Source organism: Nipponia nippon, unplaced genomic scaffold (assembly GCF_047370975.1).
Source record: "Nipponia nippon isolate SJK-2023a ecotype South Korea unplaced genomic scaffold, ASM4737097v1 scaffold_5, whole genome shotgun sequence".
NCBI lineage: Eukaryota > Metazoa > Chordata > Aves > Pelecaniformes > Threskiornithidae > Nipponia > Nipponia nippon.
This window is the reverse complement of record NW_028262369.1, coordinates 47,652-116,686: the sequence shown is the minus strand read 5'-3', so window position 1 is coordinate 116,686 and position 69,035 is coordinate 47,652. Positions and strand designations below refer to the sequence as shown.

The 69,035-nt window shown below is 52.0% G+C and overlaps 1 protein-coding gene, 1 long non-coding RNA gene and 1 pseudogene across 2 annotated transcripts; 2 read left to right on the top strand and 1 right to left on the bottom strand.

Annotated features, from left to right (window-relative positions):
- Positions 1 to 22,914: 22,914 nt before the first annotated feature.
- Positions 22,915 to 31,285, bottom strand: LOC104010976 (galanin receptor 2b). Its single transcript, XM_087732754.1, has 3 exons — positions 31,156 to 31,285; positions 26,559 to 26,958; positions 22,915 to 24,263 (listed from the first exon to the last, which is right to left on the bottom strand). The coding sequence occupies exons 2-3, from the start codon at positions 26,930 to 26,932 to the stop codon at positions 23,525 to 23,527; spliced, it is 1,113 nt and encodes a 370-aa protein (XP_087588880.1). The 5' UTR covers positions 26,933 to 26,958; positions 31,156 to 31,285; the 3' UTR covers positions 22,915 to 23,524.
- Positions 31,286 to 34,110: 2,825 nt separating this feature from the next.
- Positions 34,111 to 41,742, top strand: LOC148051966 (uncharacterized). Its single transcript, XR_015699100.1, has 3 exons — positions 34,111 to 34,195; positions 36,147 to 36,349; positions 40,456 to 41,742. It is a non-coding gene; the product is annotated as an uncharacterized LOC148051966 (long non-coding RNA).
- LOC148051967 (uncharacterized) lies at positions 36,908 to 37,882 on the top strand (annotated as a pseudogene).
- Positions 41,743 to 69,035: the final 27,293 nt, after the last annotated feature.

The window sequence follows — 69,035 nt, the reverse complement described above, 5'->3', positions numbered from 1 at the left end:
TGGTGTTGCTGCCCTTGCCTGCTGAATGTAAATGGAGTGGCAGCACTCTGGCATTCTTCCTCCAGGGCTGTGCTGCTGGGGGGCTGCATGAGTTTCTGGGATTAGGACAGCTGCCTGTCGAGCCCAGCACTGAGAGAAGCTGTCTGGCACATGCCTCGTGCTGAGCTATGCACTCACCCACAAAGATGAAGATGGTGGTAAAGGCAGCAATGTTCCACTCCGTCTCAACCTTTTTCTTGCCACCCGGCTCAGGAAGTCGTGGATCTCATTTTCCAGGTCTGGGCTTTGGCTCGTCATCTCAATTTCTGCTCAGAGCTTATCCAGGTGGCTGACTTATGGACCTGCTGGGCAGCAAGACAGCCCCTGCTAGGAGGGGGGGACTGGAAAAGAAATGCAGCCACGCACTGCTGGTCGCGCAGCAGAGGACGCGGGCCATCGCCTGGGAACAGGGTGATCCTTCTGACCCTGATGGCAAGCCTTGACTTAGGGCTGGCCTTGCAGGGTGGGGAACACTGTGCTAAGGCTAGAGCAGGAGCTTCGCAAGACAACTGTCAGGAAAAAGCTGCCCTCCTTTCATGCAACTGCTATAGATGGAGGCTGTCGAGTCAGCATGGCACCCTGCTCTCCTCCACAGGCCTGGTCGGCAGGAGGGAGAAGTGGGACCCAGCCTGCAGAGCTGGGCGGGAGCATGGCAACAGGAAGGGCTTCCAGCTTTCTGGAAGCCTGGGCTGCCAGCTTTCTGGAAGCCTGGGCTGCCTCTGCTGCAGGAGGAATGGGCGGAGAAGGCAGCAAGGAGGTACCGACCCTTGCCGCTGTGGCCGCCAGGGCAGTGGGGCCCTGCCAGCAGGGAAGAGAGGGCAGGAGAGCGGGGCCCTGGCTCGGGGTTCCCTGGCCCGATGCCTCAGAGCGAGGGGTGGGCCATGCCTGGGGCACCCCCGAGGAGAAGGGAATGGCCCAAGGTGGCGGCCAGGCCCTGCCCTCGCTCCATTCTTCCCAGTCACGTTTCCCTGTTAGCCAGGTCTGGCCTTACCCTGCTGCCTGTGCACTAGCTCTGCCCCACGTCCCCTTCCTGGGCGCCCAGGGCAGAGCTGGCTGCCACGGCCTGGCCCCCACCTCGCCCCAGACAGCACCTGCCGCCGGGCAGGGAAGCGCAGGGGCCGGCAGGGGAGCAGCAGGAGAAAACCTCCGGCAGCCGTGTGGTGCTCAGGACAAGGGCGGCTCCAGGGCCCAGCTTCCCGGCTGTGCGGATGTGGGTGCCAGCCCCGTGGGAAGGTGGATCCCCAGCCCTCCCGCAGGGGGTCAAAGTCTGCAGGGCCTGGCGGCCCGGCTCAGCTTGCCTTAGGGCTCAGCCAGAGGAGAGGGGAGCCTGATGCCAGGCCTGTCTTGGCCCCACGGCGGTACCCTGGAAGTCAAGGTGTCCGTGCCCAGCCTCTCAGCCACAGGCATGGTCAGGAGTGACAGGGTGAGCTGGGGGCCCGGGAGAGGATGATGGGGATGCCCAGCTCTGCTGCACCGTGGCTGTGCTCTCCTGCGGTGCATCCCAGCGTGGTGCAGCGCAGGGGGGAACGGGAAGGCTTGCAGCCATGCTGGGGGGTTGTGGCCTTGGAGAGCCGGTCACAGGCAGCATGTGGGGTTCCCCATTGCTGACCATTGTGCTGCCCATCCCTGAGCACACAGGGGCAGTCCCCGTGGGTTCCGGAGGAGCTGCTCCGGAGGGAAACCTCTCCAGCCCAGTGCTCGGCTTCCTCCCCTGGCGGTGCCTGGGCTCCCTGTTCACGTGGCTCCAGGCCCCTCTGCTCCACCTGGCCTCCACACGCTCCTGCCTTGCTTTCCTCTGCCCAGACCGTGGGACTGGAAGGGCGGAGACGTGACAGATCCACAACATCCATGCAGAGAAGCAAAAGGTATCATGTTAGTGAAAGGGAATCAGAAAGTGGAAAGTGACTGAACCATAAGGTGCGCTACTTCCATTGTCTCATCTGAGCGAAACGAAAGAGCAACATGACTGAAAGAAATGGAATACTGAGAACTTATTTTCCATGAATTGTTAATAACAACAGTTAAAAATGAACAGTAATATCAGCTTGAGGCAAATCATTTAACTACCATATTGTAGAATGAGCCTATTTTTTCTGAATTATGATCATTTTTTAAACTGGTAGTCCTGCGAGGAGCAGGGAGTTAGACCTGATGATCCTTATTGGGTCCCTTCCAGCTTTTGAGATATTCTATAATTCTTTGTAGTTCAGGGGTGCATGGTGTGATCATGCCTACTCTTTGTCTTGCAGGCTGCGAAACAGCCTAGCCCTCCTGTGTAGGTCCTGTGAGGATGTTTCACCACTAACTTGACTCAGTTTCCCTTTCTGCGGTTGCATCCTATTTGCTTTCCCTTTTTCTTGCTGAATTCAATTCTGCATAAAGGGATTGTAGCTGCACTCACACTCCCTATGTAAGGATGTCTGTGCGTATACGCCAAAGGGCAGCAAATCCCTGATGACCTAAAAATGATCTTTCAGGTCCTTGTGATTATTGACCAGGTACATGGTCTTAAAGAAGAGTCTTTCAGAGGATGCTGCAGTGGTGGATAACCCCTCTACCTGGGTCGGTGGGTGCGTGTCTGCCAGGGTGGGTCCCTGGGACCCAGCTGAGGAAGGGGGCACCAACTACAGAGGTCCTCTTAACCCTGGCCCATCAGCAAACCAGCCTCTCCAGCTGTCCTCTGCCAGCACTGGCAAAAATTTCATGGGGTGGGTCAGGGCGAGAGGGACAGGGCCTCTAGGACCCGCCTGTTGTGGAGTGGAAGTCCTGTCCCCACTCCTGGCCTGGCTGTGTGTAGCCCTTTCTAGGCATCTGGGCAACAGCTGCCTGCTGGTCCCAGGGCACAGGGAGCTCTGAGCCAGGCAGGGCTCATGTCTCCTGAATTAGCGTGGGCAACAAGGAGGATGAGGAGCCGGGAGGTGACATCCTGCAAGGGATTAGCCCAGTGTGGAGGCTCAGGAGCCCTTGCAGACGCTGTTCCTTCTGCTGTTGCCCATCTGTGGCACCAGCAGTGACCCGCAGCCCTCACTGGGAGCTGCTTGCACCTGCCTGGCTCAAAACATTGGCCCCACCCTGCTCTGTGGGTGCAGAAATGCCCTTCCAGAGTCTAAGTGTCTTTATTAGAGCAGTTGCTGGGAGAACTGCACAGGGGGAGTTGGGCACAGGCCAAAACCAGCCAGTGGGACAGGACCTGCTTTTGGCAGCCTGTGGCCCTAGAGTGAGTGGCTGACGCCATGCTTCACCAGTGTAGCCCTCCAGCCTGAGGCACCAGGGACCAGGCTGATGTGTCCAGCAACGTGAGGATGGATTGCAATTAGCAGTGTCCCAAGAGGAAATAAAGGAGCCTGGGTGCATGGTGGGGGGAGAGCTCTGCGTAGACTGTGCCACCTTTTCTTTGTACCTCTGGAAGAAAGCAAATCAAGCCCCAGCAAACTCTGCTGTTGGCTCTTTTCTGCCACAGCCCTGCACTGCTGGAGCAGGGGCTGCAGACCCTGGTTTCAGAGATAAGCCCAGTGTGGGGGGTCCTTGCCCTTCATCAGCAGCTCTGGGCCCCGTGATCCCACCACGCTTGCTGGGATGGGCCTGGCCTGGGGACCAGCCAGGGCTAGCAGGCTGGGGGAGGCTGGCGAGGACCATCCAGGCCGTGGCAACTGGTTAAAAAATTGGCCCTTTTCCCCCTGGGTTGGTGTTATCATGGGCCTGGCTGGAGGTACCGCTATCAGTGGGAGCAGCCCAGCCACCCCAAAGGCTTGTGGAGGCCAGGGGCACCTCTCTACAGCGTTCCCCATCTGCCTCCACCAAACACAGTCACCTTTGCTTCCCACTGTGCTGCTGACATGATTTCCATTTATGTGGTCCCCGCTGTACTGGGGGTGAGTTACCTGGGCAGAGATCTTCTCCAGGCCCTGGCTCTCTGCTTTTGAAGCTGTCCTAAAGCAGCTCCCAAGGAGGGGCTTTTTCTAGTGCAGGTTGGGATTAGCAGCAGCATAACGCCACTGGCCAGGCTGGAGGGACCAGGCTGGAGGCACTGCTCTGGCTGGTTGGCCCCTGTACCCCCATGTCCCATCTCTTGCAGGGTCAGAGAGCAGTACCCACAGGACCTGTTGCAATTTATTTTCCCCTTTCTTGACAATGTTTTCTGCCTTTACTGCTGTTCCATGTTGTTTCTCATTAAAAGGTGCAAAACTAATTTGGAAATTCAGACCACAGGGCTCTTCACTGAGACTATAAAAATCTGTTCCTTATAAGAACCTTGTGCATATTACTGAGCAGTACAGTAGTCCTGAGGGAATGCTGCTCACAGACAGGAATGTCTAATACCGAGAGCTGCTTTTCATTTTTACACAACACCACCACCAAAAAAAATCAGATAGCAAAAGTAGTTTGCTAGAATGAGCCATCCTGGCAGAGCAAGGATAGGGCAGGACGAGCTGTGTGAAGCGAAGATGTGGGTTTAGAGCCAAGTTGAGCAGTCCTGAGATCTTGCGAGTTTAGCTGAAGCTTTGATTCCAGTTTACGAGGGCTAAGTGTTTAGCTGGCGGTAACTGTCATAGCCTTAGTTAATGGTGTTGAAAATGTTTTTGGCGTGATTTTTCTGAATGTGCGTCTCAGGCAGCTGGAAACGGATGGCACACTCCTCAGGAAGGCAGCGTGGGGTCAGAAGAGCTGTGGTGCCGTGGAAGTGCAAGCGGGATGGTACCTGCCCGCAGTGTGTGCTGGTCCGGTGCCGATGAGGAGAGGCACCCAGGGGCTCTGCCTGCCTGCCACAGAGCCAAGCGCTGGCAGCCGTGCTGCCTGGGCACAGTGACCCATGACGCCTGGGATGGGGTCTGTGCCTCCTCATAGAAAGCCTGGGGGCTGAGACAAGGATTTTGCTCGCACACACGCCAGGCTTGACAGTGCTTGTGTTACCTGAAATGGCAGCAGACAAGCTGATTTGACAGTCGTGGTTTTGCTCCATAGAGTCACAGTGAAGCGTAGTTTCATGCCTGTCTGGTCCCATCTCCCTGATCCTCAGCAGGAGGGAGGAGGTGGTGCAGGGGTTGATGCATGGCCTCCTGCTTCTGAAGGTGACTCGCTTGGCAGAGCCGATGCCCAGGTCTCAAGGTGTTTGCTCTAGCAGAGCTACTATTCCTGCTAGTGTCCCCCATTTTCAGGACCTGACTCTCATTCCTGGGGTGGGGCACTGGGGAGGGAAACCTTGATTTGTTGCTCATTTCCAGGAGACCATCCCTGCTTGCTTCTTGTCGAGCAGTCCAGTGGATGGAGGCATCATGGCAGGGCTGTGTAATCAGCTTCGGGATAGAGGGGAGGATGCCTGTGGGCCCCTGGGAACTGAAGCTAGGAAGAGTGCAGTATACCCTGCTCCCGGGGAGCATCAATCAGCAACAGGCCTGTGCACGAGGCACCCTGCTGGCATCAGGAGAGAGGTGCGGGGCTGAGATGTGTGTTGGCTTTGTTCCTCTAAACATTCAATCCTGGCAGGATACATGAATCCACAAGTGCTCAGCCTGAATATGGCAGTGCTGGGCCGCATCCTCAATCTATGGCTTAGACAGGAGGCAGCTACTGGCCTTTCAGCAAGCCAGGAAGGCGGTGTTAGAAGAGCTGGGTCGAGAGGGAAGGCCCACTGCAAAGCCTGCCAAGAGTGCTTGGGTGTCTGGAGGTTTTTGGGGTGGCTGGTGAGAGGCAGTGTCTGTTTGGGTGGGGGATGCTCTGACAGAGCATGTACTAGGTAAAGTATTAGGCATTGATTTCTTGCTTCTATGTTTTGAAAATCCCCAGGTGCCTTCTATTTTCAATAAAGCACACCTGTTTCCAGACTGAGCTCTGACTCAAAAAAAAAAAGTGGTTAGTGTTGAAAAGGACTAAGGAATGTTAACAAGACCTTACAAGCCCCCATGTGAAGTGGGTAGGGGACTGTTATGGGTGCTATTTTTGTGATATTATTACTGCTATTTTTTTCATTAATAGAGAAGCTGAGGAACAATGAAGATACTTGGTGCATGCTTGTAGTGGGAGAGGGTCTATTGGAGAGACTCGGGCTTCAGCGTGGTAAGATTTCTCTGCTGTCTAGTGATCTGGAGGGATTGCTGGCTGGTCCTGCTGCTGTCCTCACGGTAATAGGCAGAGGAGCCATATGCAGTGGGTGAGGCTGTGTATAGATGTGGTCCTGAGTCCTTGAAAGCCCGGGCAGTCTTCTAGGTCCTACCCGTGTCTGAGGAGGTCTGAAAAAAGAGATAAATGCACCATTCCACAAGGACCCACAGACTAATATTCCTTTCCATCAGCCAGGGGCTGTGGTGAAGCCACAGGGGATAGGAATGCTTCAAAACCAGGTACCTTGCACTTTTCATTCAGACTCACTGAACATGCCTCATTTGTTGGTCCTTGCAATTTATACCCAGATGGCTGCTTGTTGTGGCAGCCACAGTCTCCTAACCACCTGCTCTCTACTGCAGGTCCCTCAATTACACCATTCCCAAAACGTGGTGGGCTGTAGTCCCCTGGAGACATTCACTTCCTCCCCAGATTTGGGCAATGGGAGGGAAAGCCCCATTGGTTGGTCTCAGCTGCACAGTGAGAATTGAATTTGCCCTTCCTCCACCTCCTCCTGTCTGTTCTGGTGGCATCTCTCCCCGTGGGGAAATCATTGGCAGAAGCAAGAGCACAGTTTTGCCTGTGCTACACTTCCTGCAGGGAACTTTGCTGTGTGTCCCACAGGGCGCTATCACCCTGGTCCCTGCTGCAGGCTGGCACCAGCCTGCCAAGGACACCATCACCCTGAAGGAGGGAGCGTGGGGGCTGCAGCTGAAATCTGGTGCTTCACAGGGTAAGATCTGGGGGAAAATTTTGTCCCACCTGGGATGAGGAGAGCTTCCACAGTATTGATATAACTCTTGCTGCACAGAGCAGAAGTTCTATGTAGAACTCACGGTCTGTCATGGATAAGGATGTATTGCGCAGATGTAAAAGCTTGCCTTCTCTGCCCAGGATGTGTACGGGTGCACATGGAGCCTGTCCCTTGGCTCTCCTCTCAGCAGTTCATTGCATACATGCAACACCCTAGGAGCAGGGAGCACCTAGGTGCGCAGAAGAACACAGGCACCCATGTGGCCTGTTTGAGGTGGGAGACAGAACTGGTTCTGTTTGTTGGTAATCTGCAGAAGGTGGAATTGCTTGTCCTGATTGTTGTGAACAGCGGGACATACAACATGTCCCTGCTTCTCTCTCCTACAATCTAATTAGAGCCAAATTCCACTACCACTCAAATTGTGGTGTCAGAATAGAAGCATTTTCAGTCGATTCAGGCAAATCAATGTTTTACCTCTTGGCTTCTTATCAGCAGGGTCCATAATTCACCTGAAAGATATTCGTGTGTGCTGATTCATTGCCCAGAGACAGGAATGACGTTTATGTCTTGTTGTTGGGCTGCTGTTTGTGAGAGCTGGGATGGCAGCAGCGACACCAGAGGAGATAGTGGCTGGATAAATTTGCTCGCATGGCCAGCCAGATGACTGAGTGGGTTTACAGGCAGATGGAAAGTTAACTGGGGAGGTTAAGAGCTTGAATGGGCGAGAGGGAAAATGCTGCCTTTGTTTGAACCAGTGTGGGAGATGGTCCTTGGCTCCCAAGCAGCAAAATTACTCAGCATCTTGCTGCATCTCCCCATTATGCTCATTCTGCTCCCCCTTTGCTGCATTCCCACTGCTGGTCCGGCTGCTCTCACTGTCCCTGAGCTGCCCTCTTCCCCTCTAAACTTTGGGACTGGGGCTCCCTCTTGCTGAGCACCCCCAGGAGAGGACGGTGTGCTTTCAGCAGCTAGGACTGCTGGGTGTTTGGAAGTGCAAGATGGATATGAGAGCAATTTCTCCTTCTTTAAGTAGATCTCCAGAGGCAGAGGTAGAGGTGTGGGCAATGCTGCTCAGGTTATCGGCATGATCAGCCCACAGTAGCGACACAGATTTGGGGGTCAAATCCCATGTAGGGAGTCAGATCATGAGTGAAGGAGACAGGTAGGGAATACAAACGCTCATACCAATGCATGAGAGGGGATAAGGGAGCCACTCAGTAGTGACTTTCTGCTCAGGTGAGCTGCCCATCAGAGGGTATTTCTAGCCCTAAGCTCACCCCAGAGAGCCTGGGTGGTCAGACAGTGTGTCCTGCTCCTCTGCAAACACAGAATTACACAAGCTCCTGCAAGCCCCATCACTGGGGCTGACCTTTAGCTTTTCTTTGAGAAAGCCTTTGACGTGAGCTCGAACATTTCCACCGTTGGGGTGGAGGATTTGCTACCAATTCTGACAACTGTCATCTTGCCTGGTAAAAGAACTGCATGCTTTGGTTCCAGCCTGAGTGTGTGCAGCTTCCATTTCCAGCTAGGTCTGAGATCCCAGTCTGCAAATGGGGCTTCTCTTTTTTTCTGAGCACAACAAGGCAATATTCAGCAAGATTGAAATGCCAGATGCTTGCCGTCTCCCAGCCTGCCAAACAAGATGGGTGATGAAGGATCCCACATCACTAGTGGTACTCACTCAGCAATGATTCTCCCTTTCTAGCTGTGGTTTGTGGCACAGACATTTTAACGGGGTTTTAACCCACTTAGTGTGCATTATTCTGATTTTGTATTGTTCTGGTGTGTTAATCAAGCATTCAGGGATGGTCTGGTAGACAGTGCCAATCAAAGTGGGGTTATAGAAAATAGCTCTCATCGAAGTCACTTGATATTTTATATAAGACGACATCTGTAAAAGCTCTGTCCTGCCATCATGTGACATATAATTAATGAATCCCATTTCAGCTTTTCCATTATTTTCCCGAGTTGGCATCAGGCTGATGGCTCTATAGTTACCTGCGTCCTCCTGGTTCCTTTTGCAAATCTCTCTTCCAGCCCTGAGACCTTCCAAAGAGTCTGAAGATTTACTGAAAGCCAGTGTTGGCTGGCCTTGAGAGTTCCTAGAAAATTAGGTGCAAGTTTTCTGGTTCTGCTGATTAAAGCCTGTTTCTGGGGCTTCTGTTAATTGCCAGGTTTCATTACTGCTGGGGAGTATTTCAGCGTCCCCTGATAGGAACACAGTATGCCCACTTGCCAAGAGGGAACAGAAATATTCATTAACTCTCCTGCCCTGTCTGTGGTAGTATTGCAGCTCCTCAAGGTAATTCCATTGGTTATAGCAATCTCCTTCCTTCCCTTATCAGTTTTCTAGCTTTGGTTATTTATTATACATTGGCTGGGCCGCAGTTCATTCTTAACTGCTTTCATTTTCTCTCCTAACCCATCTGTTTTGTAGAGTGTTTTCTTTCCCCTTGGTTTTTCATGTTTCCTCAGGTAGGCTCCTTTCCTGACTGTGGAACTGTGTATTTTTTAGCCAACAGTAAAACATCCTGAAAAAAAATCCTATTATTATGTTTTTCTGTTTTGGTTCTTTCCCTCTGTTGATCTGGTGCCTGTAAGGACTCTCTATGCAGAGGAAATGAGTGATGTCTTCTGGTTAGACATCTAACTACATTTAACTTTTTCTGCTGCACTGTAATAAATGTACTCACCTCACAGTTCTGCTCATGCAGTGCTTTAATTTAGGAAACTATCTTGTTCTTAGAAAGTCCAGGGATATTTGTCTTCTGGCAGGCAGAGCATTGCCACTCACAGCAGAAATTTCCTGTGATGCAGTGGCTGTTTCAGGTGTTAGCAAGACAGGGGGATTCACAGCTGCATGTGTTAAATACTACTCAAGAATCTCCTGTTCACTCTGCTTTAAATTAATCAGAGGAAAAGATATCTTGGAAAATCCAGTTCTCCCAGCAAAGTCCCTCCCAAGCCAGCTGGGATGAGATGCTGGAGAGCTGCAATCCCGTGCTGGTCCTTGCCCAGGATAAGCAATTACCCCAAGGCCAGGACACTGCTGCTCCTGAGTGGTTTTAGGGTTTGTGTCACTGGGACTGGGGGATGACCAGTTGCTGAGCAGTCTTACTTCACTTTTGCTCACAGGAGCCTGGTGTGTTGGTTCGCTTGCTCTCTGCCATTAGCTGGTGCTGCAGTTAATTCACAAACCCATTCCCTTTGGGGCTGGACCTGGGTGCGCTCTGCACCTGCCTGATGCTCTCTCTTTGGGCAAACGTGCTGACTTTTGCTGGAGCAGAGCCCAGCAGCAAGGGCTGCTCCCCACTTGCTCCAGAGCCAGCCAGGGATGAGAGTGTGCTCAGCTCTCTCTGTTGGTGCCTGCTCAGGAGGCTGCTGTGCTCAGGATCTCCTCCACCAGCAGAGCTGGATCCTCTTGCTTCCCTCAGCTCCATGCCCATCCCCTTGCTCCAGATATATATATATATAGGGAAAGCCTAGTGGTGGAAGAACCAGGAAAGGCAGCTGCAAACTCTGTAATGACCTGAGTGGTGCTGAGGTAGTGCTGCCATGGGGCACTGCTGGCAGAATCTTGGCATGTGCTGGCAGAGGGTCTCAAAGGACATGCCTGTCCATTTTGGTCCCAGAAGAGGACACTCAGGAAGCATGTGTTTCTGTTCTGCAGCATAGCCAGTAAAATACAAGGTAAAGCTGGGCAGTCTTGAACCAAACCCCTGGTTTCCATTTCCTTCCTTGCTGGGGAGCTCTGCCTGCGCTCTGCTGCACTGCTGAGGGGTCTCCTGGGGAGAGGGGGGAGGATGCACAGCCCTTGTTGGGAGGCTCCCAGTGCTGAGTGGTGTAGCGTGGGAGGAGGTAATGGACCCATGATGCTGCCTGTCCCTGTCTGGGGTTAGAGCCCCAGGGTGGGGCTGGTCAAGGAGAGCTCTGTATTGCTACAGGTAAGCCTAAGCCTTTTGAGTGATGACTGTAGATATTGTGCCCCCCTTCTTGGGAAAAGTGATGTGTTGATGTAACCTCTGAATGCAGAGCAGCCCTCTGGCAAGCTTTTACAAGCTCATCTGTGAGCAGTAGAGCTCAAGAGCTTGCAGAAGAAGTGTGGAGGTAGATTTGGCCTGTAACTTTGTCTTAGCTGTCCTAGGGCTGCATTGGTTTAGGTCTTGTTTTGTTTTTCCCCCTCTCCAAAAGAGTCCAAAGTGTAGTTTGCTATTGCCTGGGAGACTTCTGCAGTCGTTGGGTAGGGGGAACCTGGAAGGACTTGTCCTGTGAGTACCTGCAGTCCTGAAAATCCTGTACCCTTCTTGGAGTAAGCCTTTCTGCCTTAACTCTGCTTTGCTTGGGGAGATGTTTGCGAAGCCCTGTGGGGCTGAGTGACAGATGCTGCCTTCTGGAGGAAGGTACCTGTGATCCCAAAGGAGCCCTGGGGCAGCAGAGCATCCTGAGATAATGGGAATGCTCTCTCTCAGAGGACTTGGCTAGTAACAGGCTCTGTGGAGCAAGTGGGGTGAGCTGCGTCAGAGTGGCTTATGGGCAAGCTGGTGCTTGTTGGCATTGATGCATGGTGAAGGCAGAGGTTCCCATCCCAAGGAGTATTTGTGCCACTGGAAGGGAACAGCTCTGTCCTGTGCCACTAAGGGGGTGCTGCTGCTTAAGCCTGATCCAGCGGCTGGTCCACTGGGTCTGTCTGCCTGAAGACAACAAACAGGCCTGATCCAGCACTTACAGGAGCTAAGGGGACTCTTCCTATCATGGGGGAAGATGTAAAAAAGTATTTAACCCTGTGGTCAATGCAGCTGAGCTCTTCTGAGGAGAGTCTCAAGTCCCTGAGCGCCCGTGGTTCTGTGGGGCTGGGGGTTGCACAGGGGTAGGTGCTGCTTTCAGCTCATAGCTCTTCCCTGGGCAGAAAGGAAGAGCTTTCTCTCCTTGGCTTCTCTAAGGAGTCTCACCTAAGGAGACCTAAGGTGGTCTGACTTGCATATGCATGTATCTGTCAGCATCAGCCCTCAAATCAGGCTCTGAAGTTGTCAGTGACCAAGGGCCTTTGGGGCAATACAAGTCGTATGTCAGGGAGCAGGGCAGCACTTCTAAACAGCAAAAATAGGGGTTTGAGCATGTGGTCTTAAGTCCCAGCTCTTCCATGGCACTCTCTTTTGCATCTCTGGGCCTTCTCCCCACCTCAAAGGCATAGCTTGTCCTGGGACCTGGTTTTGATGGTGCAGTTCTTCACTCTATGGCAGACGGGTGAAGGAAACTGTTGAAGTGTAGTTTTCCCTGGTGAGAGCAAACCTGTGCTCCTGACTGGATCCCCTGCTCTGCAGATATGTTTGCTGCTCCTTGGGTTTGAGGGCCAAGGAGAGCCTTCAGGAGCATGCTGCCAGCTGTCAGGGAGTCTGAGCATTGCCAAGCCGTGGTGTTCAACCGGGATCGCTCCTTCTCCGCACCAGGTCCTGTGCACAACGGCAGCAACTTGTGGTGGAGTCAAGGCTCAGGGGAGAAACTCGTGTTGTTTAACTGTGTGCATTTAGCTCTTCCCCTGCTTTAAAATCATCTCTCTCCAGGAAAGCTTTTTCATTAAAATCGTCAAGGAAAAAACACAAGTGGCTTCATTTAAAACAGCACCAAACATTTGGGAAAAATTTAAGCTAAGATCGACTTATTCTAGATTTAGCTATTGGCTGGGGCAACAGCCAGCTGGGAGTCATTAGCACAAGCAGGAAGAACATGGCTAGGTCTTGTGGGCAGGAAGCCGTAAGGGGCACAGTACCAGGGTTTTGCTGTCTCGCGCAAAGTCAGGATGAACACTTCATTAGAAGCAAGCTGTGTAATGTTCTAATATTAGCAAATCTGCAAACAGCTTGCTCTGTCTGCAGCCTTTGTGCAGGCTGTGCTCCAGCACAGAATCCGCGTGTCTGACTGTGCTGGGGGCAGGCTGCGTGCCAGGCTGGGAGTGCAGGGGTCTGGGCTGCTGCTATCGGAGCTCCCTGCAGTGTGCGGCTGTGCTCAGGGGTGCAGTGCCTTTGCTCAGACATCCAGCGGGCGGTTCTCAGAGGCAGGGGCACTGCCAGGTGCTGGGGAGATGCGACCTGGGAGAGCTTTCAGCCTGCTCGACATGGGCCTTGCGCAGGGGTTTGTGCTCGCGCATTCCTGCGTTGTGTATTCCCCCCAGGTTCTGCTGCTCTGATTTGTGAGGTCTCTCTGTTGTTGTCAAGTATTTTCCCTTTCTGGTTTTTGGGCAAGAGCAGTTGATGAGATGGCCTGAGATGAAGTAATTCCGTTAATGGAGAATACTTCCCAACGGAAAATATTTCTCACGTGTCAAAGCTGTTGGCATGAATCGATTACAATGCATCAGTCTATTAGATGGCACTAAACAATTTGTGTTTAAATATCCCTTGAAATACGTGCCTTTCCCTGTGAGGGCCTGATCCAGAATCCAGTCCAGCAAATTGGAACCTATCCAGTGGACTCCATTTGGATCCTTTTATTGATGCAGTAGTGCAAGTTGGTGTGAACTTTCAGGCGGTTGCAGTCACAGAACAAATGGATGCCAGGCCTGCAGGGCTGAGAAGATTGTTTTAGCTCGGTCTTGCAGGGAGCGTTGTGTCTGGAGGCCCCAGCATGAGGGGCTTACCCACCCCGTGCCCAAAGTGAGCAGCCCGCAGGCACGGAATATGGCAGATCTCCCTCTCCAGACCCATCTCAGAAGGGCCAGCCCTTGGCAAGTGAAGTCATCCCCCTTTTTTTTTTTTTTTTTTTTTCTTTGAGGACTGGTTGAGGATGGTGTGTGGATGATGGCACTGGGGAGGGGACAAACTGTCCCCAGAATAGGCTGGGTGATGGGAATCTGCATGCAAGTACCGTAAAACAATGCTCTGGCCGAGCTGATTTCCTGCAAAACCCAGGTAGCTCCTGGGTGTGCTTGGCTACACAGTTGTTACAGACAGACCTAATGAATCCTGGCTCTTGCTAAAGCCTTGCACTTTGTTTGTGACTTGAAGAATTATCTTCTCTACCAAGAGGAGAAAATTAGCACTTCTCTTCCTTCCTGTGCTGGTTTTGGCTGGGATAGAGTTAATTTTCTTCATAGTAGCTAGTATGGGGCTATGTTTTGGATTTGTGCTGAAAACAGTGTTGATAACACTGTTTTAGTTACTGCTGAGCAGTGCTTACACAGAGTCAAGGCCTTTTCTGCCTCTCACACCACCCCACCTTGCATGCCAAAAAGGACTGTCATGGTTCCACCCCAGCCGGCAGCTCAGCCCCACCCAGCCGCTCGCTCCCCCCCGGTGGGATGGGGGAGAGAATCAGAAGAGTAAAAGTGAGAAAACTCGTGGGTTGAGATAAAGACAGTTTAATAAGTGAAGCAAAAGCCGCACATGCAAGCAAAGCAAAACAAGAAATTAATTCACTACTTCCCATCGGCAGGCAGGTGTTCAGCCATCCCCAGGAAAGCAGGGCTCTCTTGCTATACAGTAATTCCACCTTTATACTCACTGCATCCCCTCCATCTACCCATCCCAGAGGAAAGCTGGTAGCATACTATCTCTGGTGTGGATTATGTCTGCTCACAGGTCCCCTCCAAGCCTGATGTTATATTCCCCGGCCTCGGGTCACAACTTGGCAATCTGGGAACGGTTTGACTGTTCCCACTGATGCTTTCTGGCTACATCTGAAAAAAAAAAAAATGTGACTAACACAGGATTGTGTATATGGCAGTCATGTGGGCCTTGAAGCTAAACCCAACTCATACACTGGGTGCAGTTTTGTAAAGAAATTATGTGTCCACCCAGAAACATCAAGCAGAATAACAACCCTGGTATCCCCAGCACAGCTTCTTTTTCCATTGACTGGAGCATTATTCATCCAAACGAAATTATTGCTCTCTGAAAGTTGAATGCTTTTGGTCAGCAGGGAAGGATGGACTTGCTGTAAGAGCAGATGGAGCCATTTATTTCTGCCTGGGTTGATGCTCATTGCTCTGAAGGCATCTGGAAGTGTTGTGACTCCTGTCCTGAAGCACAGACTGTATTATTTTAATGCCAGGTCGTGCTACAGGCTCCCTAATCACAGCATGTACATAAGTGATATATTGGGAGGATGGAGAAACAGGCATGGGAGAATGCAGCCCGGCCCATGTGGAAGACGGGTTCATGCTCAAGGGAGATGTCTGCCTGCTCATGTCTTTACTGGCCCCAGCTGAAATCGCATCTCCTCCTTGACTGTGTTACCATTGCACTTATTAAGGTGCTGCCAGGTCCCTGCACGAGCCACCCAGTTAAATGATGGTGCGTGTCTATGCTGATATACTTGAATTAGTGCTGGCCTCTGTCTGACATTAGGAGAGAGAGGTATAATTAAGGTAATTACAAGCCATTCAGTATCAGTCAGGAAGAGCAAACTGTCTTTCACATGAGAAAAAAACATTATGTTAGTCTGCCCAAACCATCACAACACGGAGCAAAACCACAGATCTCCAGTCAGCCCAAGGAGAAACTCCTGGCGACAGTGCTGTGTGGGCTCTGTCCCCAGGACAACGAAAACTCGACCCCCAGGATCAGATGAGCTCCCAGTGCTCCTCTCAGAGTGGGGTGACTCCTGGCTCTGCCATGGCTCGTTGCTGGGGCTGGGGTTGAAATGGGTGCTGTGGTCACCTGCCTGAGTGCCTGGGCAAATCTTGAGGCATTACTGTTAACGTTGGATGATGATGAATTCATCCTGTCCAGCAAAATAGGTCCAGATGACAGAGAAGCTTGAGAAAATTGCTTGCTCCCCTGCACCTCAGGAAGAAATGAGATCTGTCAAGTTATTTACAGCTGTAAGACATCTGTAAATAACTTGACAAATGCAATCTCCTTCCCAACACTCCTGGGTGCCACAGCTGCCTTCCAGAAAGCTGCATACTGCAGAGCCTGTTGGGAGCCCAGGGTGCAGTCTGCGATGGGGGGTGTCACAGTCTGTTCGTATTGCTCAGATTTACAGGACAACGTACTCTGTGATTTAAACTTTATTTCATGAGCTCATTAAGAAATACGGCAAACACAACAAACAGGGGCTCAGTCCCCTTTTGCCCAGACTAGTCTATCACGTGAATTCACTCATTCACCATTCAAGTCATAAGGTTTCATAACTTGTAACCTGCAACTCTTAATATCATGCATCTATGAGCAAAACAAAAAGAATTATTTCCCTAGCCTATGGTGAGAGTGCTCATCCTTCCTCCTCCATCACAATGCGAGCGTCCCTTGTATCACACCGGGAAGCTTGAAAGCCTCAGCAGTCTGGCTGCTGTCTGATCTGCTTCAAAATCTTTTTGGGTAAGCTGATGTTCTATACCCTCCAGCTTGGATGTTTGGTCTATACCATTTCCATAAGTTAATGGATTCTGAGGAAGCTGCCAGACAAAAGATAATGGGTGCAGGAGACAGCCACCTGCAGGTGATAAGGGCTGCATAATGGCCCTTTAGCTCTTTCTGGCCACCTGTCCTGCCTACGTGGTACTCTTGCTTTGACCTTATGGTGCTGCTGGCAGCATACATCAAGCCTTAGCGTGAGCTGGGTTAGCCAAAATCTGAGCAAGAGTTGAGTCAACAGTCAGAGGGGGGTGACTGCCAGGCACAGCCAGCGACTGCCTCTGCCACAGAGGACACCTACCTAGCGGTTGGGGCTTACCTGATGCGCTGCTGAGATGGACGGCTGTGGGATGATGCCTGGGGCCAGGCATTCATCTCCCTCTGCTTCTGCCGTGTCTCAGATAGCAGGGCTCCCAGTGGCTCCTGCAGATGACACTTGTCCTGAGCCCCTAGGTGGGTGCTGACCCTCACTGCAGCGTAGAGAAGTAGCTGGGAATCAGGGCTGTTGTGCTTGATGCTGGATGACACTGGCATGCCTTGCAGTGAAGGGCTCATGGCTCTCTGGGCAGGACACATAGATGCCTCCAGATCCACTCCCAGCTCTTTCCCCTGCTATTAGCTTCCTCAGAGCAATCTGTACCATCCTCCTTGGCTGGAGAAAAAGCCTCATCTTCCTTGGAGAGCTGTAAAACTCCCTGTGGGGGACAGGAATCTCTCAGAAATTAATGATGTGCTAAACAGTGCCAGATTCTCTCTTTTGTGGGCTCCCTGCCTGTTCCTGTTACTAGCACACCTTGCCTAAGTCCTGAGTGCTCCTGTGGCCTTCCCTTCTAGCTCAGGAAAGAAGAACCACTATCTGCTTCTTAAATTGCTCCTACGTCTCCATGTCAAGCCAACATACTGTGGGACTGAAAGGGGATTTCACTTGACCACTCTTTTGCTACTGCAGCTGTGCTGGAGGGACCTTTGCTGATGCTGCCTCATGTCACGTGCAGGTACCTCTGGTGCTTGGAGTAGTTGCTCTGTTTTGGGGAGCCCCACTGTTAGTTGCAGTTTGCCTTGCTGGAATAGTGATTCAGGCACATTGAGTCACGCACAACTGTATTCTCTGTATCCTTGTTGCCTGAACTGAAAGCATGCACGTGGATCCTCACCGCCAGGGCCCTTCCCCAATGCACTGCTGTGTGGAGGGATTTGTCTTAGTCATCTGCTGCCATGGGATCGAATGGTTGTGGCTGAGATTTGTCTGTTGAACCCTAACGTGTCACCTGAAGGTTTCTTTTGGCAATATTGTGCTGTTTGTGAGGTTATTTTCTTTACTTTTCATTGAATGTGTCTGGCTAAAATGCAGTTGCTTTTTCCCACAATTGCATTTATTTCCTTTCAGTCTCTCTCTCTGTGCCCCTCCGCCCGCCCCTTCCCTCCTCACCTTAGAAGACCTTGCCAAACTCCAACTCGTGGCTCTTTCCAGTGAACAGAAAGACATCTGCCATGGAGGGGGAGAGTGAGTTGTGTTCTCCCCAGCACAGAGCAGGAGGAACCCCTGTGTCTCAAAGGTCACTGGTGGAAGCTGCTTTGTGCCTGGTTTGTTGTGCCCAGGTGGAAGTGGGTGGTGTACTTGGACACGTAGATTTGAGACATGACCCTTTGCATCAGATGTAGAAAATTATGTTGACTGACCTCATGAGCCAAGGACAGCACCCATATGTGAACAGGCAGATGCTGTGGCATTGCAAGAAAAATGTGTGAGATGCCTGTTTGATGGGTATCATTAAAACCTCATGTCAGGGTGAAGAGAGGTAGAACAAGCAAAAGCCTAAAAAAAGATCTGATATGTAAGGGAAGATTGATTGAACCGGGGTTCTTCTGCTTCTGTCCTCCTTATTCTCTTGAGGCTGAAGTCTTCATATATGGCAGTCATTGCTGCAGTGCCGAGGAGATGTGATAGATGCATCCCAGTTTGATAAGTTCTTGTCTGGTGACTCCTGCACAGAATTTTTTTTTTCCCCAGGAGAAGAGTTCTGGTGAGAAAGCTCTAGTAGTAACTAGAGCTTTGCTAAAAGCCATGGCTATCAATCTGATCCAAACAGAGAAAAATTAAACCTGGTTCCTGAATGATGAAGGTGAGGCAGAGAAGGTATTTCCTGGTGGGACGGAGCAGCTGGAGGCTGTGTGGTTAGCTGCAGAACTTCACTAACATTAATGAAGGATGGGGTGCGGAGGGACTGCACTGGAGTTGTCTCCTGGAAAACTCATACATGTTCATGACCTCAGGGTCTGAACTAGAAACAGCAATCCTTGGTGATCAGCCAAAGGAGAGGTTACCTGCTGTGTGTGAGGTACACTGGTCTCAAAGCAGGCACCATTGAGGTGATACCACATAAAATGCCTATCAGGAGCCCCAAAGAGCCCCCATCTCCTGCCAATGCCCTTTACAGTTGATCAGACTGGAAGGAGGCAGCTGCTCAAAATGGAATGGGAAGATCCTGTTTTGTTCGCAAGGGCTCAGTGGGACTAAAGAACCAGCATCATGCAGCATCTTTCTCCTTCTTCTGAACCCAAGGTTTCCTCTGCCTAGTTTGCTCCTGAGCTGAGTCTGGTACATGAAAAATAAGGAGGTGATTGGTGACAGCCAGCATGGCTTCACTAAAGGCAAATCATGCCTGACAAATTTGGGGGCCTTCTACGACAGGGTTACAGCGTTGGTGGATAAGGGAAGAGCAACAGATGTCATCTACCTGGACTTGTGCAAAGAACTTGACACTGTCCCACACATCTTTTAGAGACATCTTTGTCTCTAAATTGGAGAGACATGGATTCAACAGATGGACCTCTCAGTGGATAAGGAATTGGCTGGATGGTTGCACTCGAAGAGTTGCAGTTAACGGCTCGATGTCCAAGTGGAGATCAGTGACAAGTGGCGTTCCTCAGGCATCGGTATTGGAACCAGCACTGTTTAACATCTTTGTTGGTGACATGGACAGTGGGATTGAGTGCACCCTCAGCAAGTTTGCTGATGACACCAAGCTGTGTGGTGCGGTTGACACACTGGAAGGTAGGGATGCCATCCAGAGGGACCTTGACAGGCTGGAGAGGTGAGCCCGTGCAAACCTCACGAAGTTCAACAAGGCCAAGTGCAAGATCCTGCACATGGGTTGGGGCAATCCCAAGCACAAATACAGGCTGGGGGGAGAATGGATTGAGAACAGCCCTGAGGAGAAGGACTTGGGGGTGTTGGTTGATAAGAAACTCAACATGACCTGTCAATGTGTGCTTGCAGCCCAGAAAGCCAACTGTATCCTGGGCTGCATAACAAGAAGCGTGACCAGCAGGTCAAGGGAGGTGATTCTCCCCCTCTACTCTGCTCTCGTGAGGCCCCACCTGGAGTACTGCTTTCAGCTCTGGGGCCCCCAATATAAGAAGGACATGGACCTGTTGGAGCGAGTCCAGAGGAGGGCCAAGAAGATCATCAGAGGTCTGGAGCACCTCTCCTGTGAGGACAGGCTGAGAGAGTTGGGGTTGTTCAGCCTGGAGAAGAGAAGGCTCCAGGGAGACCTTATAGCAGCCTTCCAGTACCTGAAGGGGGCCTACCAGAAAGCTGGAGATGGACTTTTTACAAGGGAGTATAGTGATAGGACAAGGGGTTATCTCATTAAGGGATATCTCTAGATCAACTGCCTTTGTACTTCTGGGTGATTTTAACTTCCCAGACATCAACTGGGAATATCATACAGCAGACACAAACAGGTCCAGGAAATTTCTGAAGCCCATTGAAGATAACTTCTTGGTGCAGATACTGAGGGAAATGACTAGCAAAGGTGCCCTCCTAGATTTGTAGTTTTTGGGCGAAGTGGTGATTGGTGGCTGGCTTGGTCACAGTGACCACCAAGTAGGTGAGTTTCAAATTGGTGGTGCTAGGAGAAAAACTGCCAGCAAAACTTTGACCCTGGATTTGGGGAGAGCAGACTTTGGGCTGCTGAAGGAGCTAGTTGGCAAGGTCCCCTGGGAGTCTGCTCTTGAAGGTATTGGGGTCCATGAATGCTGGTCACTTTTTAAGAGCCATCTCTTAAGAGTGCAGGAGCAGGCAATTCCAAAGTGCGGGAAGTCAAGCAAGCGGGGCAGAAGGATGGCTTGGCTGAGCAGGGATCTTCTTCTAGAACTTAGGCGGAATAGGAAAGTGTATGGACACTGGAAGCAAGGACAGGCAGGGATGCTGTTTGGCACTGTAGGGAGAAAATTCGTGTGGCCAAAGCTCAATTAGAGTTCAAGCCAGCCAGCGCTGTGAAGGACAGTAAAAGGGTTTTTAAATATGTTAACAGCAAAAGGAGAATCAGAGATAACATTAGTCCGTTATTTGATGAGGTCGGTCACCTCACAAATAGGGACATAGACAAAGCAGAGACGTTTAATGCCTTCTTTGCCTGTCTTTAACACCGATGATGGGCCCTGGGACCCCCGGAGCCCTGTGCTGGAAGACCGTGACTGGGGGGATGATAAACTCCCAGATGACCCTGAACTTGTTCGAGACTTGCTGCTCCAGCTGGATGTGCATAAATCTATGGGGCTCGATGGGGTTCATCCCAGGGTACTGAAAGAGCTGGCCGATGTCATCGCGGGACCTCTCTCCATTATTTTTCAGTGGTCTTGGGAGTCTGGAGAGGTCCCAGTCGACTAGAAGCTGGCAAATGTTGTCCCAGTTTTCAAGAAGGGTAAGAAGGAAGACCCTGGTAATTACAGGCATGTCGGTCTCGCGTCAGTGCCCGGTAAAATTATGGAGAAGGTTATTCTGGGAGTTACTGAAAAGCACTTGAGAGACAATGCAGGCATTGGCCATAGCCAGCATGGGTTCACGAGGGGAAAGTCCTCCTTAACCAACTTAATTGTCATTTGTGACAGGCTCAGCCATCTGGTTGACCAAGGGAAGCCGGTAGATGTGGTGGTTTTGATACTGTCTCTCCCAGTATCCTTCTGGATAAACTGCCCAGCACACAGCTAGACAGGTCCTTAATACATTGGGTGAGCAATTGGCTGATGGGTCCAGCTCAAAGAGTTACAGTAAGTGGGGTTACATCAGGCTGGCGGCCAGTCACCAGTGGGGTTCCCCAGGGCTCAATTTTAGGGCCAATGCTCTTTAATGTTTTTATAAATGATCTGGACACAGGAATCGAATGTACATTAAGTTTGCTGACAATAGTAAACTAGGAGGAGCTGTGGACTCCCTTGAGGGTAGAGAGGCCTTACAGAGAGATCTGGATAGGCTAGAGAGCTGGCAGTCACCAGGCATGTGAACTTTAACAAGGGCAAGTGCCAGACCCTCCACCTGGGACAGGGTAATCCTGGTTATACGTACACACTGGGGGACGAGAGGCTGGAGAGCAGCCCCATGGAAAGAGAGCTGTGAGTCTGGTTGATGGCAAGTTGAATAGGAGTCAACAGTGTGCCCTGGCACCCAAAGGGCCAACCGTGTCCTGGGGTGCATCAAGGATGGCATCGCTAGCCAGTCGAGGGAGGCGACTGTCCCGCTCTGCGCTGCACTGGGGCAGCCCCACCTCGAGCGCCGTGTGCAGTTTTGGGCGCCTCGGTGCAAGAAGGACATCAAGCTATGAGAGTGTGTCCAGAGGAGGGCGACCAAGACGGTTTCACCTCAGGGGCAGCTGAGGTCACTCGGCTTGTTCAGCTTGGAGAAGAGAGGGCTGAGGGGTGACCTCATCGCTGAGGGGTGACCTCATCGCAGTCTACAGCTTCCTCAAGGGGGGCAGTGGAGGGCGAGGTGCTGATCTCTCTGGTGACCAGCGATAGGACGTGAGGAAATGGAGTGAAGCTGCATCGGGGGAAGTTCAGGTTGGACATTAGGAAAAGGTTCTTCAGTGAGAGGGTGATTGGTCACTGGAACAGGTTCCCCAGGGAAGTGGTCACGGCACCAAGCCTGTCAGAGTTCAAGGAGCGTCTGGACGACGCTTTTAGTCATATGGTTTAGTGTTAGGTAGTCCTATGAGGAGCAGGGAGTTGGCTTGATGATCCTTATGGCTCCCTTCCAACTTGAGATATTCTATGATTCTATGATCTCCAGTGATTTAGCAATGGCAGGAAGGCACCCACTTGACTCTAGTCAGCCCTGGTAAGGGAGATGACAGTTTTCATTCCTGAAGCTCCAGGGAGTCAAGTGCATGCTTAGATCCTGAGATGAGATTCAGCATGCCCTGAAGAGCATCTGCTCCACTATGGAGAGCGAGCTACCTTGATCCCCTGCACAAAGACTGTGCCATGCAGGCAGGAGGAACCATAACTGAACTAACCATTTAACCCTTGCCTGCCCATGGGACCTCTGAAGCGTGGTGGCCAGGTAAAGCTTTTACGCACTGACAGTAGACTCCTAACTGTGGAGGGTGGAGGTCATTTATCTTAGGAGAAAATATCAGCTGTGCACTGACCTTCACAGGGACCTGGTGACTGTGTCAGTAAACACAGCTGTGAAGAAAGGAGTGGAGATACCAGGCAGAGTTTGGCTCTGCAGACTTTGCTCAGTGCTCGTTTTCATGATGCACTGTGATTTACACCAGTTAGCAAAAAGGCCCCATTGAGGTATGGCATAGTCCATCCCCACCCCAGATGACCACCGCAGGCTCCACTATTGCCTGGATGAGGGAAGTGCATTTATTTGCTCTGGGTTAGAAAGACATTTCTCTAGTATGTACAGCAGCAACATCCCACACATGCAGAGAGCAAACAGCCTGTCCCACACCCTAGGGGAGGACCCAGTCACTGGGAGAGCAGCGCAGCCACCATCAAAGCCATCAATGAAACCATCCACAGACTGTGCCAGCTGCGTTCCACACCACCTTTGCTTGCCTGGCCCTGCCTGCACCGCCCGTCTCCCTTGCCGTTCCTGCTGTGGGAGCCAGTCTGGCCAGACGGGGCATTGGGAGGCAGAAGAGATTCTTTCACAACTAACCAATGTGTCCAGAGCAGTGCAGCCACAGAGCAGAGGAGTTGGAAGGATGAGAGCCAACAGAGGAGCTGGAGCTTTCTTGGGGTCCAGGTGGTCTGAGGATCAGGAGCAAGTCTGGGTCCATTCCTTCCCTTGCATGCAGCACGTTGTGGGGAGATGGCTCAGGAGAACAACTGGTGCATGGAATGTGAAGGAACGACAAGACCAGAAGCAGTGTACAGCAGTTTCTGGCTTGCCTTTCCAGCATGCTCTCTCACCCAGTGGAAAGGGTGGCCTGAAGGGTGGCTGTGGTGACACAGCCCAGCTGGCAGACGGTGTGGAGCTTGGCCACTAAGAAATATGAAGGGGCTTGGAGGAACTGGAGGCGACTGACATGGAGGCTGGGTTCAGCTCGCATCTTTTATTCTCCTCATGCATCTGGGACACTTCAGTGGAGCCTGCCTCAAATCCAGGCACGATATGGGCAGCGTGCACCACATGCACCTTGTTGCGGTGCTTTTTCCTCAAGAGACAGCTGAAAACTTTTTTGAAGCCCTTGCGGAAGTGCTTGGAGACCAGGGCATAGACAATGGGGTTGAGGCAGGAGTTGGCATAGGCCATGCAGTGGGAAAGCAGACGGAAGGCGTAGGTGGCCTGGTTGAAGGGAAAGTCTCCGTAAAGGTATCGGAGGATGACTACATGGTAGGGCAGCCAGCAGAGGCAGAAAAGGATGGTTACAATGATGATCATCTTGGTTACCTTCCGCTTGGCCTTCTTGGACTCTGATATGTCTTCCAAGGGGTCCACTGCTGTCCACAGGTACTTGATGGTCCTGGTGTAGGAGAGGCTGATGACCAGCACTGGGATGACATAGCTGAAGGCAAATGTGCTGGTGTCCATGACCTTGCGTCGCCACTCCTCCCAGCCAGGCATGCAGATGTAGCTGGACTCCCACTCAATCAGGTCATAGTAGCTTAGGTAGGGCCCAGCAAAGACCACAGAAAGGCCCCAGATCACAGCCATGGCAGCCACTGCATTGTGGGGGGTCCGCAGCTCCCGGGAGCGCAGCGGATAGCGGATGGCCAGGTACCTGGAGCGGAGAGCAAAGCAACCAGCACTGAGATTTCAGCCAAGCTCTGCCTGGCCACATAAATTCCAGGGACAAGAAAGTTTCCTTCATTCTCTTGAAGGTCCCTGAGCAGTGGCCCTACTTGTTATCTCACACCCTCTTTGAGATACAGTCCTGGGTACAACAGCTTTTCTCTTTCTAGCAAGGATGCTTCCCACAGGCTTAGGCTGGCTTACCCCTCCGTCCATGGTGGGGTGGGTTATGTCCCTGAGCTAGGGCCAGAGAGATGGTGCTGTGGAGACCATGCCGCTATCCACTTCTTGGCAGAATTTATCCAGGAGAAAGAGGGCTGAACTGAAGATTCAAGACCTGGGGAAGCTTCACTGGGTGATGGGCACCGTGCAGGCTCCTGCCTACGGAGGGCATATTTCCAGCCTTCTCTAGCTTTCAGATCAGCCTGGCAGGGGGGAGATTTGCTCACTGGAGCTGTGGCTGCCTCCATCTTGGTACCAAAGGGACCAGGTGGGCCCTTGCCTTTTGGTACTGTCTGCTTTCTCAGGCCAGCCCAAAGCAGGCAGTGGTGGTCTGTCTGCTTCCTCCAGCAACAGTGGCCAGACACGGTGTGATGACCAGCTCCGCTCCCCCACCTCCAGGCAACACCATAGGGCAAAGATGCAGATGTCAGCAAGGAGAGAAGGTGGCTTGGTGCTTGTGAGTAGGGGATAGAGAGGAGCTGTGAGCACAGACAGGAGTGCAACTGCTGCGGCCTCAGCCTGCCAACATCCACAGAAGGATGCTCATTTGATGCACTGTGAGGCCAGCAGAGCAGGTAGGTAAGACATGCAGTTAGTGCGAAGGCTCACATGGGTGACAAAACCCTTGTTGCTTGCCAGTCCTGTTATCCTGAAGGCTGCCAGCAGCTCTGCGAGAATCACTTCATGTCACACTGAAATGCAGCCACCTCTTGGGTGGAGCACTGCACTACAGCACACAAGTGCCACCAGATAAGGAGAGAACACAGGCACCAGCACCTTGCCAAAATGTCCTTTTTTTTGAGATACTGTCCCCAGTTCTGAGCTGGCTGGAGAGGCAGACTGCACTCACATGATGTAGGTGCAGGGAAGCAAGAGGCTTGGACCATGAGAAATCTCGGGTCTCCCTCGTGACAATAGCCAAACTGCGTAACCACTGGAATCCCAGAGGATTGGGATATTTTTGTTGGGGATTCCATTCGACCCCCTTGCCCCAACCAGGGGATACTGGCATCTCAGGGGGGGTGGATTGCTGAAGTGTCAGACCACTGTTTGAGTCCAGGTGCCCATTTCTGCAGGTGGCACCTGGGAGCAGGACGAAGTGGAAGGGGGCTGGAAGAGTAGCCCAACCACACTTTTTGCTGGGATTTAACGCATCCCAGATATTCCCTGGTACTGAAGTTTCCTTCTGCCTGCAGTGCTGTGAACCTCCTCATTGCAGAGGGCTGTTTGGCCCTATCTTGTCTTGGTACCTTGGAAGCAAACACAAGGAGCAAGACGGGCCAGGACATATTCCCTATCAAGGATGGAGCTTACCCCAGTGGGGACCTCTTCCCCATCTTGGACTGTAAGTGTGGGCTCAGTCAGAAGTGGGGCAGCTGACACAGTTGCCTTACAGAGCCCTTGAAAACGATGTAGGTGGCACCAATTGGGGCCAGAGTGTCCTGGGTGACCTCCCAAGAAGGGACTCCGCTCACGGTGTGGGTGCCTCTCTGCACAGGGTGCAGGAGGGCTGGGGGGCGTGGGGGAACAGGACTGATGACAGGTTTTGTGCTGGGCTGGCAGCCCCTGGGGAATGAGAGATGTGTTTGCTGCAGGACTGGGATCTCTCTGGGGTATTTATGTGGCTTCTCTTATGGTGCCCTCTGTTTACCTTGCTGCCTGCACATAATACTTTTCTGAAATGGTGGCTTAGGGATAGCTATTACCCTCTGAGTGCCATCTCTAATGCAGAGCTAGGTGACTCTCAGTGGGAGTCTGTGGCACAGCGGGGAGCTGAGCTTGGGTCTCAAGTGCTCTAACCACAAGGCAGGTCTTTCCTGCAGAAAGCACAGACAGGAGCAGCACCAGCTTTGCATTTGAGAGATCTGGAAGTGCTACTTGGGGGCTGTTAGAGCAAGGGAGACACAACTGGTCCCCAAACTGCCTTTGGTATGGATCGAAACCACTGGAGTTTGAACCATACGCCTAATGGTGGTGGGCCACGATCTTCCCATGCCCTCACTCAGCCAAGCTTCTCAGACTGCCCTCCTTCCCCAGCCCAAGGGTGTCTTTAGACTGTTACCTGTCCACAGAGACGGCAGCCAGAGTAAAGCTGCTAGCATACATGGTGAGGTAGATGAAGAAGTGGACAGCCTTGCAGATGAAGGAGCCGAAGACCCAGCCCTCGAGGGAATAGATGGTGGCCTGGAAAGGCACGCAGAAGACAATGAAGAAGAAGTCAGCCAGGCTGAGGTTGAGGATGAAGAGATTGGTAGTGTTGTGGCCCATTTGCCCGTTGCGCAGCAGCACTGCTAGCACCAGGCTATTGCCCACTGTGCCCAGGAGGAAGATGAGGGAGAAAACCACAGGGACAATGACACTGGCAGGGCTGAACTGGTAACTGTCGGAGGAGTTCCAGTACCCAGCCAAGCTCGCGAAGTCCTCATGCTCCGTCATTCTGTGTCGTGGTGAGACGTTGGAGCCTAGGGCAACACAGGGAAAGATGTGAGAGACTGGAGAAACACTGCTTAGCCTGTTAGCTTGGTTGATGGGCCTGTTGGCTCAGTGGAGACACAGAGCCCCGTTTTCAGCTCCGTGACCCACATGCTTTTCAGGAGGTTCCTCGGGCCACTGCTGGCCTGGAGGACAGGTAGGGTTGGGTTGGGGGTAAGGGGTGCCCTGCTCCCCCGTTCTGGCCCTGGAATGAATCCACAGCCCACGTTCAGATGCTGCCTTGGACCGATGATGCTGGTTTGGGGGAAAGGATGGCATCTGTCCCTACCTTCCTCCTCTGTCGGAGAATGGAGCCAGGATCTCTGCCTCCCAGCTGGTCCAGCTGATAGCAGGAGGGGTGTAATGTTCATTCCCAGCAGTGGGGCTCCAGCCCCAAACCAACCAGCTGGACAAGCCAAGATGTTTGCTCCCCCGATACTAACATGCAGAGTTTTATCCCTCCCCTGCTCCCAGCTCTTTTGGTACCTGCTCCTAGAATAAACCTCGCACACTTGGCACAGGGCTGGAAATGCTTTTGGTAGTGACAGCTACTACACAGCTCCATGTTGTGCCCAGGTGGGGACTTTCTGAGGAGGACAGCTCTGATGGGACCACTCCTGCTTTGGTTTCTGTGACCCAAATACATATTCCCTTTCTATGTCTCACAGGGCAGCTCTCCCCAGGACTTGAACTTTTTGTGTCCTTCCTTTGCCCTCCAAAATACACATTTGGACTGAAAGCAGAAGGTGAGGTTGTGAGTGGAAACACTAGTTTTTCTGTCACAGGCATAGAAATCTGTCTGCATGTTTTTGAGTTCTGGAGCTGGGGAATATCACATACAGATACAGGCACAGCTTCCCTTGAATAAACACGTGGTTTGGGTTCTTCGCCCCTCTGCAGTGTTTGTAGGGATGTGCTGTGGTTACCAGAGTGTGTGGCCCAAGGCCAGCTCACCATGAGTATGGAGATTGCAGAGTCTGTGCAAGAAACCAGCCTCTAGTTTGTGCATTCTCCTTCAGGCTGGGGAATTAGCAAGTGCTCCCTGGGGAGCACTAGCAGTGCAAGTGCCTGAAGCAGAAGCACTCCAAGGGGCATGTGAGCATGGGTCCCTGGCTGCAAGTGTTCCTGGTATCAATGCAGATTTGGGGATGCCAGCGAGCTGCCTGGAATCACACCGAACCCTGTTCAACACTACCACAGCTGTAACAAGACCATTCCTGTACAGTTGCAAGTGCCAAAGGCTCATAAAGTCTAGGAAGCAGGATACGGTCTTTTGGTTGGCCTGTTGTGCACTGCCCAACAGTTGGTACAAGTCAAATACCCCACTTGGCATGGCAGCCTCTCCTCTTTCTGGGCAGCAGGAAGCTCATGCTGCTACCTGGGAGCTGGACTCTGCTCTCTGGGACCCAAAAGGTCACTGCACCTCATTCGTGAATATGTGGATTGCTCCCATAGCACCTACCCATCCTGAAGCAGAGGGGATTTCACAGGGACGGGTTCAGTTGCTTTGAATGTGCATTTGCCTTGTGGCAAGCACAGGCAGGCACAGCACAGAAATTTTATGTCTGGCTTAAACTCTTCTGTTTTATAGTAACCTTGAGCTCCACAAATGCTGCTTGTGTGGCAGAGGGATGAGCTTTCCTCTGGAAAGCTGGAATGGCCAGTACTGAAGCGCATGCTACTTATTTTTGCTAGCTCTGCCTCAATGTCCTAACAAAGCCAGTTCAAATGGCAGTGTCAGCTCTCAGTACAGGCAAAAGGCCCCCCGCAGCCACCTGGAGAAGAGAGTACCCCATGCAGTATGGATGTGTGGGAAGCAGGGGAGCTTACACAGGCCCTGGCAGGAGTGGGAGAGATAAATGGATGGGAGTCTGCCAGAGGGTCTGGTGCCAGAGTCTGAGGACCTTGGTCTCTTCTCATGCTGCCTAACTCCCCTGAGACCAGAGAGCTTCCTTGTATGCAAGGGAGAGCAACTCAGGCTGACACCAGTGTTTTATTTTTACCTCTAGTTGATTGCACTGGCTTAGGCCGTGCTCGGGATTATACCCCATGCAACGCTGTGGCACTACGCTCCTTCTTCCATGGGGCTGAGACAGGTATTAGCAAAGCTGGAGAAGAGCTAACAGCTCAGCCAGAAACCAACTTCATCTTATCATGCACCCAGGCAGTGCCTGTGTTGCCTGGTAGAGTCTCTGGCTGCTTCACCCTGCATCTCCTCCCCATCCTTCTCATTGACAAGTGTCCTTTCTTTGCTCTCTCTTGCAAGGCAGATGAGCTGCTAGTCAGCCCTCCGCAAAGGCTAAAGAGAACAGAAAGACAGGGAATACCTGCATGCCCTCCCCGCCCCCCCCCCTGCAAATCAAGGAAGGCAACCCTGCAACATCCCCCTCACCGGTGCTTTGGAGTACTGGCACATCACAGAGCCTAGCTGCAGTCCAAATTTGACATCCCTTACGTGCACATGAGCAGCTTATGCTTTACTTGGAAAAACTGTTCCTGGCTGTCAGGGAGCCACTGCTGTTGTCATTTTCCGCCTCAGCTCCAAGCTTAGTTCTTGAGCCTGTAGGAATGGGAGTTCGGGGAGCTTGGTGAGTTCTTTTCAGGGAGAGCCAGTGGCCAGGAGCAGAGTGCCAGGAAGGATGTGGTGGCAGGTTGGTAATTGTACCCTTGCCACAGCTTTGAGGTTCTCACTGATCACCCATGGCTCATGACCCATCTACATGAAGTCAAAGTAGTGCTTCAGTCGTCTACAGATGGGAGTTGACACACAGCAAGCATGAAGAGGTGGCTTTGTAACTGGTTGGATCAGGGAACTCACTGATACAGCAGAGAAGGAAATCTTTATCTCTGCTGGGTTAGCTCTGATCCACCCCTCCGCGCACAGTCCTGCCTGCAGACAGGACAGCAATACAACAGGCACGGAGTGAAAGCAAGGTCTCTTAAGTGACATATATGAACTGTGACACTGATGCTGAGCCACTAAGATGCTAAGAGACTCTCACAGAGTCATTCAGAGCATCTCTGGCAGAGTGGGATGTCTCCCAATCCCTATTTAGCATCTTCTCAGGAAGCTGCCACTCACCCTCATGGCTCTGTTGTCCCTTGGAAGCATTTTGAAACCATTTCACACCCTACCATTTTGTGAACGGGTTTGTGACAATGCTCCTGAGTTTCGCTTGGTTCTGAATAGCCTTGACTAGCTGTGAGAGGGACAGCTGCTCTGAGCAGAGGGCCCATGGAGAGTATGGGCAACAGGGTTCCTATCCCACATCTGCTGCTCAGGGTTAGCAGGGGCAAAGGCGATGCGACAGAGGAAGTAACATTCCCAGGGATGAGAACTCAGTCATTGGCAAAGTTGGGACTAAAGAGACCTGATATTTCTAACGAGGGTTTGGTAAAGAATTGGCAGGGAGAATGGTTCCCAGTACCCATCTGGTGGGGTAACAAAAGGACCAACACAGAGCCCTGGTGGGGGCAGGCAGCAGGTCATGCCGGGGATGCCTGTGAGCCAGCATAGCCAGCTCCTGTGTCAAGGGGCCAAGAAGGGCAGGAGGAGGCAGGGTAAGGGGACTGACACAGCAGGGCCGGGGAGATAACACAGACCCTGCTGGTCTGGCCAGACAGGAGCAGGGAGAGGAGAGCGGCGACAGGGAGCAGGCAGTTTGAACTCCCTGGTTCAGCGGGCTTGGGAGCCGGCTCCCCCGGGCTCCTGCTGCTGCTGCCATCGCTGTAGAGTGCCTCCGCTTCCCCGTTTGCGCAGCAAAGCTGCAGCCAGGCGCCTCGCTCGCTCTGCGGTGGGACAAGGCAGAGCCCCCCCTTGCTTGGCCAGCTCGGGGGCTCAGCCTGGGAGCCGCCGCTGCCCTCCAGCCCCCTGCCGGGCGTCCCCCCCCGCCCGTGCCCAGCCTGGCCGCAGCCCCCTCCCTGGCACCGGGCAGCGTCGGGCAGCCCCGGCGCTGCCCCGTCCGGCAGCAGGCACGGCTGCCGGCGCCCCGTCGGGGCTGCCCGTCCCCCGCCGCCGGTCCCCTCGCCCTGCCCTGCCCTGCCCTGCCCTGCCCTGCCCTGCCCTGCCCTGCCCGCGGGAGGCAGCGGCTCAGCCCGGCGCAGGGTCCCCGGCCGCCGCCCCGCAGGTCCCCCGCGCCCCGCTCCGCTCCCCGCCATCGGGCACCGGCCGCACCCAGCGGACCTACCTGGCCCCGGCCGCGCCGCCGCTCGCCCAGCTGAGGGCAGCTGCCCGCTGCCGGGGCTGCTGCCGCCGGTGCCGCTTCTGCTCCCGCTGCCGGGGCCGCTGCCCGGGGCCGCTCCGGCTGCCTGTGCCGGTCGCGCAGAGCCCGCTGCCGCCGGCGGCTCCGCCCCTGCCCGGCGCAGCCCTGGACACACGCACGCACACACTTTATGCACGCACACGCTCCCGGGCACACGCGCGTGTATAGGCACACACGCGGAGCGCTGGCAGTAGCGCACTCGCACGCTCCAGCACACCCATGGGTGAGCACTTGCAGCCCGCAACGCACGCCCCCCTGCACGCAGAACACACTCAGCACTCACACCACGTGCACGTTCCCCCCGAAGCACACGCACATAAAATCCACTAGCAAGCACAAGCCTCTTGAACGCTGACACTGAGCGCAACCTGACGTGTGCCTCCCCTTGCACGCACAACCCCTGACGCACCTGCACAGGTACTTACTTTGCAGCCCAGAAAGCCAAGCCAAGCGTCTCCTGGGCTGCATCCCCCGTGGCGTGGGCAGCGGGGCGAGGGGGGGGATTCTGCCCCTCTGCTCCGCTCTGGGGAGACCCCCCTGGAGCCCCGCGTCCAGCTCGGGGGTCCTCAGCACGGGAAGGACATGGAGCTGTTGGAGCGGGGCCAGGGGAGGACCATGAAAATGGTCAGAGGGATGGAGCACCTCTGCTAGGAGGAAAGGCTGAAAGAGCTGGGGTTGTTCAGCCTGGAGAAGAGAAGGCTGCGGGGAGACCTTATTGCAGCCTTTCAGTACTTAAAGAGGGCTTATAAGAAAGATGAGGACAGACTTTTTAGCAGGGGCAATAGCAGTAGGACAAGGGGTGATGGTTTTAAACTAAAAGAGAGTAGATTCAGACTAGATATAAGGAAGAAATTTTTTACAATTAGGGTAGTGAAACACTGGAACGGCTTGTCCAGAGCGGTGGGAGATGCCCCATCCTTGGAAACATTCAAGGCCAGGCTGGATGGGGCTCTGAGCACCCTGATCTGGTTGTAGATGTCCCTGCCAATTGCAGGGGGGGATGGACTAGATGACCTTCAAGGGTCCCTTCCATCCCAAAGTATTCTATGATTCTACTTAGATCCACACGCACATCCCTCAGCACCAGCCACCACTCCCCTGTCCCAGGTGGGCATGGGAGAAGGCTCCAGGGGTTCCCGGGGCAGCTGAGCCCCCCAGCAGCTCCCCTGGGGAGGCTCTTGAGCAGTGGGCAGAGGCTGGATGGCCCTATGGGAACCCAGGGAGGCACCAGCTCCTTGGGGGGACACGCACACATTTCAGCCCGCCAGGGCACAGCAGCAAGCCCCCAGCAGCCACAGAGTCACCCGGGGGGGGCACCCAGGCACCCTCCTGGCTATTCCTCTTCCCTCCCTGTGGACACTGTGGTGTGCTGGGGGCTGCTGAAGCGTCCAGATTGATGGTGCCACTGGGGCAGGGGGTGCAGGGGTGTGTACAGCCCCGGGGGAGGTACGATGGAGGTCTGTACTCATCCAGCCGAGCCTTTTTGCCTGCAGTAAGCCTCAGACAGAGCAGGAGGCTGAGATGGATCAGGAAGCTGAGGTGCTTGTGCTGCCAGAGGTGGTAGAAGTGCAGCTGGTAAGGGGGCGAGCCTGTGCCAGCCCTGTCCCAGCTGGCAGGGTCTCACCAGCAAGAGGAGTCCACCAGCAGCACCTGGCTGAGGACGGATCCCCCATCCTGGAGTCATCACCAGTGGACCCAAGCCACGTCCCCACTCTCTGTTGGACCACAGGAGAGGCATGTGCCGGTGAGGAGATGCAGCATCACTTGCTGACTGCAGCGACTGTCCCCTCAGGTCCACCTGCACCCCAGGGCCTGCGCCTGGGCTCTCGTGATGGGTGGGATGGGCCGGATGGCCGCTCCAGCTGGGCTGGTGGGCCCAGGCTGGCTGTGGGCTTTGGCAGATGGGAACTCCCTGGGGTGGGTTTTCCTGGTACTGTTACCCAGGACCCTCTGCCTGCTCTCTGCCTGCCTGCAGCTGGCTGTCAGCTTGGTGCCAGGTCCTGCGGTGCTCCACGGCTCATGACGCGACCCTGAGCTCTTCTATTGTGTGCGGCCATGGGTGTTACTGGTGCAGAGCTATGCCTGCCTGGCACGCTGACTGGGACAGACCCTGGCCTTGGTCAGCAAGGGGCTGCTGCCCTCCTGACAGAGGTCCCTGATGAACCCTGAAGTCTCTGCAGGACTTGGCCTCTCTGAGCCTGCAGGGTGAACACCGAATAAAATGTCTTCTGTTCCCAGCTCTGTGATGCCCAGCACGTTTGGTCTCCTTTCTGCTGCCTCTCTTTCTCTCTCCCTGCTGCTTCTTTCCCCACCGCTGTTGGGCTCCCTTGTCCCTGTCCCTCCATTGCTGTCCTGTTCCCTGCCTCATGCTTTCTTGCTACACCCCCCCGTCCAGCCAGCTGCCACTTTTCTCTTCTCTCCTAGTGTTCTGCACCCTGCTCCTCATTTTTGGCGGTGTCCACCTCTGCCCAGCAGCCCATCGCTCCAGGAGCCAGCCGACCATCTGTTCCCCACCGAACGGACGAGCGTGGCTTGGGGAACGACTGCTGAGGTGTCCCGGGGACAGGGGGAGGATCGGGGGCCCCGAGCACTGGGGCAGACTCGCTCCCAGGACCTGTTATGTGTGTGACTGAATGAACACTCGCCGCCGCCTTTGCCCTCACGGCTGTGTTTGCACTCTTTGCACCGGGCAAGGGGCTGTGACAGAGCCCAGGGCAGGCGGTGACTGATGCACTGCGGGGGTCGGGCGAGGGCCCCCTGCTCCTGCTGGGCTCCAGCTGGGGGCCGGGGCCGCAGAAGCCCCAGGTGCGGGCACTGAGGCTGATGGCGCCGGCCCCTCCTTGTAAAGGGGTGGCCGCGGGGGAAGGGGCTGGTGCTGCCCTGCCCCGGGTGGCCGTGGAGGGGCCGGTGTGAGCCAAGGGAAGAGCAGAACGGTCGCCGGGCTGCGGCTGCACCGAGGGACAAGGTGAGCGGGGGCCGGGGAAAGCCCCGAGGAGGGCGGCCGGGCCGGCGGGAGGCACGGAGCGGGGAGGGTGCGGCGCCGGGTCGGAGCCAGCGGCGAGGGCTGCCGGGCCGGGCGCCGCGCCGCGTCGGCGCTGGGCGGTGGGAGCGCGCCGGGTCGGCGCCGGGCGGGGGCGGGCAGCCGGAGGTGTTGGCGGGGGCTGCCCGGAGCCGCGCTGGGGGCTCGGCGGGGCTTCCACGTGCGGCGGCGGCGGGGGGAACGGTGTCCCCGCAGGGTCCCAAAGCACGGAGGGTTGCGTCTCGCGGCATCCGGGGCTTTTGGTCGGCCACGTTGGTTCCCCGGGGCATGCCGGGAGGTGTAGTTTCTAGGGCCGTGGCTGCCGGGCAGCCGCATTGCTCTCGGGCGTGTGCCGTGCGCCGCAGTCCCTACTACCGCCGCGGCCCCCGCGGCACGAGGTGCAGTTTTGTTGCCGATTTCGTGTGGTTTTCTGCGGGCTCCCCGCTGCGGCCGCTCCCCGGCAAGCGGCACGGCCGCGCCCCGAAAGTGCGTGCGCCGTGGGGCGCCGCCCGGCGTCCGAATAGCGCTGCTGCAGCTCGCACTCCGCGCATGCGCAGTTGTGCGCGCCCCGGCTGTCGCCTCTGCCGCCCGGCGACCAAAAGCGGGTACTGCAGCCCGGGAGCCGCGCATGCGCGGTGGCGTGCACGTGATCCACGCTGCCGGCACCGGTAACGGCAATGGGATGCTGCGGTGCCTGCGGAGTCATGCCGCTGCGCTCGTTGCTGCCTGCCGGTAAGGAAACGCCGCTTCCGCCCCGCGGGCGTGCTGTCGGCAGGTGCTTGGCGTGCAAAATGCAGACGGCAGCGCTGCCGCCGCCCGTGGGCAATCGCTGCGCGCTGGGTGCTCGCTGTTGCCGCCGACGCCGCCTTCTTCGCTGTTACCACAGCGTGGTGGCATGCCGGGCACGATTGGCGGTGGTGGGTGAGGGCCAGGAGCACCAGGGAGGCGAGCGAGCTCCTTTGAGTGTGCAGGGGTGTCTCCTGCCTGCTGGCTGCCCGGGGGTGGTGGGACAGGAAGCTTCAACCTGCCCGCTGCAGCAGGCTCTTGGTCTGCTGGAGGCGAGCTGGGCCAGGGCAGCCCCAGGGAGTTACCTAAAAGCTGATAGAAGGGAAGAGGGGAAGGAGGTGGATATCCCCTAGGCGCAGAGGCAGGGCACCTCCCCAACTCACCAGAGCTCCCCCTGAGCCTCTCCTGGCCCCGCTCACCCCGTGCAGCTGCCCCCTGCTCCAGCACCTCCCCTGAAGCCTGTCCCATAGCACCAGATCGCCCCCAAGCTCTGTTGTGAAGACCACAAGCTGGCTCTCAAGTGGGCTGGATTCTCCCTTAACGCGGGTGCCGTTACCAGCAGTGCGGGGAAGGAGCAGTGTCTCCAGAAGCCTCTGCAGAAGGAAGGGCTTAGGCCAGGGGTGATCTACGGTAATAACGGTCGCCGCTTCTTCTTTCCCTGTGCTAGAGGCCATGCTGAGGACACGGTTGTCCGTTCCTCCCGTGGGGATGCTGCTGACAGCACCTGCCTCAGGCTTGCGTGGGTTGTCTCTGCCTGACCTCACTCTCCTTGCAGTGCGGGGGTGAAAAGGGACAGGCAGAGCGATTACTGGCTGTGGACAGGAGCTGCCGCGGCTGAAGCCGGAGAGGCTGGAGAAAGGTAAAGAGTAAAAAATAGAAGGCCATCTGGCCAACAGCCACCTCCTGCTGCAGGCAAGAGAGAGCCTGCCTCTCTGGGTGGGGAAGGATCACTCTTCATAGTCCATAGCAGGCCAGACCACTAATGTCCACTGCAGAGTTGGTACACGTAACCCAAAGCACGGTATGGCCGCGTAGCACATGAGAGAGTGAGGCTGCATGTCTAGGAAGCCTCGTCTCGTAAGAGCTGCGAGACACTCACACCTTCTCTTAGGTGGAGGATAGCCAAGCAACGGGAGTTACGAAAGAGAAAGGGAGGAGAGAAGGAGAAAGAAGCGTCTGAACTGGCCAGTTCTCCCGTCAGCGCCGAGAGCGAGAGCTGCAATGAGTGCCAGGCCCTCAGGGCCCTGTTGCCCCACTGCTGCATGCTGGGCCCTCCATACCTCTCCACTGGCCCCCTCTCCATTGCACGATGCTGTGAGTTTGTTTGGTTGGGTTTTTTTAATTTTTTGCTTCCCTGCACCTCTTCTCTCTAGTCTTCTGTCCTGCTCCTTCGCGCCCTTTTTTCATCCTCCGTCTCTGTCCTGCACCTATTGCTGTTTTTTCCTTTTCCATCTCTTTGTCCTCATCTGCATCCGTCTCTTTCCTCCACAATTGCTCTGGCCCCTTTTCTGGCGTTCTTTTCCTCTCTGTGCCTGGAGGTGCTGCTTTGTCTCCCTGCCTTCTCCCTCTCACTTACCTTCCTTCTCTGTCTCTCCCCCTCCCTTGCCTTGCTCACTGCCACTGGTTTTTCCCATTCCGTTTTTCTCCTTCCTCTTCATCTCTTACTCTCTCGGACACTTTGTGCTGCTCCCTGCCCCATTTTTTTTTTTTTTGCCCTCCATCTCTCTGCAGGGCTCCTAAGACCTCTCTCTCTTTCTCCACCCTCCCACCCCCTGTGCTTCTCAAGGTCTCTCTTTCTCTCTCTCTCCTTGGCATTATTCTTGTCTGTCGCTCTGCCTTGCTTCCTGTCCTGTCCTTTCTCGCTGTATCCCTTTGCCCTGCTCCCTGCCCATATTCATCATCTTCTCTGTCCTCTTGACCCTCCCAGGTGTTTTTCTTCTCTGTTGTGATCCTGCTGTTGCCCTGTTTGTGTGGTATGTTTTTTTTCTTCTCTGCACTGCTCCCTGTTGCTCTTTCTGTCTCTTAACCCTTCCCTGCTGCTTTTTTCTCCATCTCTGTCCACATCCCTCTCCCTTTCCCCCCCCTTCCCCTGCTTCCTCTTGCCATCTTGTCTGCTTTTGTCTCTTGGTCCCGGTCCCTCTCCCATCCTTTCTAACCATATCTCTCTCCAGATGACTCTCCTTTCCTTTCTCTCTTCCTCATTACTCTTTTTCTCTCCATCTCTCTCCCCATCACTGCCTATCCCAGTTGCTTTTTTCCTCCAGTGCTCTCCTGCTCTCTGTCCCCGCTTTCTCTCTCTGTCATTCCGCCATGCTCCATCTCTTGTTTTTACTTCCTCCATCTCTGCCCTGCGGCCCATCGCTAGTTTTCTCCTCTTCCATCCCTTTGTCCTGCTCCTTCTCCTTGTCTCTTTCCCTTTTTTTCTGCCTCCTGGCCTTTTTTCCTTTCTTGCTCCATCTCTCTCTCCTGCTCCCTATCCCCCTGCCCCTATCTTGGTTTCTCTCTCCTTCTCCTCACCTTTCCTCCTGGTGCTCTGCCCCGTTCCTTCTTTGCTTTCTTTTCTTCTTTGGTTTCTTCTCTCTCACTCTGTCCCGCTCCCTCTTGCTGCTTTTTCTTGCTCCATCTCTGTCCTGCAGCCCAGCGCTGCTTTCTTCTTTTCCATCTCTCTGTCCTGCTGCCCATCCTAGGCTTTCCCCCCTCCCTCTCTCTCCTGCTGGCTGCCTCTTAGTTTTGCCTCTCTTTCACTTTGGCCTGTGTCCTTGTCCCCCTCCCTCCCCCTCCTCTCTCTCTGTCCTCTAGCCCCTTGCTCTTTCTTTTTTCCTTCTTGGTCTCTTTGTACAGATCTGACCCTCCCTTTCTTCCTCAATCCCGTTCTCTTCTCTCTCCTTTCTCTCTCTTTGGCTCTAGGTTCTGCGCCCTCTCACCATCTTTGGCCCTCCTTTCTTCTTCCTCTCCTTCCCCACCCCCCATCTCTCTATCCCTTGGTCCTGCTCACCAACCCTACCTTTTCTTGCTCCATCTCTCTGCAGGGCTTCTCCTCCCTAAACTTCTTGATTTCTCCACCTCTCTGACCTTTTCTTGCCACCTTTCTCTCTCTCTCTCTCTCTCTCTCTGCTCCCCACTCTTCTTCTTTCTGCTCCTCTCTCCTGCCCCCCATCACTGCATTTTCTTTCTCCCATTTCTCTGCCCTACTCCCCAGCTCTCTCTTGCTTTCTGCATCCCTCTGTGGTGCTCCCCGGCCTTCCTTCCCTCTCCCTCCCTCTCTCCCTCTTGTTATCCTTATGTCCCTCATTCTCTCTCCACCCCTTTGTCTTGCTTCCCACTCCTAATTACCCTTTTCCATTTCTCTCTCCTGCTTTCAGTCCCTGCTTTTCCTGTGGCTCCACCTCCCTCTCTTTCTCCCCGTTGCTCTCGCTTGCTCTGTATCCCAGCGTCGTGCTCCCCATCCCTCTCTTTTTCTCTGCATCCCATTTTCTTGCTCCCTCTCCCTCACTCTGCTTTTTCTAGCCCTCTCTCCTTCTTCCTGTCCTTCCTTCTCCCTGCCTGTGGCCTGCTGCTTGTCACTGGTTTATCTTTCTCCCACTTTCTGCCTGGGCTGTCACCCACTTTCTCTCTCTGTCCCCCTCTCCTTCTTCCAACCTGTATTTCCCTCTCTAGCCCCCTGGCCCTAATGCTTCTTTCTCCATCTCAGTCCTGCTCTCTGACCCTTTTTTCCTCTCACTGCCCATCTCTCCTGCTTCCTGTCCCTGCTTATTCTGCCTTTATTCCTCTGTCCCACTGCCTCTCTCATTGCTTCTAGTTGTAACCCCCTGGCCAGCCACCTCCCTTCTTTCCTTTTTCTCTTCCCTAGTCTGGCCCTACTTCTTCTTCTGCTGTCTCTGTCCAGCAGCCCATCACCCTTTTTCTTCCTTCTCCACTTCTGACACACTCTGTCCTCTTCCTTCTCCTGCCTTTTGTCTCTCCATGTCCTGCACTCAATCCCCCTCTTTCTCTCTCTCTCTCTCTCTCCCCCTCCTTCCTTTTCCCTCCTTTTTCTCTGCATCCCTTTGTCGTGTTGCCCATCAGTATTTTTTCCTTCCATTCCTCTGGCCTGCTTCCTGTCCCTTACTTCTTTGTCAGTCCCTCTGTCCTCTTGCCTGTCATGAGTTTTGCTCTCTTCATCCCGCTGCCCTCCTTCCCAGTCATCTCTTTCCACTCTATCTTTCCGTCCTGCTCCCCAGCAGTGTGTGTTTTTTTTCCTCCAGCTCTGATCTGCTTCCTGCCCCGTTCTTTTTCTCTCTCTCATCCTTTCCACTTCCCTGGACCTCTCTCTGCAATCTTGTGTCCCCCCACTGTCCTGGTCCGTGTCCCTCTCTTTGCCTCTCTACCCCTCTGTCCCTGTCCTTGCCCCTCTTTTTACCTTCTCCATCTCTGTCCTGCTGCTCATCTCTGTCTGGCTCCCTTTCTGTTTTTTTTTCTCCCCCTCTCTTGGCTACTCTGCTTTGCTTCCTGTCCCCATTTTCGCCCTCTCTTCATCCCTCTGTCCTGCTCTGGGTTCCCTCCCTCTCACTCCCGCACTTGTCCTGGTAACACACACTCCTGCTGTGTGTTACCCGTCTTTCTCCCTCTTGACTTCTTCCTCTTGCTCTATCCCTCTGTCCCACTCCCTACAAGTATTGTTTTCATTCTCTGTATTTATCTTCTGCCCCTCACTATTTGTTTGTCCTCTACCTCTCTCTCCTGCCCCCCATTACCCCTGCCTACTGTTCTTTCCTCTTCCCTCTACCTCTGCTTTTCTGTATCCTCGCATCCCGTCCCCTCCTTCCCTCCATTTCTCTCTGTCACACTCCCTTGCTCCTCTTTTCCTCGATCCTGCTGCCCATCACTAGTTGGTCTTCCTCCGTCCCTTTCTCCTGCTCCCTGGCCTTGTCAGGCTTTCCCTTTATTCTCCCTCTAGTCTGTCTTCGCTTTCTCCATCTCTGTCCTTTCCCCGGACCTTTTTCTCTCTGCTCCTCACTTCTTCTTCCTCATCTGATTTTTCTCTTTCAGCCATACCTCTCTTCTCTGACCCTCTCTGCTCTTCCCTTGCTTTTCTTTCTCCAATTATCTCTTCTCTTACCTGTCCCACTCTGTCCTGCTCCCTCTCCCTATTATTTAGTGCTGCACCTCTGTCCTGTGCTCTGTCCCTGTCTTCTCTCGTGCTCCACCTCTCTGGCATATTCTCTCTTGCTCTCGTTGGCTCTCTATCCCGGCACCCCCTCCCAGGCCCTCTCTCTTCTGCACCATCCTGCTTTCTGCCTCCCTGTTCCTCACCTCTCTTCTAGATTGCTCTGCCCTTCCTCCTCTCTTTCCTTGTCCCTCCCCATCATAGACTGCCCCCAAACCCTGTCCTTATGGCAGCAAGCTGGCCCTTGAAAATGCTTTATTCTCCTTAAATGCAGGTGCCATTAGCATCAGTTCAGGGAAAGAGCGGCGTCTCCAGCAGCTCCTGCAGAAGGAGGGGTTCCTGCCTGAGGAGAGCTACAGTCATCCCTGTGGATAATGGTTGGTTGCTTGTTCTTTCCCTCTCCCAGAGGCAGCACTGAGGACTCGGTTGGCGGTTCCTCTCCAGGGATGCTGGTGATTGCATCTGGCTCAGGTTTGTGTGGGTGGCCTTTAGCCTCATTTTCCTAGCGGCATGGGCAAAAATGGACAGCTGGATGCTTCCTGGCTGTGGACAGGAGCTGCCGCAGCTGAAGCTGGAGAATTCGGAAAAAGGTAAAGCAGCTGAAGAATAAAATAAAGAGGAGCCAGCCGGCAGCTGCCTCCAGCTGCAGACAGGAGACAGCCTGCCTCTCAGTGTGAGGAAGGCTCCCTCTTAGCATAGCCCTCAGCAGATCCAATTGCCAACGTGCATTGCAGGGTCTGTATGCGTAACTGGAAGCACAGTACAGCCAGGTAACACGTGCACGTGCGAGGCTATGTATCTGGGAGGCCTTGTATTGTAAGAGCTGTAAGACACCAGTCTGTTCTCTTAGGTGGATGACAGTCAAGCTGGAGCTACGGGGTGGGGGGAGAGAGAGACAAAGACATGTCTGAACTGTCAAATTCTCCCAGCAGCTCTGAGAGCAGGAGCTGCAGTGAGTCCTTGCTGTCCCCTTTTTAAAAATCCTCCCTCTCTGCCCTGTGGCCCATCGCTATTCTTTGTTTTTCTCCATCTCTCTCAGGCTGATTCCCTGTCGCTTCCTCCTTTCTGGCCTGTAGCCCACTGCTGGTTTTTCCCCCCCTGTACCTCTCCCTCTGTGGTTCCCTTTCCCTATTTTTCAGTCCCCCTTCTCTGTCCTGCAGGCGATCGCTGTTGGATTGGGTTTACGTGGCAAGGTTTTGTTAGGTGGGGCAGGGCAGGGGCTGCAGGGGTGGGTTCTGCGAGAAGACACCAGGAGTTGCCCCCATGTCAGGCACAGCCACTTCCAGCTCCAAGATGGATCTGCAGCCAGTCCAAGCTGAGCCCATCGGCAATGCTGGTTGTGCCTCTGGAATGGACATTTAAGAAGGGGTAAAAAACGCTGCGCAGATGCTGTGATAGAGAAAACGTGAGTGTGAAACAGCCCTGCAGACACTAAGGTCGGTGAAGAAGGAGGGGGAGGAGGCACTCTAGGCACCGGAGCAGAGATTCCCCTGCAGGCTGTGGTGAAGGCCATGGTGAGGCAGGTTGTTTTTTAGATTTGTTCTTATTATCCTACTCTTGATTGTGATGGACAATAAATTGAATTAATTTCCCCAAGTTGAGTCTGTTTTGCCTGTGACAGTACTTGGTGAGTGATATCTTTTGTCCTTATCTCGACCTACAAGCTTTTTTGTTGTATTTTCTCCCTGTCTTGTTGAGGAGGGGGAGGGATAGAGTGCCTTGGTGAGCACCCGGTGGCCAGCTGAGGTTGGCCCACCACAGTTGCCTTCTATGAGGCTCCCTGTCCCTATTTTTCAGTTCTTGCCTATGTTTCTTGTACCCCATTGCTTCTGAAACTTTCTACCTCTCCATCCCTATTTTTCAAATTCTTGCATAGGTTTCTCAAACCCAGTTGCTTTTAAAATTTTCTTGCTACCTTTCCCTCTCTCTGTCTCCCTGACCTGATTTTCATTTCTTGCCAGTGTTTCTTGTACCCCATCACTTTTCAAATTTACTTCCTACTTCTTCCTCTCTGCAGCTCCATGAACCTACTTTTGAATTCTTGTCTATGATTCTTGTATCCTGTTTCTTGTAAAATTGTCGTTCTACATGTCCCCCTATCCATCTCCCTGTCTCTAGTTCTTATTCTTCCCTCTGTCCTCTACCCTGTCACTTTTTACACTTTCTTTCTACGTCTCCCTCTTTCTAGCTCCCTGTCCCTATTTCTTAGTTCTTGCCTATGTTTCTTGTACCCTGCTCCTTTTTGAAAGTTTCCTTTCTATGTCTACCTCTATCCGGCTCCCCATTTCTATTTTTTTTTTTTTTAATTTCTTGCCTATGCTTCTTTTCCCCAATCGCTTCAGAATTTCCCTCTGTCCTGTTACCAGAAAGCGGCAAAATAATTCACTCTCTAAAACTTAGTTTTGGTGTTTTAGAAAGCAGGCATTCTTTATTGTGCCGCTGGGCAGCACTGGGGATCATTCCACCATGAGGGCTCCGACAGCTTGATAAACCTTCAGTAATTACATACTATGAAATCATACACATTCATAGGATTTCTGAGAATTTGTTTACATAAACATGAGATATCCTGGAACTTATTAACATATGTAAATGTCCAATCCGCATGTGCAGTTGTCTTCCGTGGTGGTTTTCAGGTGATCTTTGGGGTCTTCAGATGAAGGCTCGTAGTCGTCTTCACTGTGTTCGCTGACTGACCTTTACTTCTGCGCAAACTCAGTTCTGGGATCACGTATACGATGTCCTTCAAGGTCGGTTTGTTCTGGTCTAATGGTCATTTTGCACCTTTCTTGCTTTATGGTTTCACGCATCTGCTCTCCTAAGGCCTAGCTGTCTGAAGGGGATTATTCAGGGGCTTCTTATCTTACAAGTGTCCCAACTATTCACAAAGATTTACTTTTGTTTGGTTATATCTGTTGTACAATGATTCTAACGACTTGAATTGATAGCTTCTTATTTATATTCACAGGTATCAATACCTCCTTTTCTTTTGAGGGCTTGTAGCTTATACGCTGCAGTCCTCACTGTACAAACTTATTATATCTTGTACAGCAGTTACAACATTGGATCATTATGCAGGCAAGAATGCAATCTATGGTAATAATCACTAATAAAAATAATCTCTTCAGCTATAACCAATTAGGTAACCAAGAAGTGGGAGCATTCCAAATCTCTTCAAACCCAAAAGAGGCATTTTCTTTAGTTACTTCATGTAAGATTATTGTTTGGTCAGGTATGATTTTTAAGTCTTTGATATCCTTCCACTTTCATCAATGTTTGTACAGCAGCTTGAATTTACTATTGCGCATATTCCTCCATGGGAAGCCAACATCATGTAGCAGTTTCTTCTTGTAAAGCTTTTATAGCGTTGGATGTGGCATTCCCGATTTTCTTGATGACTCCTGCTGTATTTACTATTGCTTTTTCCAATTCACTGACTCCTAATGCTGGGATTAACCATTTTAGAAATGAGTGAAAGGCAGTAGACAGAGTAATCAACGGATTATCCATTGCTCTTTTTTTGTTTTCTAATTGGGGATTTAATCCCCCCATTCCATGGAGATGTGTTATTACTTTAATGTCTGGGACACCACCCCTAACGTACAAGAACCTGTCCACCAGGGAGGCAGTACTTTAAGGGCTTGGTCTCTGCACAGCTAATACCATCCCAGTCCTTTGGGCACTTCCCAAAATTTTAAACTTTTGGGCTGTCCCAAAGGCTATTCCAAGTGGTATCGAAAGGAATTGGTAGCCCAATTAGTGTTACAGCAGACCAAGTACTGTGCTTTGGGAATCTAGCACAAATCCAACATTTGCTTGCATTAATAGCTGAAGCCACTTCTGCTACTAATTGCACATGAACATTCTCGTGCCATGGACCTTCCTAGTTTTGGCCCAAACACTTCTGAACTTATCAGTAACACAGAAACTGAAGTTGTCATTTGAAAACGAGCTTCAGAGGAGCTGCCTCCTCAGAAGTCCATGGTTTAGGAGCCTTTTTGACTCTTGAGTAATGAATCCAGGGCCCTTTCTTATCTAGTTTCATGGCTGTGTATGTTGTCAGTAAAACCTGAAATGGTCTTTTCCACTTTTCTTGCAGGGGTTCTCTGGTCCACGACTTCAGATATACCCAATGTCTGGGCTGGAACGGGTGTACTGGGGAATCGAGATTCAGAGATTTATTTACAATCATGTTCTTTTTCATTTCTTGTATCACTGTCCCTAGGGTATTAGATACTTTCATAAATCTGTTTCACCGCAGATGTTTAATTCTTCTGGTAATTTAGGAATCTGGTACGGTCTCCCATACAACAGCTCATAAGGGCTTAACTGATGTTTTCCTTTAGGCTGAACTCTAATTTCCAGTAGCGCAAGTGGAAGTGCTTGTATCCAAGTCATTGAGGTTTCTTGGCAAATTTTACTCAATTGCAGTTTTAAGGGCCGATTCATGCGCTCTACCCGTCCACTGGATTGTGGGCGATAGGGGGCATGCAACTCCCATGTTATTTGTGATACTCTGCTTGTCAGACAATGTCTGCAGCAAAACGTGGCCCCCTATCAGAGGAAATCCCTAAAGGAACACCAAGTCGGGGTATTATTTCTTTAAATAAGATTTTGACAACTTCCCTGGCCTTGTTGGTGCGACATGGGAAGGCTTCAGGCCATCCTGTAAAAGTATCCACCAATACGAACAGATAGCTTAACCCTCCTTTTCTTGGCAGTTCAGTGAAATCTATCTGCCAGCACTCTCCTGGAGCATCTCCTGGTTTTGTGGATCCAAACTAAATTCTGTTCTGGGTCTTTGGATTATTTCTAAGGCACGTTTCGCATGTTTCAACTACGGACCTTATAATTTCTACCATATTATGACTCACCACTGACTTTTGCAGATGTTTCAGTAAGTTCTCGGTTCCCCAATGAACACTATTATGTTCTTTCTTTACTATCTCATGCATCAAAATTGGGGTTAGAATTACCTGCCCCGTAGGAGTAACAGCCCATCCATTTTTCTGTATTTCAGCTCTTAATGTTTCAATTAAGTTTCTGTCCTGACTGTCATAGTTAGGAGAGTCTCCTAATTCTGTTTTCTTTTCAGGGATTATTGCCAATATTCCTTTACCCTTTTCTGCAGCCTTACGAGCGGTCAAATCGGCCAATTGATTGCCTCTTTCTTGTGGGGTGCGGCTGGTTTGGTGAGCTTTGCAGTGCATAACAGCCACTTCTTTTCATTTCTGTACACTTTCGAGTAACTTTAGAACCTGCTCCGCATGTTTAATTCTGGTCTCTTGAGATGACGATAGTCCCCTTTCTTTCCAAATCGCTCCGTGTGTGTGTAATGCTCCAACACATATTTGGAATCGGTCCATACATTCACTCACTTTCCTTCACTCAATTCTAAAGCTCTTGTTAGTGCAATCAGTTCTGCTTTTTGGGCTGACATTTTTGATTGCAGAGCTTCTGCTTCTACAACCGTATCCACTGTGGTCACGGCATATCCCCACATCCAGATCCCTTCTTTCACAAAGCTGCTCCCGTCCGAATATAGCTCCCAGTCTGGGTTTTCCAGAGGGGTGTCTTTCAGGTCAGGTCGGCTGGAATACAGCTCCTCGATGGTCTGTAAACAATCATGTGTGGGCTCTTCTTCCAGTTGTTGGGATGACAGGAAAACTGCTGGGTTTACTGCTGCAGTTGATTTTAAAACAGCATCATCTTGTTCAAGAAGTGCTACCTGGTACTTCAACAGCCGACTCGGAGACCACCAGTGCCCACCTCTTTGGTCCAGGACAGCGAGTACCACGTGTGGTACAGACCCAGTCATTTCCTGTCCCAGTGTCAGTTTCCGGGCTTCTTGGATTAACAGCGCAGCAGTGGCAACAGCCCTCGGACCACCTGGCCGCCCTTTGCTGGTATGGCCCCATTGCTTGCAGAAATAGGCCACCGTGCGTCTGCTGCCTCCTGGCATCTGAGAGCGCTCCCAGAGCCGTCGCTTGTCGCTCGTGAACGAACAATTCAAAAGTTTTAGTTGGATCAGGGAGTCCTAAAGCTGGTGCCTTCATCAGAGTTCTTTTTATTCGTTTGAAAGCATTTCTGGTGCTGCTGTCCCATTCCAAACATCCAGGCGGTGAAGTTTTCAGTAGCTCATACAAAGGTTTCACAATGAGTCCATAGCCTGCAATCCACAGCCTGCACCACCCCACCGTTCCCAGGAAGGCCCGCAGCTCCCGTGCATGCTGGGGCTCGGGACGCTGGCAGACGGCTTCCTTTCCTTCTGTGTTCAGTCTTCATCCTTTCAAAAGCTCAAATCCCAGATACCTGACATTCTTGAATGACTTGTGCCTCTTCTTTTGAAACTCGGTAACCATTCATTCCTAGAAAATTCAAAAGAGCAATATTAATTGTCAGCACTCTTCCTGGGTTACAGCTGCAACTAGAATATCATCGACATACTGCAACACAGTCCCTGTCTTTATCCTCTTTTCCAGGTTTCCAGTTCTTTGGCTAATTGATTTCCAAATATTGTAGGACCATTTTTGAATCCCTGTGGCAACACTGTCCAAGTGTACTGTGATTTACGACCAGTTTCTGGATTTTCCCACTCAAAGGCAAATATATTTTAACTTTCTCGCTCGAGAGGTATGCAGAAAAAGGCATCTTTCAAATCTATAACTGTGAACTATTCTTGGTTTTCATTTATCGTTGTCAGTAAAGCGTATGGGTTTGCAGCTACTGGATGAATATCGTGAACAATTTGATTAATAGCTCTTAAATCTTGTACTAATCAATAACTTTTCCCATCTGCTTTTTTTTACTGGCAAGATGGGGGCGTTGTATTCTGATTCACATTCCCTCAGCAGACCGTATTCTATAAATTTCTCAATAATTGGCATTAACCCGATTCTAGCTTCTAGTTTCAAAGGGTATTGCTTTTGCCTTACTGGCTTTGCTCCTGCTTTGAGTTCAGTTTTTACCGGTTCAGCGTTCCTAGCTTTACCAGGGACTTCTCCAGCCCGTACGAGGGGCATCACTGCATTTTTCCACTTCTGCTGGGATGCCGGTTCCTGAAGTTTTATCCTCCTGCAATAGGAACACAGTTGCTTGTACAAGTTTAGATTCAGGAATTAACACATCGACCTCCCCATCTTTAAATCGTATTTCTCCTTCCAATTTTTCTAACAAATCTTGCCCTAACAAAGGTTTCGGAGCCCCCGGTAAATACAGGAATTGATGTGTTACCCATTGTTTTCCAATTTTGAATGTTAAAGGCTTGAAGAATGGCCTAGTTTCAGCGTTACCAGTCACACCAACAACTTTGATTCTCTTATTACAAAGTTCAAAACCTTTTCCGTTCAAAACCGACTAAGCTGCTCCAGTGTCTACCAGGAATTCTGTTTCAGTTGGATCTTCCCCCAGCTGTATTTTAACCAGAGGCTCTGCTGGGGAAGACTCTTCCGTCCCCTTCATTCCTCAGTGTTAACTGCAGTTGTTGTTGTCAACACGGAATCGGCTCCTTCTGTTCCCTGTCGGGAGGGGCAGTTCACTTTCCAGTGTCTCTCCTTTTTTACAATAAGCGCCTCTAACTCATCCTCTTCCTCCGACTCCATTCCTACCTCCTCAAAATCCTCCTCTACTTACTTGCAATCCTTCTAAAGCTGCTATCAACCAAGCATGACATTTTTCTTTCACCTGATCCCTGTTTCTGAAAGCTATCCATGCGACTTCCACCAATTTCCCTAAGTCCCTGACATCTGTGCCCTGCAACTTTTGTAATTTCCTCTGAATGCCATCTGTTGACTGTCCTATAAAGAGGGACACTGACTGATTTTTCCCTTCTTCCGATTCCAGGTCCATAGTGGTATAACTTTGTGCAGTTTCTTTTAGTCTGTCTAAAAATTTAGTCGGTGACTCCTCCTTATTCCGCTTAATCTGATACAACTTCCACCAATTCACCGCTTCAGGAACAGCATTCCTAATTCCAAACAAAATCAGCTTCTGGTATCGTTTTATTAATTTCCGTTCTGTCATTAGGATCCCAGTCTGGATCTGTAGGAGGTAAATGTTGCTCCCACCGACCCTGCAATTGTCCTGTAGCAATTTGTCCCTCTGTTTGAGTTCTTGCCTTCTAAAGTTGATTTCTCTTTCTGCGCTATCAAACAATACCGACAGAAGAGCATCGATAGCCTTCCAGTCAGGGTCTGTAGTTCTGATCATTGTGTCAAAGGCTTTAGCCACCTTCTCAGGGTTATCGCTATAATTGCCCGCCGCCTGCTTCCAATCATTTAAATCAGCAATCGAAAAGGGCCCCCTCACAGTCAGGGGTCCTTCGTTCCCAACGGCCGTCCCAATGGCGCTCGCGGCGCTGCTCCTGCCGACCACGCGTCCTCCCAGCCACCGGCGTCGCTCCTCTCTCTCTGCTCTCAGTCGCCCGCTTCAGGGGGCTCAGGTTTGTCATTCTGCAATCTCTGCCTCGGCCCGGGAGCAACCAACGCTTCTGGGTCATCCTCTGGCTCATCCTGAACTCATTGTAAACACCTCTGTCCAATACCACCAGCAGAACAACACCTTTTCAAACCTTTCCCTTTTCCATTGCTCTTACTCTCTTTCCAATGCTAGCACCAAAGGATCTGAGGCAGCCAAATTTATCCTGCACTTCTGCTGCCATGCAGGGTGTGAAGGTAAAGTGAAAAACATATCCGCATGCAGGACTTCATCCCACTTTCCTTCCCGTCCTAAAAATAACGGGCAATTGCAACAATGTATAACGGGCAATTGCAACAATGTATAACGGCAATTGCAACAATGTATAACGGCAATTGCAACAATGTATAACGGCAATTGCAACAATGTATAACGGCAATTGCAACAATGTATAACGGCAATTGCAACAATGTATAACGGGCAATTGCAACAATATATAGGGACAATTGCAACAATGTATAACGGGCAATTGCAACAATGTATAACGGCAATTGCAACAATGTGTACGGGCAAATGCAACAAAGTATAACAGCAATTGCAACAAAGTATAACGGCAATTCAAAGTTCCACTAACCGGCCACTTTCCTCCATCCCCCAGGTTATACACTGGCCACCACCGATTACAACGTTTGGTTAGATCAGCTTGCTTTGCAGCTCCTCCCGGGGCCCTGCTGTTTGCTCCCAATTGCGTAAAATGCACCCGAGAGGAGATTTCTCTAAGGTCGTTTCCCCTTTAGAAGTTGCAGTTCCCATTTTAAAAGCAAGACACAAAACAATTTAAACCAAGCTTTTCACACCACCACCACACAATTACAAACACTTAGGGCCACAAACACACAAAAGCACCCAGTTACAGCCGCGACCCTATTCAGCATTCAAATTCGCAGATCAGACAAACTCCCCAGCCTCGGTTTCTGGAAGGAGACCTATCCTTCAGTTTGGATCCAAGGGTCCTTTCCCTTTGCCCCAGGGATTCAGCCCAACCCTGCGCAGCTTTCGCTAGGACTGATGGGCAGGCAACAGAAAACAACGCTGAAAGAATGCCTTTACCTTATTGCCGGTCCTGGCTCAGAGCTCTTCGGTCCGGGGATCGGAGGTTCTCCCTGAGAATCCCTCGGTGCCAGAGGGAGGTCCCACAGTCCCTCGGATCCATCGATGTTCAAGAGCAGTGTCCCACCTGGGGTGCCAAAATCTGTTACCGGAAAGCGGCGAAATAATTCACTCTCTAAAACTTAATTTTGGCGTTTTAGAAAGCAGGCATTCTTTCTTAGAAGTGATAGCTTCTATCTATATTCGCAGGTATCAAGACCACCAACATCCACCGCAGGGCTGGTACATGTAAACCGCAGCGCGGTAGAGCTGCGTAGCGCATGAGAGACAGAGGTTATGTGCCTAGGAAGCCTTGTCTCGTAAGAGCTGAAAGACACCCACATTTCCTCTTAGGTAGAGGACAGCCGAGTGACCGGAGTTACAGAAGAGGAAGGGAGGAGAGAAGGAGAAAGAAGCGTCTGAACTGGTCAATTCTCCCGGCAGTGCCGAGAGCGAGAGCTGCGGTGAGTGCCAGGCCCTCCCTGCCGCTCCCCTGGCCCCCTCTCTTTTGCACGCTGCTGTGATCCATAGCGGTCTGCGAGTACAAGGTACGTCCACAATGCGTGTCTGCGTTTTTCCTAAGGCGCTTGTAGCATGGACTTCAAAGTTAACGTCAAGAATGCGCCAGCTCTCCTTCCTTCTGTAGTTTTTCTAGGAACTATTTTAACGCAGATCCTAAAAGGAAAAGAAGGTCTGGGCTGGAGCGTGTTCTGCCTGTGCAAAGCCGACTTCCCTCCGTTTATTTTGCCTTCCTGAAAGCGCAATCTTCTGTTTCTGTGCGCTTACTAGGAAATGATATTGGGAAAATAGTTGCGTCCTAAAAGAGGAAAGACGCCGTTTGTAAGAGTTCAGGCGTTCAGAAGAAACAGGCTTTGTTTTCGTCATAGAAGCTGTGTGCTTTTTCAGTCAATAAGTTTTGAAAATATCTTAGAGTAGTCCTTGAAAAGCTTACTGAGATACTAGCGTCTGTACTAAAAGCGATCCAGGTCCAAGGAGAGACGTGGACAAAAGAGGAGGAATCGGCGTCGCTTTCCCGGGAAGCATTGCCAGCCTTGTAAGTAGCGACAGCGAGTCCTGACGTGGTTTCGGTGAGTTACTGCTTCGGCAGCGTCCTTTTTCCTTAACCTACAGCGTGTGGTTTCTTACTTCAGTTGGAAAGAGATTTTCCGGAATGGAAGTCTTTCTCATTCAAAGAAGTTGTGTTTTATGAACTCCCCATCAGAGTGGGGATCTTCAGAGATGATGCGCTTGGCAGTAGAAGTCAGCAGCAGTGAGACTTTCCGCTCTCTTAAAAAAAAAAAAAAGAAAAAAAAAAAAAGAAAAAAAAAAGAAAAAAAAAAAAGAAAGAAAAGTCCGTTTGCTTCCAAAGACCCGAGCACAGCACGTCTTCCGGAAGTTGATGGCATCGCTGGTTCTCAGTTGCAACAGCCGAGATGTCATCAACACGCGTTCCTCTGCGTGCTTCGGTGCAGCCAAAAGCGTTAGCAAATCTGCCGGTCCTTTTTGGTAGCCTTAGGCATTGCAGCCCCGGGGATTGGATTCCGCCCGCAAAGTAAAACTGTATGAGGGATCTCTTCTCTCACTGATTTTTCTACCCTAGATGTAACTTTAGGAAAAAAAAAAAAAGTTAAAATTGTCTATACAAACTGCCTTGCATTGTTTCACCTGCAACTGCCAACTAGCTGTGGCGTTGTTTCAACTTTAACTGCCAACTAGCTGTGGCGTACAATTGCTTAGGTGTATTTGAGCCGTTAGGTATTTGTTCTAAACATTGACCAGGAGAGGCAACTGAACGTTACGGGTTTTCCCCCCCCCCCCCCGCTCGTTTGACGGAGTGCTCTGAAGTACTTTTCTTTCTGTCTGGCTTTCAAGGGTGCGTTTCCCTGGCAGTTCAGTAGCATCTCTCTCGGGCAGCGCGGCTGGCCAGATGTCGCTCCTAATGACGTAAGGCGCAAAAAAACCCTGGTCAAATGATAACTGCGTATCTTGGAGACAGATAATCTGCTGGTATCAATTCACAGCTGTGCAAGTTAAATTAACGCAAAAGGAAAATCCAATCCTTCTCCAGCAGAATTATTTTTATTGGATGTCTGTAAACACACGCACAGCTTTTTTAGTATGAAGCGAATTGCTGCGATTTGTCCTCTGGTTTTCCTTTTACCCTCGAAAGCGTTACGCTTCGCTTCTAGCTTTATCGACCGAGCCAGCAAGATGTGCAGCAGCAGTGCAAGGACTTGTACTCATTTCAGCTGGGTTAGAGTGAAATTTCTTCTTAGTAGCTGGTATAGTGCTGTGTTTTGGATTTAGGATGAGAATAATGTTGATAACACAGTGATGTCTTGTTTGTTGCTGAGTAGTGTTTATACTGGTCAAGGACTTTTCAGGTTCCCATGCTCTGCCAGGTGCACAAGAAGCTGGGAGGGGGCACGGCCAGGACAGCTGACCTTGAGTCAGAGGGACTGCGACCTGTGGATGAGTCCACGCGGGAGCAGGACACCCTGAAGCATCCGTGGATGTGGTAAGCCCATGCCAGAGCAGGTATGTCTCAAAGCGTCTGTGGCCATGGTTGCGTCTGTGCCGCAGCAGGTATACCTCTGAAAGGATTGTGGCTGAAGGAGAAGGCCACGCTGGAGAAAGTACTCCTCAAAGCACCGGTGGCTGTGGATGAGTCCGCGCTGCAGCAGGTACGCCTTGAAGCATTGCTGGCTGTGCATGAGCTCATGCTGGAGCACCTCAAGGCGTGTGGGCATGGGTAAGGCCATGTTGGAGTAGGTTTACTTCTGAAGAGAACGTGGCTGTGGGTAAGGCCATGCTGGAGCCAGTATATCTCGGAAGGCATTGTGGCCCGTGGAGAAGGCCACACTGGAACAGGTGCACCTCTAAGTGACTGTGGAGAAGTCTGTGCCGCAGCAGGTATACTCCTGGAGAGACTGGCTCGTAGATAAGGCTCCACTTGGAGCGGGTAAACCCCTAAGGGACTGCAGCCCTTGGATAAGCCCAAGCCAGCGCAGGAACGGAGGGGAGCACGGCAGAGCAGAGCCTGAGCGAGAGGTGCGTCACCGTCCCCTGGCAGGCTCCCCCCGCGGCGTGGGGCAGCCGCCGGCTTGCGGGACAGGGGCTGGGGGGGGCTGCAACCGTTTGGGGGGGCTGCCCCCATTTTATTTCTCTGGCAGAGCTCCCCTTTTCGGGGGGGCGCCTACATATGTAAACGGCATTATTAAAGTAGCGAGCTGCCGGTCGGGGCTGTTTTCCTTGTTTTGTGCCTTTTTTGGGGGGGTGATGAAGAAGTGTGGAGGGGCCTGGGGGGTGATGATGTCATTTGGGGCACCCCAACGTCCCTGGGGGCGGGGGCGTGATGATGAAACAGAGGAGCAGGTGAGTGGGGGATGGAGGTGTCACGGGGAGGTTCCCCCCCAGAGAAGGGGGGGGGGTCACAGCCCCAAAATGCCTGAAAATTCATTAAAAACATTAAAAACTGTAAATACAGGTGTGAGGCATTGCAGTAGAGAAAAATCTCTCGCCTTTATATATATATATATAAAAAAATAATATTCACTTATATATATATAAAAAAAGGATTTCAAAATACAAACCTGTATCTGCTATATTATATAAAGGGTTTTAGACTATTAAAAAATCTAAATGGAGATAGATAGGGTTTTAAAATAAAAAAGAACTTGTCTATATGTTAAGAAATAAAGGAGTTTAAAATGCAAAAAGAGATGATGGATATGAAGGAATTTAAAACAGAGAAAAGTCTGGATAGGTAGAGCTCTCTACGCTTACCGTGTGTCACCGAGTAAAAGGTTCTATGGAAGTGTAAACAGATAACTAAGACTAAATAGACAGAATTGTAAGTAGGTATCTAAGTCTAAAGAGGGAAGTCTAAGATATCAAAGTGTCAAAATATCCAAGTCTAAACAGCTAGCTAATCTAAATAGATGTTCTATATAATAAGTGTAAATAGCCACGTACATGTCAATAGATATAACAGTGTAAACAGGTAATATGCATCAAAGGTATCTGTTGCCTGAATATGTGTATGTGTAACTAGCTACCTAAGTGTAAATGTCTGTGCTACAGAAGGTTTATAAAATGCAAAGAAACCCTGTTTATAGAAAGGATTTAAAAACTCGACCTCCCCCTCGAATCTCTCTTGCAGGTATAAAAGCACTTCCCAAAGCTGTCCCTTCCCCCTTTTCCCATCCCGCTTTGGGGCCAGTTTCCCCCAAACGGGGACTTTCCCCTGCGGGGCCACACAATTTGGAGGGGGGCAGCAACACAGTTTGGGGCTCCCAGGAAAGCCGAATCCGCCTGGATTTGTGCAGCTGGAAAGCAAACACTGCCCCCCCCCATGTTAATGCAGAAAACCAAAACCAAAAATGACCCATTGTTATGATGTGGAAAAGCGCCGGAAAACCCCAGAACTGAATATTTTGGAAAGCAGAAACCCCCGAGTTTTGTATGATGTCAAAGCCAAAAAAAAAAAACCACAAACAACCAAAACAAAAAACAACCAAAAAACAAACCAAACCCCACCAAAAAACACTGCTAATTTTGGCAAAAATTGGGGTGAAATGCTGGCAGTTCGAGGAGCATTGCTGGGAATTATCTGGAGTGGATTTGTTCTCTGGCGTGGATTCCTTCTCCGGAGCGGACTATCCATTGCGGCTTATCCCAGGTGAGTTATCTGCTGTGGATTATGCCGGGCGGACCCCCTGGTGCAGGTCATCCCCACCCGTGTCCCCCCCGTGCACCTTTCTACCCACACACAGCCGCTGTCTGTCCGTGTCCGTCTCCGCCCCCCCGTCCTCCTCTGCCTGTCTCTGCGCCCTCCCAAGTGCTCTCCACCCAAACGTCCCCCCACACAAGGTTTTTCCCCCCGTGCGGGTTTTTTTTTTCCCCGTGACGTGCCCCCCGCATCCCCTGCCCTCCAGTCTTGTGCCCCCGCTCCCCTGCTCCCCCCTCCCATAGCCCCTTTGCTTCTGGACCCCTGGGGCGCTGCCTGCACCCCCCATCTGCCCATTGCCCCCACCCAAACTCCGACACCCCCCACCCGCTCCCTCTGTTGTCCGAAAGGCGGATCCTTTGCCCGGTGTGCAACAGCCCAATGACCACCCACTCAGGAGAGACATTGATCACTTATTTCAGGTTTGCGCAAAGCTGGGTGCTTGGCGATTTCCCACAAATCAGGCACACCCTCACACAAACCGGCAGTGTATTTGTCAGGTTACAAGATCGGTATAAACCTGCCTAAATTTACACTTATCGGCTGGTGATTAACATTTCATACACTATTGGTTTGCTGTACTTAAATTAGCCTCGCTTGCTATGTAAATTAGCACGCGTGCCCCTTTCAGGTGGGGGGGCAAGTCTTTTCGGTCCTGAATTGAGTCGGCGGTCGCGATCTCCCCTCGCCACGTTTACCTTTCACCCACTTTCTGCAGTTTGATCAAACTTCACGCTTCTCTGGCCACCGTCAGTCTTTGGTGCCGAGATGCTCCCTTTTATCGGTCTGTGAGCTCTTCCTCAAGGCTGGAGCCGTTAGTTGCCCACAGTTTGTTACTTAAACAAACACTTTCATCTCTTTGAGCTCCCTCCCAAATTCTGTTCCCAAGGCGCAAGCAGTTAGCAGTTTTGCTAATTGGAAAATTACTGTTTCTGACATCATTTCCCCCTTTTGAGACTTGTCTAAGGGTATTCCTTAGATAAGTCATTTTTGTGCCGGATTGCTGGCCAAGCAACACCTACAGGTGCATTGTAGAAGTACATACAGACACACAAAAGCTAACAGGATTATTATTAATAATGCCAGTAATCTCTTGATCCATAGGTTTAAATCAGGGAACCAGGAAGTTAACCATCCCCAAGTCTCTTTGAATCCTAAAGGTGCATCATCTTTTTGAATTTCATGTTAGATTTTAGTTTGTTGCCAAATTTCATTTAAATCAGTAGAGATTTGCCCACTTTGATGCACATATACACAACAACCAGTATTGATCACTGCACACACCCCTCCTTGAGAAGCCAATAGCATATCCAATGCCATTCTATTTTGGGTGGCTTCCCCAATCTCTGACGCTTCCCTTGCAAGGCTTTGATAGCATCAGCTGTCGCATTCTCTATGTTTTCAATAAGTGCTGAAATAGTCACTATTGCTTTTTCCAGTTCTCTAACTCCTAACCAAGGGAGAAACCACCCGACAAATGAATGGAAGGCAGCTGGTCGATCAGTTAATGTATCGTCACTTCTTTGGTACCTTTTCATATATGTTCTTACCCATAGCCCTGTGTTCATTTCATTCATTATGGTAATATTAGGGACAACCGCACGTAGGGTGCAAGTCCCAGACCAACTGGGCGGCAAGACTTCCCGTGCCTTCTTTCCACATGGCCAAAACCAGCCGCTGCCTTCGGAACGTTCCCACAGCCGTTCTGTCGTGTCTTTCCTTGTGACTGCACTGGCCGCTCACAGCACGGGTAACGCTCTACCGACGTGTTACCAGGTGACCTGGTCTTATTTGTTGTCATACACTTAACACATCTCGTACATTCCAGGTCTGAAAATCACTTTTTTTTCCTTGTGAATTTCGGTTTTACCCACAAATTATTCCTGGACTTATTGAAGGGAATTGGTATTCTGACTGAAGGTACTCCCTTATTGCCATGCTCTGGGAAATGGGTACACACCCAGCAACTTGTTCAATTAGCTATTTTCATAGCTTTTTCAACCATTTCCAGGTGGAGATTATGACTCCAAGCATCAGAGCATCCCTCCTGGTTCCCTTTGGGTACCTGACTCAGGAAAGGGAAAAAAAAGTAACCACCGTATTTCTCTTGTTGGGCTTTAGAAAAGTAGTGTACCTGTATAAAAACCATAGAAACAGTATTAATGTTATTCCTAAAAGACAATACAAGAAAATTTTTCCTTGTACACTCTAAATGTAAAACTGATTCAATATCAGTCCAAGTGCAGTTCATTTGTCTCTGCATAATTTTAACTTCAAAGGTTGTACTTGTTCAACTCTCTACATCTTTGGAGGGGCCGCTTTTACTCGGGTGTAGTGAATCCAGGTATCAATCCCCTGACGTTTCACGGCAGTGTTTGTAGTTAAAGGTACAAGGTCAGGTCCCTTCCACTTTTCTGTCAATGGCTCCTCTTTCCAGGTCTGCAGACACACCTGATCTCCTGGCTTAAACGGGCGTACAGCTGAATCCAAAGGCACAGGAGTTCTCAGCTGGACGTGCCTATGGAGAGAAGTGAGAACCCTTGCCACAGGCAAGAGAGAGTCATTTGACACTTGGTCACCCTTAAGGTGCATCTGAGTTCCTTTCCCTGTTAAATTTACCGTGTAAAGTTTCCCATACAAAATTTCAAATAGACTAATTCTTTCTCTAACTTCAGGGGTTATTCTAATTCTTAATAACGCTAGAGGCAAAACTTCTATCCATTTCATCTGGGTTTCCTGACACAATTTTCCAATCTGCCTCTCTGTTGTCTGATTCATCCTTTCTACTTTTCCACTGGACCGGGGTCTCCATGGAGTATGTAAATCCCACTTAAGTTGTAAAAATCTTGACACCCCTTGAACCACTTCTGCAACAAAATGAGGCCCTTGATCTGAAGAAAACCCTCCTGGTACCCCAAATCTTGGTATAATTTCCTTTAACAAAGTTTTTACCGCTTCTCTTGCCTTGTTGGTGCGACATGGGAAAGCTTCAGGCCATCCTGAAAAAGTATCAACAATTACTAATAAATACTTATATCCATTACAATTACGTAATTCAGAAAAATCAATTTGCCAATATTCCCCAGGCGTGAAACATCTTTTTACCTCTCTGGGAGGGGGTGTCCTTTGGATCTTAGGGTTATTTTTGACACAAACCGCGCGTTGTTGTGTGACACTTTTAGCAATCAACATCATGTTGATTCCTACAGCCTACCTCTTACTGTTTCAATTAAAGCTTCAGTTCCCATACGTGTGCTCTTATGTGTTCGTTCCGTTAGTTCCTTCATTATCTGTGGAGTTACAACACATTGTCCGACTGGAGTCACCCACCATCCTTCGGCAGTCTTAATGCATTTCAATAGTTCAGCCAACTTGTCTTCTTTTTCTGTATATTTAGGAGTGTCAGTTTTTAAGATTCTTTCTGGAACTAAGGTTGTCACTGTTGCTGATAGAGCAATTCTTTTTCGCAGCCTCATCTGCTTTTCGATTTCCTTTAATTACATCAGTTTGACCAGACTGATGTGCTTTGCAGTGTATTACTGCTATTTCTTTAGGTTTATTAAGTGCCTCAAGTAATTTCATAATCTCTTTGCTGTATTTTATTGGGTTTTCTTGTGATGATAACAGTCCTCTTTCTTTCCAAATTGCACCATGTGCATGTATTACTCCAAAAGCATATTTTGAATCAGTATAGGTATTAGCCCGCTTTCCTTCTGATAATTCCAGAGCTTGAGTTAAAGCGACTAATTCAGCCTTCTGAGCAGGTGTATTCACTGGCAGTGGTCTTGCTTCTATTTCTTCTTCTAAGGTAACAGCAGCATACTCAGCCCTCCGTTCCCCTTTCACGGCGAAGCTGCTTCCATCAGAGAACAGCTCCCAGTTGGGATTCTGCAAGGGAGTATCCTTCAGGTCTGAACGACTAGAGTACACCTGTTCGATGGTTTGTGGACAATCATATGACAATTCCTCCCTTTCACGTACAGGTAACAGCGATGCCAGAGTCAGGGCACTGGACACTCTCATTGCTATATATTCTTGTTCGAGCAATATTGCTTGGTCTTGTACCATTCTGCTCGGAGATAGCCAATGATGTCCTTTCTGCTCCAGCACCGCTGCAACAGCATGTGCCACATAAACAGTTATTTTCTGTCCCAAAGTCAATTTTCATGCCTCTTGTATTGGCAACACAGCAGCTGCTACCGCTCTCAGACACCCTGGCCATCCAGAATTTACTTTATCCAATTGTTTTGAAAAGTAAGCTACTGGTCTTTTCGTCTCCCAAAGTTTGTACAAGCACTCCCAGTGCCTGATGTTTGATAAATTCAGGAGACCTAAAGCACTCATGAGAGCGATTTTTATTTCATCAAATCCTTTCTGGCATTCTGGAGTCCATTCCAATAGCCCTCCTGGTCCCTTAACAGCTTCATACAAAGGTTTAGCCATTAACCCCAAATTAGGTATCCACAGGCGACACCATCCAGCCATTCCTAGAAATCCCCTGAGTTCTCTTTTCGATGCGGGGAGGGCGATTTGGCAGATCGCCTCTTTTCTCTCAACTCCCAGTTTCCTTTTTCCTTGGGATATCTCTAATCCAAGATAAATTACATTTTTCTGCATAATCTGTGCTTTCTTTTGTGGCATTCTGTATCCTGCCAACCCCAGACACTTCAATAGATTAATAGTTGCCTCTTTACATTCTTCAGCTCTGTCTGCCCCCAACAAGATACCATCTACGTATTGTAACCAGGGAGCGGTAGGCTTCTGACCTTGCCATTGTTCCAGTTCTTTTGCCAATGCATTACCAAAGATTGTAGGATTATTCTTGAGTCCCTGAGGAAGCACTGTCCGGCAGAACTGCACTTTGCGTCCCGTTGCAGGGCTCTCCCATTCAAAGGCAAACAGCTTCCCACTTTGTTCGTCCAATGGAATGCAAAAGAAAGCATCTTTTAAGTCCAACACTGTAAAATAAACATTTGAATCAACTATCGTTGTCAGCAGAGTGTAGGGATTAGGCACCACCGGGTGTACAGCAATCACTATTTGATTAATAGCTCTTAGATCCTGTACTAATCGATATTCCTACGAATGTGGCTTTTTATCAGGCAAAATCAGGGTATTGTATTCAGATTGACACTCTCAACAGTCCATATTTTAGAAAATTATTAATTATAGGCTCCAGTCCAACCCGAGCTTCCAATTTCATGGAATATTGTTCTCGTCTTACTGGCCTCGCTCCCAGTTTCAAGTCCACTTTTACCGGTTCTGCCAATTTGGCTCTTCCAGGTTTCTCAGTTGCCCATTCAAAGGCAACCGCTGCATTCATGATTTCAGAGGGCGCTTCAATTTGTTCTTCCTTATTTTCAGCATTCTTCGTTTCTGACAATTCCTGTAACATATATGCTTGTGCCTCCCAGGCGTTATTTTGTGGAATATGCAATTGAACTTTATTCTCATGAAAAAGTTATCTGTGCTCCCAATTTATTCAATAAATCCCTTCCCATCAGAGGTAGGGGACATTCTGGCATATACAAAAATTCATGTGTAAGTGCTTTGTTTCCAATTTCACACTTGATCGGTTGAAAGAAAGTTCTAATCTCTCATTTTCCCGTGGCACCAATTACTGACATTGAGAATTTACTCATAGGTCCTTTACAACTGTTTAATAGAGAATATATTGCTCCTATGTCAACTAAAAATTTAACCGTCTGATTCGCCAGCTGAACTGAAACCAGGGGATCAGCTGGGGAGACCTTAATGTTTTCCCCCGGTGCCCTTCCTTCATCGTGCGAATCCTCTGACGCCATAAGGTGGGCATTTCTTACCCGATCCTGCTCCTCTAGCCCCTTTGGGCTCGGGCGTTCATTCTTCCAGCGTCCCTCCTGTTTACAGGCTGCACGGTGCTTTGGACCCACCAGGGTTAGGTTTTGTGACCCTCTTCCCGGCGTCATTCCGCCTCGTCCCCCTCTTACTCTACTTCCACCCCTACCTTTCCTTCTACTATTATTCCCATTTATTGCTGCTGCCAGCGAAGATGCTTGCAACTTCATTCTATTCTGTTTCTCTTTTCTTTCTCTCTCATCCCAGTTATTGACATACCCCTGTCCCCATCGACTTTCCGTTACAGTCTCTTTATATCCTGCACCGACTGCCCAATAAACACCATACTGAACATCCTCCCATTTGCTTCATCATCCGGATTCAAATCCATCCATTTTCTAGCAGTTTCACACAGCCTCTCATAGAAAGCAGAAGGGTCTTCATTTTTACTCTGAACCACCTGATACAACTTTGCAAGATTTTTGGGTCTAGGTACCCCCTGCTTTACCCCACACAAAATTAACTGCTGATACCTTTTGATCATCAATCTGTCCGCACTAATATTCTGATCCCAATCTGGTTCTTGTATTGGCATAAAATGACCCGGACCGCCCCTGGTATTTAACCTCATATTGTCCTCTGGAGCTTTTCCTAACACCATTCTCTTCTCCTCAGGGAGAAATAAAGTATTAAGCAACGCCTGCATATCTTTCCAATCCGGGTTATGATTTTCAATTATCAATTTAAAGGACCGATACATTTTTTCCGGATTTTCCCGATATGACCCAGCAGACTCCTTCCAATTCATTAACTCTGAGGCTGAAAAAGGTACTGTCACAGAGACAGGCGTTCCGTCCGGTCCTACCGCCTGGCGCAACGGAGCCCGAATAACGGGGTTCTGCTGCGCCCGAGTTCTGCCCACAATGGGACTCACGTCCTTCGCTGCTTCTCTCCCTGCCAACAACACTGTCCCCTTCCCTTCCCGGGGACACCATCAGCTGCGCATCCTCTTCTCCAGCTTCCACTTTCAAACACCTTTTCCCAATGCTAGAAGCAGAACAACACCGAGGCAATTTATTTTTATACTCCGTCATCAAGACATTTGAATCAGATACCAACAATTTGCATTTTCTTGTTGTCTTATAATCATTTCTTAAAGAAAAGAACAAATCCACGTATTTCATCCCATTTATCCTGCCTTCTACAAAATAACGAGCTGCAAAATAGTATTATAATTCAGAGTTCTCATATCCGGCCATTTTTCCCCATCATCCAATTTATACATCGGCCACCATTGACTGCAGTATTCTTTTAACTTTCTTTTACTTAGGGGATCCCCACCAAACTTATTCCGGTATTGCAGGATGTATCCTAACGGAGAGCAAAGGGGAGGTTCAGCAGACTTTCCTGCCCCTTGTCCCGCTCCCATATTTTTACCCAAAAAGAATGGTCTTATCCCCTTTTTCAGGCACTCCAGTCATCACTGTCAAGCGTTCACGAATACCTCTTACTTTTACCGTTTATACAGCTCCCCTTACAGTGTCTCTAATTTACGCGCTGCACCTTTGAGTCGTTTGCCCGCTCCGGACAGGGAGAGCACTCGCAGAGTCCCCGAACAAACAGGTCGGCGCACGCTGGAATCCGAAGAACAGCTTCTCCCCTCTGGTGGCCGGCGAGTCGCTCCGGGCAAGGCTCCACGGCTGTCCCATCGCGGTCGCCAAAACTCTTGTCCGAAAGGCGGATCCTTTGCCCAGTGTGCAACGGCCCAATAACCACCCACTCAGGAGAGACACTGATCACTTATTTCAGGTCTGCGCAAAGCTGGGTGCTTGGCGATTTCCCACAAGTCAGGCACACCCTCACACAAACCGGCAGTGTATTTGTCAGGTTACAAGATCGGTATAAACCTGCCTAAATTTACACTTATCGGCTGGTGATTAACATTTCATACACTATTGGTTTGCTGTACTTAAATTAGCCTCGCTTGCTATGTAAATTAGCAGGCGTGCTCCTTTCAGGTCGGGGGGCAAGTCTTTTCAGTCCTGAATTGAGTCGGCGGTCGCGATCTCCCCTCGCCACGTTTACCTTTCACCCACTTTCTGCAGTTTGATCAAACTTCACGCTTCTCTGGCCACCGTCCAGTCTTTGGTACCGAGATGCTCCCTTTTATCAGTCTGTGAGCTCTTCCTCAAGGCTGGAGCCGTTAGTTGCCCACAGTTTGTTACTTAAACAAACACTTTCATCTCTTTGAGCTCCCTCCCAAATTCCGTTCCCAAGGCACAAGCAGTTAGCAGTTTTGCTAATTGGAAAATGACTGTTTCCGCAAGACACCACCTGCACCCTGCTCCCATCCCGCTCTCCCTGCCCCTGTGTTTTGGATTTGTGCTGGAAAAAGTGTTGATAACACACGCAGGGATGTTTTAGTCACCGAGCAGCACTTGCACAGAGTCAAGGCCCTTTCTGCTCCTCACCCTGCCCCGCCGGCGAGCAGGCGGGGGCACAGAAAGCTGGGAGGGGAGGGGGCTGGGACAGCGGACCCCGGCCGACCAAGGGGACATCCCGCACCGTGTGCGTCACGTCCAGCCATAAAATGAGGGGGAGGCTGGCGGGGGGCTGCGGCTCAGGGACTGGCGGAGCATCAGTCGCTTGGTAGTGAGCAATTGTTTTCAGTTGTATGGCTTGTCTGCATTGGCTTTTGTTTTTCTCTTAGATTTTTAGTTTTCCTCTTTTCTGTAATGGTGGTTGTGGTTGTTCAACTGTTTTTATCTCAATCCATGAATTTTCTCACTTTTACCCTTCTGGTTCTGATCTTTTTATTTTTTTTACTAAAATCTCTCCAGGGTCTGTTGACTCGCTGGTGTCACTCTCCCACCCCTGATGCCACATGCAGATGAATCCAGCACTCCCGGGGGCTTTTTCTGGGGGCAAAAAAGCCGAGGCAAGGCAAAGGTATTGACCAGGTTCCCTGTGCTGCGTCCCCCGGCTGGGTGCTGGGGTGGGGGGCGCGGAGAGAAAGGGCCAGCAGCCGCTGCAAGCTGTCAAGTGCAGAGGACTGAAATGCTCGAGCCGCTTGGGTGCTTTTTGGTGGCGAGGCGGTGGCTGTGGCTGCGTGGGCTGTGAGCGGGAGCAGGGGCAGAGAAGGGCGAGGCTTGTGACACCCCCCGCCCCCCCGTAAGGCGGCGGCGGCGGCGGCGGCGGCGGCTGCGGGCGGCCCCAGGCGGGCCGGGGGGCGAGTCCTTTCTCCCCGCGGGGCGCGGTCGGAGCGCCGGGCTTGGTGTGGTGCTGCCGCCTGGCGGCCAAAAGCGGGTACTGCAGGGCGGGAGCCGCGCAGGGGCGGTGGCGTCCCCGTGGTCGCCGGTGCCGGTGGCCGGTAACGGGCATGCGACAGCGCGGTGGCCGCGGGGTGCTGCCGCCGCAGCCGTTGCTGCCTCCCGGTAAGGAAGCGCCGCTCTCGCCGCACGGGAGGCGCTTGCCGCTGCTAGCCCCGCCGCGTCCGCCTCCGCTGCAGCCCCGCCCCGCGGCGTCCGCCTCCGCTGCAGCCCCGCCCCGCCGAATGCCCCGGTCCTGGTGTGGAGCGGCCCCGCCCCTAGCGCCGGGCCCCGCCCCTGGATGCCCCCGGGCAGGGGAAGGGCACCACCCCTAGCGACAGGCCCCGCCCCTGGAGACCACGCCTGCGCACTGTGTTGGGGTGGAGCTTAGCCGCGGGGGGCGGAGCCTAGCGGTGGTAAGCCGGAGCTTTGTCGTGTGAGGGCGGAGCTTCACCGGCGCATGCGTGCTGTCTCGGGGGCGGAGCCTTGCCGCGGGGGGGTGGCGCTTTGCTCTGAAGGGCGGGGCTTTGCCGTGGGTGGGCGGAGCTTGCCGTGTGAGGGCGGAGCTTAACCGGCGCATGCACGCTGTCTTGGGGCGGAGCTTTGCCGTGGGGGCGGAGCTTTGATGAGAAAGGCGGAGCTTTGCCGCGCATGCGCGCGGCCTCGGGGGCGGAGCTTTGCCGCGGGGGGGGGGCGGAGCCTTGCCAGGTGAGGGCGGAGCTTTGCCGGGTGAGGGCGGAGCTTGACCAGCGCATGCGCGATGCGTCGGGGAGGGAGCCTTGCCGCGGGGGGGCGGAGCTTTGCCGGGTGAGGGCGGAGCTTCATCGGCACATGCGCGATGAGTTGGGGACGGAGCTTTGCTGCGGGGGGGGGCGGAGCTTTGCCGTGGGAGGGCGGAGGTTTGCTGTGAAGGGCGGAGCTTTGTCTGCGCATGCGCGCTGTCTCAGGGGAGGAGCTTCGATGCGGGGGGCGGAGCTTTGCCATGGGAGGGCGGAGCTTTGCCGGGGGGCGGAGCTTCACCGGCGCATGCGTGCTGTGGGCAGGGCAGAGCTTGGCTGCAGAGGGCGGGGTTTCTCGCTGGGGGGGCGGAGCTTCGCCAGCGCATGCGAGGTGCATCGGGGGCGGGCATCGCGCCGTGGGTGGAGCTTCCCCCCGCGGAGGGGCCAGCGGGAGCCCGGGGCGGAGCGGAGCGGTCGTTGGGCTGCGGCTGCACAGAGCACACAAAAGCTTAAAAAACCAAACCCCCCCCCGGCAAAAAAATAACTCGTCCAAACCACCAAAATGGCCGACAGAGTCCTCCCGGATCACAGAGAAGGTCGTCCAGACCATAGAGATAAGACAGAAAGTCGTCCCAGATTCGAAAGACTGTCCTTCAGACCATCGAGATGCAAGCGGAAGTCCTCCCGGAGTATAGGGCAGCTCCGCAGACCATGGAGATGACACCGAAAGTCCACACAGACCATCGAGAAGGTCCTCCAGACCATAGAGAGGAGACAGAAAGTCATCCCAGATTCGAAAGACTGTCCTTCAGACCATCGAGATGCAAGCGGAAGTCCTCCCGGAGTATAGGGCGGCTCCGCAGACCATGGAGATGACACCGAAAGTCCACACAGACCATCGAGAAGGTCCTCCAGACCATAGAGAGGAGACAGAAAGTCATCCCAGATTCGAAAGACTGTCCATCAGACCATCGAGATGCAAGCGGAAGTCCTCCCGGAGTATAGGGCGGCTCCGCAGACCATGGAGATGACACCGAAAGTCCACCCAGACCATCGAGAAGGCCCTCCAGAGCATAGAGGTGAAACGAGAAGTCCCCTGGATGATACAGAAGGTCGTCCAGCCCACAGAGATTAAACTGGAATTCCTCCCAGACCATGCGCGGTGCGTCGCGGGCGGGCATCGCGCGGTGGGCGCAGCTTCCCCCCGCGGAGGGGCCAGCGGGAGCCCGGGGCGGAGCGGAGCGGTCGTTGGGCTGCGGCTGCAGGCAGGGAGGAGGTGAGCGGGGAAGCCCCGAGGAGGGCGGCGGTGCCTGGGGCGGGGAGCGGCCGGGCCGGCGGGAGGCACGGAGCGGGGAGGGTGCGGTGCCGTGTGGGAGCCGGGCGGGCGGGGCTTCCCGGAGCCGGGCGGGGGGGGGGGCGCGCCGGGTCGGGGCCGGTGGCGAGATCAGCCCGGAGTTGGGCGGGGGCCGCGCCAGTCCGGGGCCGGGCGGCGGGGGGGCACCGCGCCGGTGCGGGGCCGGGCGGTGGGGGGCGCCGCGCCGAGCCGCGCCGCTCCGGGGCGGGGGGGTGCCGCGCCGAGCCGCGCCGCTCCGGGGCTGGGCGCCGGGGGGCCGCCGCGCCGAGCTGAGCCGCACTGGTTCGATGCTGGGCGGGCGCCGCGCCGGTGCGGGCCGGGCGACGGAGAGGCGCCGCACCGAGCCGCGCCGGGGCTGGGCGGCGGGGGAGCGCCGCGCCGAGCCGAGCCGCGCCGCTCCGGGGCGGGGGGCGCCGCGCCGGTCCGGGGCCGGGCGGGCGCCACGCCGCGCCGGTCCGGGGCCGGGCGGCGGCGGGGCGCCGCGCCGCGTCGGCGCCGGGCGGGGGCGGGCAGCCGGAGGTGTTGGCGGGGGCTGCCCGGAGCCGCGCTGGGGGCTCGGCGGGGCTTCCATGTGCGGCGGCGGCGGGGGGAACGGTGTCCCCGCAGGGTCCCAAAGCACGGAGGGCTGCGTCCCCTGGCATCCGGGGCTTTTGGTCGGCCACGTTGGTTCCCCGGGGCATGCCGGGAGGTGTAGTTTCTAGGGCCGTGGCTGCCGGACAAACCGCTTCCTTTTTTGCCTCCTCCTTTCCCAGCGTCACCTTCTGCGTCCCGGGAAGAAAATCCCGCGTGGGTGATTCCGCTCGGCGCTCAGGTAATCGCGTGTCTGGGGCTGCGGGAGCGGGGAGAAACCCTTGCCGGGTCGAGGACGCTCCAGGGGCGCCACATCAAAGCCAGAGGAAAGGCAAAGCCGCTGCCCGTGCCGAAAAGCCGATGACAAATTGCAGCTGAGAGAGCGCGCCGCGTTCCTGCAGTGCTCCCTTGGCAGTTTCGGCTGTTTGCCTTCCGGGCAAAAGAACAGACTTTCCTCTAGGAGAAATGAAGAGCTGCCTGTTCCCTTCTTTAGGGTCCGGTGTTTCTCTTCTGGTCGGTCGTGCTGCTTTGATGGGCGAGCTGGAAATAGCCTGTTGTTTTGATACGCAGAACTAAATTGTTAGTAACATGCGGTGTCAGTAGAGTTCATTTTGGAGCACCTAGGTGCCAGTGGAAACGTCAGGAATGAAACGCGATGGAAACCGATCTTTAAACTTTAGTTTTCCTTGGTTTTTCTTTGCCATCAGAGCATTGATGGCACGGTGGCCTGTGGCTCGGTGCACGTTCTGTTCCGTGGAGCCTTCGGTCTAGGACTTTGAAGTAACAAAGTTTGTCCTTCCAGAAAAGGGCTAGTCGCTCCTAGGATTGAGGTGTGGGCTTGGAGAGTCTCTTAAGCACGTGCCTAGAATTAAAGCCGAATTTCACTTCGTGTTGCTGCTGTTTGTCTTCACTTTCATTCCTTTCGCCACGGCTCCATCGTGAGCGGGAGCTCTGAATCATCCCTTTTTTTCAGTCTCGCACACGTTTTTTTACCCAAGGAGGTGCTACGTTTAGAAGTTAAGGAGTTTTCTCACAAACGCGTCGGTCGATGCAATTGCGTTGTGATTGTTAAAACCCCCAAAATAACACCGGTCTTACAGATCTGGCCTATTTCTTCTGAACACGGATTCGTCGCGTGCAGATCGGGATACAGATCGTCTGCGCTTCCTGCTCTGTGGAGGACACTGTGCTGAGACAGGGGTGAGCTCCCAAAGGAAAAAAATACAAGGTCATGGGGGTTTTTTTGTTTGTATTTGGGGGCGGGGGGGTGTATTTAAAAGAAAAAAAAAAAGAGTGGAATGTTGACTGGTGGCAGCCTGCAGAGCTCTTTTGCTGCCCGGCCTCTCCTTTTCCTCTCTTGAAGTCCTCTTTTGTGGCTGTAATTGTCGTTTGGAGAAGTTCGGAAGAGCAGTTCAGGGACTTGCCTGGGCCCGTGTGCTAGTAATACCAGGAAGGGAAACGCTTGAACGGATAGCAAAGAAGTTGGCTCCAAGTAGAGGTTCTGAAGGAAGAACAACGATAACAGGAAGCAAATAGCAAGTTACCAAAAAATGGGCGCGTGTCAAACGCCTCCGAGTTTTATTGCCGAATGTTGTTTGGCACTATGTTCCAAACGGCTCTTTTTTCCTTCGCTCGGCTGTAGCCTTCGCAAGACTTCACAAAACCGGGCAGCTTGGGACTCCTCCCCAGCTTTATGCTACAGGTTTTTTTTCCTCTCTCAGCAGAGCGTCAGCTGCCGCCGTTTCACCGTGGTCGCCCTTTCTTCTGCCGTGAAAGCGCAAGACGGACGGAAAGGCTGCGTAGCGGTCTGCGAGTACAAGGTGCGTCCGCGATGCGTGTCCGCGTTTTTCCTAAGGCGCTTGTAGCATGGACTTCAAAGTTAACGTCAAGAATGCGCCAGCTCTCCTTCCTTCTCTAGTTTTTCTAGGAACTATTTTAGCGCAGATCCTAAAAGGAAAAGAAGGTCTGGGCTGGAGCGTGTTCTGCCTGTGCAAAGCCGACTTCCCTCCGTTTATTTTGCCTTCCTGAAAGCGCAATCTTCTGTTTCTGTGCGCTTACTAGGAAATGATATCGGGAAAATAGTTGCGTCCTAAAAGAGGAAAGACGCCGTTTGTAAGAGTTCAGGCGTTCAGAAGAAACAGGCTTTGTTTTCGTCATAGAAGCTGTGTGCTTTTTCAGTCAATAAGTTTTGAAAATATCTTAGAGTAGTCCTTGAAAAGCTTACTGAGATACTAGCGTCTGTACTAAAAGCGATCCAGGTCCAAGGAGAGACGTGGACAAAAGAGGAGGAATCGGCGTCGCTTTCCCGGGAAGCATTGCCAGCCTTGTAAGTAGCGACAGCGAGTCCTGACGTGGTTTCGGTGAGTTACTGCTTCGGCAGCGTCCTTTTTCCTTAACCTACAGCGTGTGGTTTCTTACTTCAGTTGGAAAGAGATTTTCCGGAATGGAAGTCTTTCTCATTCAAAGAAGTTGTGTTTTATGAACTCCCCATCAGAGTGGGGATCTTCAGAGATGATGCGCTTGGCAGTAGAAGTCAGCAGCAGTGAGACTTTCCGCTCTCTTAAAAAAAAAAAAAAGAAAAAAAAAAAAAGAAAAAAAAAAGAAAAAAAAAAAAGAAAGAAAAGTCCGTTTGCTTCCAAAGACCCGAGCACAGCACGTCTTCCGGAAGTTGATGGCATCGCTGGTTCTCAGTTGCAACAGCCGAGATGTCATCAACACGCGTTCCTCTGCGTGCTTCGGTGCAGCCAAAAGCGTTAGCAAATCTGCCGGTCCTTTTTGGTAGCCTTAGGCATT

Coding starts and splice junctions, on each gene's coding strand:
- LOC104010976 (XM_087732754.1), bottom strand. CDS start 26,932: ATGACGGAGCATGAGGACTTCGCGAGCTTGGCTGGGTACTGGAACTCC. Junction 24,264..26,558: donor GCTGCCGTCTCTGTGGACAG/GTAACAGTCTAA, acceptor TCTCCGCTCCAG/GTACCTGGCCATCCGCTATC.